The sequence below is a fragment of the Lactuca virosa genome, chromosome 8 (assembly GCF_052849685.1).
Source record: "Lactuca virosa cultivar CGN04683 chromosome 8, Lactuca_virosa_CGN04683_v6, whole genome shotgun sequence".
Taxonomy (NCBI): domain Eukaryota; kingdom Viridiplantae; phylum Streptophyta; class Magnoliopsida; order Asterales; family Asteraceae; genus Lactuca; species Lactuca virosa.
The window spans coordinates 146,994,567-147,066,655 of NC_136433.1; the positions used below are offsets into that span (position 1 = coordinate 146,994,567).

A 72,089-nucleotide genomic window follows, 5' to 3' on the forward strand; every position below is an offset into this window, starting at 1 on the left:
CATAAGAGTTAATTGAATTATTCAATAAAAACATCATAATTCCAATTATTAAATTCAAAATTAAAACCATTTAATTAATTGTTTAAGTTATGAACCCAAGAGTTTTAGAATTCAATTCTTTTTTTTTTATCATAAAAAAACTTTTTCCAAATTCCAAAACATGAGGGCAAGTTTTGTAACTCTTGAAAACTTTTGGATTCCATAACTTATGGATTTAAATACTTGTTTTATGATGAAACTTTTCATGTTCCATAACTTAAGAACAAGTTATGGAATTCTTTAAAACATTAAGACTAAGTTTTGTAACTCCATAAAAAACTTTGAATCAATTTTTTTTAAAAACCTTTTCATATCCATAACTTATGGAGGTTTCAAAAAACACTTTAGATCAAACTTTTAAAACTAATAAAATAATCATATCATTTTATCTTTTACTAAATTTGACCTAATTCAACTCATATAGCAAATGATTCAAATTTTACAAATAATTAGTTTTTCACAAAAACAAGTAATTATCTTAAAATTTGACAAACGTCATGTTTTTTTTTCTTTTTTTTCCAACTTTGAAAATAAAACATTTGCATCAATATAACAGAAAACAACCCATGGCTCTGATACCACTGTTGGGTTTTGAGCATTCTAACACTCCTATGGTGTACATGCAACCCTATAAACTTTGGATCTATGTTTTCTCTATTATACATGCAAATATTAACTATTCCAAGGTTTCATCCTAACTAGCATATTATGAAGCACCTATACTACAAAGTTCTAGTTAGATGACATACCTTTTGATGTAGCTTGATGTCTTCAAGCTTTAAGAGCTTAGCCCCAATAGTTTGGAAGCCTCAAATGGAATCACAAATCACCAAAACACCTTGGAAGAACTTTAGAGAATATGTATGCACACTAAAATCGGCCCACTCTTATTTTCACACACTTGTGCCAATTTTGTGAGCCAATGACCCCTTTATATATTATGGAGGATTAGGGTTACATCCATGTAAACCCTAATACCCATGACCTTTCATTTACATATGATCCATGGGTTAAAAGCTCCATGGACCATCCATGAAAGCTTAGCCCAACCTAAATGAACTTGGCCCATTCCATATATATAAGAGTCCATATTTAATTAGTTCTTTTTGATCACTTAATTAATTCAAAATTAATTCTTGATCAATACTAATTAAATAATATGATTCCATATTAATATATTAGAACTTATAATATATTAATATAAATCATAAATATACTATTCTCAAAAGACTATCCATATAAATTGTGCCGGTGAAATGCAACCCAAATGGACCATGCCGGGTCGGGTCAAGTACATACCAAATATAGTTATGGACTTAGACATTAATCCAACACTCTTCTACCTAGAGTGTGCCGCTTCGGAGCAGGTGTAGATGTCACAATACTTGAGTATGCTCAAGACGGAAATTTGGGAGTTTGTATCGACTCAGCCTTATCAGACCTTGACCGAGTTGCAGTCAAGCACCAGGAGGAGGCAGATTGAGTTGGAAACCCAGAGGAAGGAGGAGAGGTCAACTTTAGGGCAGTATCAGTCGACAACCAAGCGGTTCAAGTCCACTGACTCGATTTCAGGACCAGTTGATAGGAGGAGTTCCAAGTATGGCAAGTGCGAGAAGTTTCATGTTGGGAAGTGTCGATCTTTTACATGTGGCGGGTGTAGCGAGGAGGGGCATTTTGGTAGGGATTGCGAGCAGAGTATGCGGGTTTGTTTCCATTGAGGCCAAGAGGGCCACATCAAAGCTTGTTGTCCCTTTCTTATTTTCGGTGAGGTGCAAAACCCTACACCCCTAGCTTGGCAGTTACCCGACGGATATCATGGGGCGGCTGGAGTTTCGGAGATCGAGGTTTGAGTTACCAGTTCTTCGATTTAGTTGGTTATTGCAGTGTTGGTATTATCTGTATTTTTTGTTTATGTTTTGAAGTTCATTTTTAATCTTAAATGATCAGTTGAATGGAATTATCTTAATTAGCTTTGGTTTTATTTGATTTCTTATTATGAAGGGATTGATTATTCTCCTTGAAGTATTGCATGCGTACTGGAATTTGTGAATTTTGTTGTGGGTTCAGATTCTCATGTATGTGGATGTTAGAAGTGTGGACCGACTAGTAGGGTCCAAGTTGGCCTAGAATTTAGAAGGGTTTTGGAGCTGTCAGAGTTTAGAATATTCCAAGTGGGGAGAGTGAAGACCTCGTAGCAGTAAGACTTTATGCCAAGGTTCAGCTCTTAGTCAGATTTCTCCAGTTCAATACTTTCACGCAACTGGTTAATCTTTTGATTTTGTGCCAGGGTCAACGTTTGCTATTGAATTTCCTTTCGAATCGTCTTAGTTTTGGTAGTATTAGTAATATGTAGGTTGTCCTCGCGTTTTAGACTCTAGGGTGTTAGGAGCCCAGGTTGATGGTTGTGTGTAGGGCTTCCATGTCTGTTCTTGTTTGATTGGGGCTTGGAAGTCTGAGACACGGACCAAAGGCCTGGTATGGTTAGTTAAGTCTTGAAGATTCGGTGTGTGTTATGTTAGGTTGTGAGTGATGTTATTGGTTTGCGGATCGGGGGTAAGTCTGAGTGTTGTTGTTGGTTAGCGAAGCGGGGGTAAGCCTGAGTGTTGTTATTAGATAGCGGATCAGGGGTAAGCCTGAGTGCTGTTGTTGGTTAGTGGATTGGGGTTAAGCCCAAGTGATGTTGTTGGTTAGTGGATCGGGGGTAATCCCGAGTGTTGTTTTGGTTAGAGGATCGGGGGTAATCTGAGTATTTGTTAGTAGATAGTAGAGCAGGGCTTCTAGATCCAAGTAAGAGTACTGTCTAGTTTAGTATGAGACCATTGGGTTGATGGGTTTTATAGGTAACAAGAATCATATTTTTGGCGGAAAACATAAAACCCTAAGTTTTCATACACCCTAAAGGATCTATGTTCTCACTATGATATGCAAACAACAATTTGAATTTATGAACCCTAAAGTACATTGCTACTTTCGATTTAGGAGAAGGGATAATAGAAAACATACCTTTTAGTTTATTATTGTAAATAAACTATCAATCCTTCTTTGTAGAACTTCAGAAATCCAGCACTAGAAATCTCGTGCATCTGATGGCTCACACTCAAACCCTAGCAGTTGGAGGCTTATTGAAGAGAGAGGAGTAGAATGTATAATTTTCGGCTCTAAGAGTTCCTTGGAATATTGAATGCCAAAACCCTATGCCTTGGGTATTTATAGGGCTTCAGGAGGTGCATAAAAGGCAGGTTTCCTTATGGATAACCCTAACCCTTTTCTTTCCCCCCAAACAACCCTAAGCTTCCTAGAAACCATAGAAAAGCTCCATAAATCCCTCTTGAACCGTCCCCTCTCCTAGGGAGGTTCTAGAATCAGTCAATGTTCAACTTTTGGACATTGACATTATTAGCCTTCTACTTTTAATTAATCCAATTAATCCCAAAATTAATTCCAATTAACTTCTGATTAATTTTTTAATTGAATAATATAATTTTGAATTAAAATATTTTTCTCAAAACATAATAATAAATTATTTACTTTGATTTCTAATTAATTTATTAATCATATAATAAATTAATAAACCAGATTCTCTCTCCAAATAGCATTCCAGTCTCTTACTAGGTTTGATGGCAACCCAAAAGGGACTTTGCTAATAATTTAAGTTTATAATAATTTAGTTAATGGATTAGACACCTAATCCAACATGGGTTTTGTTTCGTTGGTGCATTTTATGCATGGTTAACGATGACAACAGTCGGTCGTGAGTTCCATGCTCCACCTTTCGTAAGGCAGCGGCTGGCCGATAAGGGCTCGGACCGATTAATCTATGGATTTCGGTCAGCAGAGTTGATATGAAAGTTGTTAGTCTTATCAGCGGGGTGTTGCTAGAATTTTGTTGGTGTGTCGGCATGCGGGGTTGTCAGATATGGCCTGGGTGGTGGCCTCCTTCTTTAACTTTTTAATGGGCGGCGCAAGGTCCAGAGGACTTGGTTGGGTCAGGTTGCGAGTATTGGTCGGCAGGGGTGACAAATGGGGTGGCTTTGTTGCTTGAAAGTTGGGTATGACTTCGGGGTCTGCAGGTCATGGACCAAGAAGTGAATTATTCTCTTGTGGATTAAGGATGTTGTGTGGAGTTGTCTTTTTAGTCAGGTCACTTGTTTCTCACTAAAGGCTACAGAGGTGTCAGGAGGTGGTTGACTGTTCAAAAGATACCACAGTAGATGTGATTTAGATAGCTAGAGCCTCTGCTTGAATTGGCTTATAAGCATGGTTTCAGAACCTTGGATGTTGGTGGTTGTTGGTGCTGACCTTCAAGTGATCTCAACTTGTGTCGAAGGAGTCGGGTTTGAAGGACCTACAAGGGGTTACCTCGATAGTAGAAGCAAGAACTGATTTTGATGATGATATCTAAATTAAGTAGGGTAGAATTATAACACCCAAATTCCAAAACAGATCGGTTTAGGGCATCAAGGGGTCAAAGGCATGACCTTTGGGAAAACACGGGTGTCACGACATGACCATAAGGAGGTCACGACGTGACAGGTGGAAATAAAAATCAAGACGTGAAAATATGATGCTCAGCTCGTTAGAATGGATGCAACCCAAGCCCACGATATTAGGGTTCTCTCCATATTTAAGGACTTTATCTCATGATCTAGGGTATCTTCTCCAACCTCCACTCACTCCAAATGAAACCCTAGCCCCCTCTATGAGCTTTTTAGCTTTTGATGATTGTATTGGAGACCTGAAGAAGAAGGGATCCTCTTTGGTTCATAGATCCAGTTTGCAAGCTTCATTAGCATCTTCTAGCAACCCCTCTAGACCTTTGTGAGTATTCAAGTTTCATGCTTTATAGTTCCTTGTCGCTAGATCTAGAGTTTTATGCATTATTGTCAACGATTAGATGAGTTAGAGTGATGGGATTCCATAAAGTTGGCAACTTTATGGGTCCTTAGAGTCCCTTGGTGATCATATGTGGTAGATCTAAAGTTTAGGTAATGTTGAGCGCATGTTTGAGGTTTTGACCTCCTTTTCTTCATAAATGACCTAATTTGAGCTCAAGTATTGAATGGACATGCAAGACCTTAAAGCATCGATTTTTATGTATTTTGGGCTGTAAGGAAGCCTTCTGGAGGAGATAGGTTCGGGGCTTAACGAATTAAGGTCTTAACTCATTAAGTCGTCTTCCAGTCAGTTCTCACGACGTGAGAAGATGCATGTTACATTGTGAGGATCGAAGAGTCGCAACTGTTCTATCTTTTAGCTGGTGACAACGTGACCAATACATTATCACATCGTGAGGATCAGTTGACTTGTTGACCATTGACTTTTTGGCCAGTTTGACTTTGAGTCAAACTTGAAGGATTTGGGTTGTTGATTAAGATTCTACCGTGTTTTGGTGCTAGAAGGTTCATGGGATAAAGCAATGCAAAAAGGGGAGTGTGTCGCAATATCTCTGGGTTCTTCGATTCAGGTGAGTTTTTCCTCACTATACCCATGGATCGAAGGCTACAATGTCGGCCCACTAGATTTGATTATGTATCCTTATATATAGGATATTGCTATGCTGTAGCGATCAGCTATATATATATATATATATATATATATATATATATATATATATATATATATATATATATATATATCCTTGTGAGTTGGATGTAAGAGTAGTGTATGATGATTAGAGTACCAGTAGGCAGGTTATCGTCTAGGGGAATGCCCTATGGGTTGTATGTAGCCATGTAGGATAGCCTAAGAACTCTTTATCTAGGCTTTCTTGCATGTTCCTTATTTGGTTGTGGCTCTAGATTAAGATCATTTATCCAAGTATCTATCTCACCTCCGGTTACATATGGTTATGCATTTCCTGGTGATTTCTGGTAGTGGAGCAGTGTGCTGTGAGGGGTCTAGTAGGCGGTAGTGAGTTGTTCGATAGGTAGATTGGTAGTTGCATGTACTTATGTGCCTACTTGATTTCTTGTTGTTTATATGTCGACATATTATGGTGGGTTACGTTGAGGCAGTCTTGTTGTGTGTTGTAGGCCAAGATACCAGGTGCGGGCCGGCTGTAAGTCATAGGTAGGGGTGAGCGCGGTGCGGTTCGGTGCGGTTATTGGCCAAAACCTCACCACTAACTGCAAATGCGGTTAATCCATTTTTAAAACCGCTTGGTGCGGTTATTTTTTCGGTGCGGTTAAGCGGTTATTTTTGCGGTGCGGTTTTGTTTTTTTTTTTTTGTGTTTCGGTTATTAACTTCATTGATTTGGTGCGGTTATTTTGTATGGTTTTTAACCGCAATTTAGAGTTCAAACGATTTTAAGAGTTCAAACATATTACTTGTAATAATAAAAAACCATAAGGTATAAGACAATTGTCACACCCCCAAACCGGAACGGCGGAAACGTTCGGGGGTGGATGACGTCATGTATAGTATCACAACAATTGTAGCATAGCAATCATAGTAAACACAACCATTACATTGAATACTCGTAAAAGTTATGTATTGAAAACCCCAAACTATACCTATTATAGTTTGCATGTACAGTGTAGTTGATGTGAATATTGAATCTGAAAAACTATGCAATTTTGGTTGAATTGTTGAAAACGTCCCTTATGCTCAACATAGTACAAAAGGGATAAGATATCTAAATATATGGAATTCGTTGTCTGAACCAATTGCATGAGTTTTATACTTGTTAAAAATCCTTTTGTTTTAGTTCACAAAAGCATTTGTGTTTGGTTTGTATTCCCCCCTGAAAACGTTTAAAAATCGTAAAAGCGTAGGGGTATGAACTCACTGTTGTTGTGTGAAAACGTCGACTGGAAATGAAGATCCTCGAGTTGTTGTACGTGGCACTTAATGGAATCCTAATATCAAATAAATACATATATGTATCTAAATTAGCGATTTCGTTAGATAAAGTGTTAGAAAAAAACACTTGTGTTCGGTTAAGGGATGTTACCGGGACTTGATTGAATCGATGGAACGGGTTTTTCACCACTTAGGAGGCGTGTACGGCCGTGAACAAGGGTTTACGGCCGTGAAGGGTGGTTTACGGTCGACAGACAGTTTACGGCCGTGAACAGGGTTTACGGCCGTGAACTGGGGTTTACGGCCTTTGAAGACTCGATGAGTTTACGGTCGTAAACTCAAGAACAGAGTTTACGGCCTTTGAAGATATGAAGTGTGTACGGTCGTAAACTCAAGAACACATATGCTGATTTCGACGTCAAATGTGCTCTAGATGCTCCGAAATGACTCCAAATGGTGCTTCTCGATGATTTTCCGGAAAAATAAAGGTGTTTTAGGAGTTTACGGTCAAGAGTTTTAGAGGTAGGAGGAGAGAGTTTGCGGCCAAGAAGGTCACAATGAGGGTGGGGGTCTCATATATATAGGGGTCTTCGTGGTCGGTGGTGGGGGGTCCACCCTTTGCTGGCCGTAAACGGGTGTACGTTTACGGCCGTAAACTCACTTAGGCCGAAATTTGTTTGATTTTTCGAGATATTCGGGTTTTCGTGCGATTTTGGTTCCGACTCGTATATAAATTTAATTATATAAAACTAGATGATTTTCTAAACCAAGAAGTTTGACGGAAAAATTAATAAAATTCAAATTTTATTAACGGAAATCGCATAACAGAAACGGAAAAAGTTTCGGGTTGTCACATCATCCCCCCGTTAGAGGGAATTTCGTCCCGAAATTCAGACACTGAACACAAATCATGGACTCGGAAATAGATGAGGGTACTTTTGTTTCATTGAATCTTCGCACTCCCAAGTGAATTCAGGTCCCCGCTTGACATTCCAGCGAACCTTCACTATCGGGATGCGACTTTGTTTTGTTCGTTGACTTCCCGATCCATGATTTCTACGGGTTCTTCCACGAAGTGTAAGCTCTTGTCTAGTTCGATATCATCGAGAGGTATCACAAGTGTCTCATCGGACAGGCACTTCTTTAGGTTCGACACGTGGAAGACGGGATGTACATTGCTAAGTTCTCGTGGTAGGCGAAGATTGTATGCTACGGGACCGATCCTTGCGAGGATCTCGAATGGTCCTATGTATCTTGGATTCAGCTTTCCACGCTTTCCGAAGCGTATCAATGCTTTCCAGGGTGAGACCTTCAATAGAACACGGACACCAACTTGGAACTCCAAGGGTTTTCGTCTCTTATCGGCGTAGCTCTTTTGTCTATCTCTTGACGCTTTTAGTCGTTCCCGGATTTGTATGATCTTTTCGGTCGTTTCTCGGATAATTTCAGGGCCCGTGAGAGTGCTATCAGGGACTTGACCCTTGACTAGTTGCATGTCACCCACCTCAGCCCAGCACTGAGGGGATCTGCACTTGCGGCCATAAAGGGCTTCGAACGGCGCAGCCTTGATGCTGGTATGGTAGCTGTTGTTGTAGGAAAATTCGACCAAGGGTAAGTGAGTGTCCCACGACATGCCAAAGTCGATGACGCAGGCTCTCAACATATCTTCCAATGTCTGAATGGTCCTCTCACTCTGCCCATCTGTCTGTGGATGATAAGTTGTGCTCATATCCAGCTTAGTTCCAAGAGCCTTCTGTAGTGACTGCCAAAATCTTGAGGTAAACCTGCTATCTCGATCGGAGATGATGGATACAGGCACACCATGAAGGCGGACTATCTCTCGAATGTAGATTCGTGTCAGTCTCTCCATTTTAAAGTTTTCTTTGATTGGTAGGAAATGGGCGGATTTAGTCAGTCGATCGACAATTACCCAGATGGCGTCGTGTCCACTCGGAGATCTGGGTAACTTAGTGATAAAATCCATTGTAATCCTTTCCCACTTCCACTCAGGTATTTCTGGCTGCTGAAGTAAAGCTGAGGGCTTTTGGTATTCTACCTTCACCTTGGCGCAAGTCAAGCACCTACCCACGAAGGTAGCAATTTCTGCTTTCATATTCGGCCACCAACAGAGTTGTTTGAGATCCAGATACATTTTATCTGAACCTGGGTGAACGGAGTATCTAGTCTTTTGAGCTTCGTTCATGACAACCTCCTTGTACCCGCCGTACTTTGGGGTCCAGATTCGGTTCATGAAATAGTAAACTCCGTCTCCCTTGACCTCTAAGTTCTTTTCCATTCCCCGCAGAGCTTCATCCAACATGTTCTCTGGTTTTAAAGCTTCTAGCTGAGCCTCTCGGATTTGTGTGGATAATCGGGAATGGATGGTCATAGTCAATTCCTTCACCCTACGACCTGAATACTCCTCGCGGCTGAGGGCATCTGCTACCACATTGGCCTTGCCGGGATGGTAGCGTAATTCGCACTCGTAATCACTGAGTAGTTCTACCCATCGTCGTTGTCTCATGTTTAGCTCTTTCTAATCGAAGATATATTGTAGGCTCTTATGGTCGGTGAATACAGTGCACTTGGTTCCGTAGAGATAATGTCTCCAGATCTTTAACGCGAAGACTACTGCTCCCAACTCTAGATCGTGAGTTGTGTAATTGACTTCGTGTGTTTTCAGCTGCCTCGAGGCATAGGCGATAACCTTTCCTCGCTGCATAAGCACACACCCTAGGCCCTGATTGGATGCATCACAGTAGACAACGAAGTCTTCCGTCCCTTCGGGCAGGGACAAGATAGGTGCGTTGCATAGGGCCTGCTTCAATGTTTGAAACGCAGTGTCTTGCTTTCTCCCCAACTAAAGGTCACACCTTTCTGTGTCAGGGTAGTTAAAGGCTTAGCAATCTTAGAGAAATTCTAGATAAATCTGCGATAATAGCCAGTGAGACCCAAGAATTGACGGATTTCTGTGGGCGTCTTCGGTGCTGACCAATTCTCAATCGATTTGATCTTGGAAGGGTCCACATGTATGCCTTCCTCGCTAACCACGTGGCCAAGGAAAGTTACCTTTCTGATCCAGAATTTGCACTTTGAAAACTTTGCATAGAGTTTCTCCGCCCTTAGTGTTTCCAACACCTGTCTCAAGTGTTGTCTATGATCTTCCTCGCTCCGAGAGTAGACAAGTATATCATCAATGAACACGATTACAAACTTGTCGAGGAAAGGGCGGTACACCCGATTCATCAGATCCATGAATACCGCCGGTGCGTTGGTTAGACCAAAGGGCATTACTACGAACTCGTAGTGCCCGTAACGAGTTCGGAATGCTGTTTTGGGAACATCATTCTCGTGAACTCGTAACTGATGGTACCCTGATCTAAGGTCTATGTTGGAGAAATAACTGGCTCCCTGAAGTTGGTCGAAGAGGTCGTCGATTCTGGGTAAAGGATAACGTTCTTGATGGTCAGCTTGTTCAGTTCTCGGTAGTCTATGCACATCCGAAAGGATCCATCTTTCTTCTTTACGAATAAGATCGGGGCTCCCCAAGGTGAGGAACTCGGTCTTATGAATCCTTTGTTGATCAGCTCATTGAGTTGGCTGGATAACTCTTGCATTTCTGTCAGCGCTGGACGGTATGGTGACTTAGCTACAGGAGTAGCTCCGGGGATTAAGTCGATACGAAACTCAACTTGGCGCTCGGGAGGAATTATGGGAAGATCTTCAAGGAAGACATCAGGAAAATTGCAGACTTCGGGGATGCTCTCGAAGTCTTTAACTTTTTGCGTTTCATCAACAATATGAGCTAGGAATGCATGGCATTCCTTCCGTAGATACTTCTGGGCTTTGATGCATGAAATGATACGAAGGTTCGAATTGAGTTTATCACCGAAAATAGTGAGGACTTCGCCAGAGGGAAGATTAAGACGGATAGCTTTCTCGTAGCAAATGATATCAGCACGATTGGGGCTCAACCAATCCATGCCGATGATGACATCGAAGCTCTTTATGGATACTGGCATAAGGTCGATGGGAAAGGAATGATCGTCTAGGGTAAGAGTACAGCCTATGAATATGTCGTTAGTGCTCTCTTTCTTTCCGTTAGCCATCTCGACGGTAAACGTTTCAGTAAAAGGTTGGGATTTACATTTGAGTAGATGTTTGAATGCATGACTAACAAAACTCCTCTCCGCACCAGAATCGAAAATAATATTGTTGGGTTTTAAGCATTCTAACACTCCTAAGTGTACATGCAACCCTAAATACCTTGGATCTATGTTTTCTCTATTATACATGCAAATATGAATATTCCAAGGTATTACCCTATCTAGCATACAATCTTTGATACTTGGGGTAATAAAACAAGTTAGAAGACATACCTTTTAATGTAGCTTGATTCCTTCATGCTTAAGCGCCGAGTGCCCCAAGTGTGACACCTCAAATGGTTCACACAACATCAAATACACTTGGAATAACTTAGAGAAAAATGAACCACTTCATGAAATTGGCTAGCCCTCACCATTTCTTCATAGTCTCACATGGTTGCCAATTTTGGGAAGAATAAGATGCTTATATAGTGTGTCACAATTAGGGTTACACCATGTAAACCCTAATTGTCATGGCCTTTCATTTCCATGATCCATGGGTACAAAAACACCATGGAGCATCCTATGGGTTTTAGCCCAACTTGATAATCCATGGAGCATTAGCCCACTATATAAGTATGGATGATTTACACAATCAACCCATATATTTAATTGGTCTCCTTTTGATCGCTTAATTAATTCTTGATCAATACTAATTAAATAATCTTATTAATATATTAGAACTTATAATATATTACCAAACCTTAAGTGTTATTTCTCTCATTTTAGTCTATCCAAATGCATGATGCCATGCAACCCAAATGGACCATGCTGAGTCGGGTCAAGTGCATACCAAATATAGTTATGGACTTAGACACTAATCCAACAATCTCCCACTTGGATAAGTCTAAAACTATTATTGAGTATGACTTCAAAAACCGACTGGCAATCGTAGCTCTTTAAGCCACTGTCGAACTCTGACGTTGTAACTGAACTCTGATCTCGTCAATGACTTGTCCATTAGATAAGGGATAATATATTCCTCCATTCTAGATATCATATGGACTGAGACATGGATTATAAATCATTCTCTCTGTCCATTTGTTGTTTCCCGATTTCCGATTTATGACGACTGACTAATTGAACAAATCAAATCAGTCCAGGCCCGGCCGAGCACTTACATTTGTCATCACTAAATCATCGAGGGGCCCACAGATATCGCTTTTATCCCGAAGGTAAAAGGAATGGATAAACTTCGACTCATATGGCTTGTTCTACTACTTGTTGAATCATACACAAAAGCACGTTTTATAACATCGAGTTACCAATGCGTTTTCGCGCAATCAATGTACAACCAACTCATAGTAACAACTCATATCTCTAGGTTTGAAGAATATAAGATATTATCGTCTCATGATCACTCGTGATAAAATCCATGAAGTGATTCAAATGAGCGTGGGTTGAATCCAATACTCAGAACTTATGAGCACTCATGAGTGTTGTAGCACCTCTTTTCTATGTCCAACATCTTAGACATATACAAGCCAACTCATGACAGTCTTGATTCATATCTACTTCTAACATATGACCGACTGTGGATGGTTTGAATAACTTAGTCATTCGGGAAGAATGACCTAGCTTATTCTGGAAGTCAAAACATGCAAAATGAAACACAAGAATAATTGAATCTAGTATGGTATCAAAACCTATGAATATAAATAGAACACCTTTTATTTATCACCATACTGATTACTCATTATTCATTGTTTCGGTTTTATCAACTTTATACTTGAATTAAAAAAAACACTGGTTGTCCCATGTTCCAAGCATGTACACTATGTTTTTTTCTAAACAATAGCTTTGCCATACACCAAGTAAGCACTCTATGTTTGTCTATGATCTTTACTTTGTGAACTAGATCGATTGAACATAATTTTCAATGATTCTCTTTTCAAACTCCTAAATCCTTATCGAAAATGTAAGAATTCCAAATTCCTATCATTTACCGAAATCTGTTAGATTTTAAACTTATATGTATTGATCCTCTTTGTAATGATTAAGAACAAAGTCACAAAGACTTGTCAACTGACATTACAGAGTATTCCAATGGAGATCATCTCCATGGAAATATCCTTCTTGCATTTAGTTTTTCTAATCTTACACAGATTGAATAACTTCCAACTATGAAACATTTCCATATTCCCATTTTGACTGTCACTTCTGAACAAGAGTTGCCTCCTTTCAGAGTATGTTAATATGGTCCTTCAAAAGTTTAACACTATACTTCCAACTGTCCCTGAGCAACCAATCTTTGGTAAACCTTAGATTGTTCTCGAAAATTGCTTAATCAGTTTAGTCATATCCAATTCTAGACTTTTCCCCTCTTAATGCCCTAAGCATTTGGAAAATTTAGAAAGGATGAATATTATAGCACATGCAATCGATCCTATATCTGAAGCATATGGGACACGATTCATGATGTCTCACATAAAGACATGATACTAGACCAGTCCTTTTGCTACAATATTTCTATTTGCCAAGTTCTCATAATTCAGATTATGAAAAGGGATGCCGTAATCATAATCGAATTTTAGAACGCAAATAATGGACTCATATATAGAATTTCCTTATGTTGAGCCATTCCAACACAAAATTCATATATATCCTTGACAAAAGATGATTAAAACCTCAATCTAAGCTTTTTAGAATTGAAATGAAGTACACTTTCCTCTCCCTTAATTATAGCAAAACAACTTTTTCAACCCCAGCAACTTCATGAATTGAAACTTTTGTTTTCTATAATTAATATTGCTATCTTGCAACACTTGTCATAATTATCATGCTCCCACTAAAATGATGATTATTAGCATAACACTTATTCCCCCACTAGCTTTGACATGGACTCAGAAATTAGCTGGACTTCTAGAAATCAATACTGTATTGACTTTCTTACCAAAGTTCAAATTTCTGATACGAGATGCTTTGATAAAACTTTATCAAAATCATACACCTTTCCTTAGATAGCACACATGTGTGTCTAAACAATTTTAGAACTATGAAAAGGGATGCCGTAATCATAGTCTCGATTGTTTAGACTTTTTCCATTTCTCATAAGTCCATATTAGTGTGCCGGTTAACCACGCATGCTACACTAACGACTTTGAGATTGCAAAGATCACAATTGCTATCTTCCTTAAAAACTACTTGGTGGAAGTGTTTCCTCGCCATCATTTTCATGAATCGGAGAGAAACTTTACGACACTTAGATTGTTGATGGTGTAAGTGTTCTTATCCAAACCCATATGGACTGAACTTAATCTTACTTTCTTGCCACCTGGCAGCACAGGGGCCTGCCATTGCTTCCAAGTTGTTATGCAACCAATTGAGAACTCTCAGAACTCATATGCAAAGCCAACTTTGACTGGAATGGGCACTGAAGTAGGAATATGTCAACACGATAGGTTATAAACCTCAAGTCGTGTGCTAGTGAAGAACTACAGGTTTTATTCTTGATTAGATCTTGAAGTTTTTCCAAGATCTCTAAGACTCCCACTGTCCTCTTGACATATAAGACTCACTTGTCAAATATTCAAGAGATAGTGCGGACTCTTTATCAAGACAAACACTTCACACAATTGGCCTAAGTTGGTCTTTGTTTTATCCAAAACATCACAACTTACCAATTTCAAATGTACAAGAGTAGGACACTTTTACTCTTACATTTGACAAGTGTTATAAACCTTTCTTTAAGATATGTCACTCAACTTAAAGTCTCTGAGTATGACTCTAAGACTTGTTTTGGAACGAAGTATGAATCATCTTCTTGATTTAACCATTTCCACAATTCTTGATTCCTCTTCTTAATCATAGTAATGCATTAAGATATCCTTAGAGGACTAATTGTGACATGATTTCTAAATCATTAAGATGATCACAAAACATGATACTAAAGTACTCTCCCGTCTTTCAGATTTGAGAAACTTTTATCCTTCTGCCTGATTTGATTCTACTCATTCATTCTGCCATACATCGAAACTTTTCCAACGTTTCAGAATTATACTTAAACTAGTGAGTATAACCATATTTACTAAACTCTAGTAAATCATGACGAATAGTCTTATCGATCCTTTGTGGTGGACTTGATCAGTGCACCAGAATGTGTACTTGATCCTTTAGTCCTTCACTTGACTCACATATACATGTGAACAAGGAATTAATCTTAATTTTCCAAAGATGAAAATTATCATCCATCATACTATATAACTTGCATGATTTCCAAGTTTCTTTCCAACTGAAACCTTGGGTGATGAGAATCATTCCTTGTTTGGTAAATTAGACATTACCACAAATGAAAGAAACAAATCCATTTTCCATTATTGCTATCAATGGAATCATATAAGCAACAATTTTTCCACAAATGCCATTGTAAGGATACTTAGAATAAACAAAATAAAAAATTTCCTTTAATTTTAAAACTTTGCGGAAAAACTTATCCTTACAGTTCAAAAGCATATGAAAAACTTGTTGTTATATATTCCTAAGCAATATATCATAACTCGTAAGCAACAGCTCAAAATTCTGATCACTGAACCATGCAATCGAGATCCATCTTCGTGATCAGAATCAGCATACACTTCCTTTAAGTTTCTTCACTTTTCATTGATTCTTAAAACATCAACATGTGACCCAGTCACATCATGTAACATAAATCTCAGAATAGAAACTTAACAAAGTTAGATAGTGGACTTTACCTGAAGTAGAGTCAAACTTCTTGACTTGATCAACCTTATGATCTTTCAGGTAAATAGGCAGCTTCGCAATCAATGCCCCTTCCTTTGGCAATAGACACATATGGACCCTTTGGTAGGACTATCTCAGACTTAGCCATTCTCTTTACCATTTGGTCAACCGAGTTGACTATGGCCGATCCCTTTCCATTGGGAAGAGAAAGCTTTTACTGGATATCTAATGTTACCATTTTCAAAATCCAAGGAAGTTTGGGAAGTTGATCTTCTAATCAAATTTGCTCTATCAGTCCTCAAATCATTTATGATTCAGCAGCACAAAGCAAATAGATAAGATCATTAAGGGTCATGGCATAGTCTGTTTCATAGTAGTCCCAAAGGAACTAACTATGTGACTTAGAAAGTGATTGAACATCCGACTTTCTTAAGACTTTGACACCCAACTCTCCCGGCTTGTAAATATGTGACTTCATCTCCAAGATGTGAGCACACGTAGACCTTGCTTGCTAATAGGGCTTGAGTGACCTTGAACTTGTGGGTTAGGGAGAATAACTGGAGGAGGTGGAGGAACTAAAGTTCCAAGAGATTTGGGAAGATCATAGATGCCTGAGCTACACATCTTTTGGGAGATATTCAAGATAGTTGATTTAAAGTCCTTAATATAACACCCAATATGAAATATTAAGGCTAGGACCCAACACAATATTTTATAACTTGGAAGAGGGATGTCGTAATCCAAGCTATAGAATATTTGAAGGTAGGTGAATGACGATTCACCAATTTCCACCATGAAAACGAAATAATTTATTAGGTTTTAATTGGATTTGAAACTCCTAGATCTTTTGAGATTCATTGAACTTTTCAATGGCATGTTTCAATCTCGAGTGTGCCCTTCAGGTTTTGTGACTGGGATGCCGAGGATCACAAAACAAGGTGTGAAGTAACCATGCAAATTACTTGGTACTCTTAAATGTTTATCACCCAACCGATGTGCCGGTTAACCACACACGCTCCACCGACCGATGTACCGGTTAACCACACACGCTCCACTAACCGACTTAAGCAAAGTGCAAAGTGTAATTTCATGGGTTAGCACCTTATTCACATTTTCCTAAGTAACTAAGATTGGGTATTAATAAGAGTTTAGTTACTTAGTATTTATCATTAATACTTTTAATGAAGGGAGAATTATAGTCCTTGTCCTACCTGTTCAGCTAACAACCCTCCACCAGTCAAGGAAGCGGTGGGTGAGAGTGGACACCCATTAAACTGCCATTTTATAGGCAGTAACCTTATACCCCCCTTATAGATCGGCTTCGTGAATGAGGCCTACTAATGGTAAGACGACTTGCTCTTATACATATATATATATATATATATATATATATATATATATATATATATATATATATATATATATATATATATATTATTAACTTATAATATTATAAAGTATAAGGGTTGAATTTTAACTTTTAAAATCCTAAGGGCTTAATTTGGAATTAAAGTATTCATGAAAGAAAACTTTTCAAATTCCAAAACTTGAGGGCAAGCCTAGGCTCTGATACCAGTGTTGGGTTTTGAGCATTCTAACACTCCTAAGTGTACATGCAACCCTAAATACCTTGGATCTATGTTTTCTCTATTATACATGCAAATATGAATATTCCAAGGTATTACCCTATCTAGCATACAATCTTTGATACTTAGGTAATAAAACAAGTTAGAAGACATACCTTTTAATGTAGCTTGATTCCTTGATGCTTAAGAGCCGAGTGCCCCAAGTGTGACACCTCAAATGGTTCACACAACATCAAATACACTTGGAATAACTTAGAGAGAAATGAACCACTTCATGAAATCGGCTAGCCCTCGCCATTTCTTCATAGTCTCACATGGTTGCCAATTTTGGGAAGAATAAGATGCTTATATAGTGTGTCACAATTAGGGTTACACCATGTAAACCCTAATTGTCATGGCCTTTCATTTCCATGATTAATAGGTACAAAAACACCATGGAGCATCCTATGGGTTTTAGCCCAACTTGATAATCCATGGAGCATTAGCCCACTATATAAGTATGGATGATTTACACAATCAACCCATATATTTAATTAGTCTCCTTTTGATCACTTAATTAATTCCAAATTAATTCTTGATCAATACTAATTAAATAATCTTATTAATATATTAGAACTTATAATATATTACCAAACCTTAAGTGTTATTTCTCTCATTTTAGTCTATCCAAATGCATGATGCCATGCAACCCAAATGGACCATGCCGAGTCGGGTCAAGTACATACCAAATATAGTTATGGACTTAGACACTAATCCAACAAATACATGCATAAGAGTTGTCAAGGAGGAACGTACCCATAACAACGGTAGGATCAGCGACCGCTTCCTCCTGGCCCATAGCTAGTACCCTCCATGTGTTGCCAATTGCTGCTGCCTTGGGACAGTTTCTTTTGAAGTGCCCAACCTCTCCACAGCCATAGCAGGCTTGACCAGCGCCCACTCCAGGAGCCTGATTGGTTGGTTGGACTGGTGCCTTGCAGAACCGAGCTGTGTGTCCCTTCTTACCACAACTAGTGCACAACATCTCTCGGCACTGTCCATGATGATGGTAGTTTCACTTGTTGCACTTTACAAGTGTACCAGCATATCCACTGGTAGGTGCTTTGGTGGTTGGAACAGCAGCAGGAGTAGTAGCAGCGTGGTCTGCCACTGTTTGCTGTTTCTTGGAGGGCTCCTGAGAAGACTGGCCATTTCGTTTGTTGCAAAACTTCTTCTTTCCACCACTCTCCTTTTGTGGTTCGGGAGCGGCTATCAGGCTCTGCGCCAGGCACTTGGCGTTATCAAATGTAGTGGGCCTAGCAGCCAAAACATTTCCTTTGGTTGGGGCCATCAGTCCCCAGATGTACCTCTCAATCTTATTGCTTTCCGGGGTGACCATTCCCGGACAGAGGAGAGCCAGATCACAGAATCTAGCGGTGTAGGCAACGATGTCGGAACCCTTCATCTTCAGGGTCCAAAGCTCATGTTCCAACTTCTGCATCTCGCCCCTTGGACAGTACTCATCCAGCATGAGTTCTTTCAAGCTCTCCCAACCAATGGCATTGGCGATCGGCAGGGTTAGGGATTTGACTTGACCATTCCACCAGGTCAATGCTTGGTCGGTAAAGGTGCAAGCGGCAAACTTAACCTTGTTTGCTTCGGAACACGCGCAAATTTCGAAGATGGATTCGATCTTCTCGAACCATCGAGTCAGGGCAATAACACCTTTGTTGTCGTCGAAGGATATGGATTTTGCGTTCATGAAGTCCTTATAGGAACACTCCTTTTAATGTCCCTGATCACCGTGGTTTTGGGGATGAGTACCACTTCCGGATCCACCAGAGCTTCCCTGATTGATTTATGCCATTGTTGCAGTCACGACGGCGGTAACTGCTGCCTGGAACATGGCAGGATCAAACTGAGGAGGTGGCGGTGGCGGAGTGTCATTGTTCCTTCTGATGGGTCTTCTTCGGGGAGGCATCTTGTTCTAGAACAATCAAGAAGAAGAGGATGATAAGTCCCCTGAATTTAAATCAAGATATATGAAACAAGATATATCTCATTCTGAAAGTTAAAGTGTTCTACGAAGCGATATATAGAGGAGCGTTACTATTGCAAGTAAATATCGCTAAGAAAGAATATGTAGCAACACTTGGAATGAATCTCTATGCTGTATTTGGCTCTAGCTAAAATACTCCTATAGTATTTTAAGTTGTATGCTTTGTTCTACCGATATCTGATGTATATATACTTGGCAAGTTTTAGGCTTGTTGCAACACCACAGTCACTCCCAAGCACATGTTGGTCATGTCTCGAGTAAATATAGTTGATCAGGCTATATTGACCCTGCACATGATTACATAACTGCCCAGGTTTAACCACAGTGTCCAACATCCAAATACTTTTGTTTTGTTCTACCTATGAATCTGGTTCTGTTAAGTATGTATATTTGTATACTTCCTATATATTACTTATATTTTGAAAATATACTTTTAGTTTCAGAGTGCTACAGCCCCTTCGTGTTTATAGTTGTATACCATGTAAGGTTCGGTATACTTATTTCACTATAAACAAGAGCTCTGATACCAATCTGTCACACCCCCAAACCGGAACGGCGGAAACGTTCGGGGGTGGATGACGTCATGTATAGTATCACAACAATTGTAGCATAACAATCATAGTAAACACAACCATTACATTGAATACACGAAAAGGGTTTACATCTGCTTAATTCTTATTTCTAAACATCAAAAGTATAACAAAATTTAAAAGACGTGATTTTATATGCTCCGTCTTCTCAAAACTCCAGGAGGTACCTGTCTACTGATTTCCTGAGAATACAAGCAGTTTTGAAAGAGTATCAGCATAAAGCTGGTGAGTTCATAAGCGATGTTTTGTAGTGAAAACTTGTTAATGAATCTTGTAAAATGTTCGTATGTTTCCAAGAAAATCCAATATTTTCTTTAGTAAAAGCATGATATTACCAGTTCCTTCTATGAATGTTTATTACTGTATCCTGTTCTGTTTGAAAACCCTGGCTACCACCAGTATGTATAGTATGTTCTGTTTGAAAACCCTGGCTGCCACCAGTATGTAAAGTAGCCTTATCATTTAAATAAAACCGTGTATGGTATCTCTGAAATCCTCCAAAGTAATGCATAATAGTTTTATTAATTAAAATAAACCTAATGAAGAATGAAATCCCGTAAACAAAGGTTAGTTTATACTTATTGTGAGTCGTATAACCATGCTTGATATGACATAGAGACCTTTACAACGTTCTTCAAGTGTTGGTTAAATGACATTTGTCACCCCAGACATGCCTGCCTGACTGTAGCTAGCAGTTCAGGTGTGGGATTGTCAATCCCGAATAGATCTAATTCAGTACTAGGATAGGATTTAATTCAGTACCCTAAGGGTACAGTTTTGAAGTAGAGCCTCATAATGTTGTACAATCTAGTTTACATGTAATTCTAAAGTGTTTTCTTGTATTAGAATCCGTTGGATGCGGTATACGGTAATAATTATACTTAAATAATTATTAAATGCCATGCCCTTGTAGTAAAGAATACCATAAACTAAATCTGCCATAGTTTATATGTTTAGTAATGAATAAATCTGAACTCGTAAAAGTTATGTATTGAAAACCCCAAACTATACCTATTATAGTTTGCATGTACAGTGTAGTTGATGTGAATATTGAATCTGAAAAACTATGCAATTTTGGTTGAATTGTTGAAAACGTCCCTTATGCTCAACATAGTACAAAAGGGATAAGATATCTAAATATATGAAATTCGTTGTCTGAACCAATTGCATGAGTTTTATACTTGTTAAAAATCCTTTTGTTTTAGTTCACAAAAGCATTTGTGTTTGGCTTGTATTCCCCCCTGAAAACGTTTAAAAATCGTAAAAGCGTAGGGGTATGAACTCATTGTTGTTGTGTGAAAACGTCGACTGTAAATGAAGATCCTCGAGTTGTTGTACGTGGCACTTAACGGAATCCTAATATCAAATAAATACATATATGTATCTAAATTAGCGATTACGTTAGATAAAGTGTTAGAAAAAAACACTTGTGTTCGGTTAAGGGATGTTACCGGGACATGATTGAATCGAGGGAACGGGTTTTTCACCACTTAGGAGGCGTGTACGGCCGTGAACAAGGGTTTACGGCCGTGAAGGGTGGTTTACGGTCGACAGACAGTTTACGGCCGTGAACAGGGTTTACGGCCGTGAACTGGGGTTTACGGCCTTTGAAGACTCGATGAGTATACGGTCGTAAACTCAAGAACAGAGTTTACGGCCTTTGAAGATATGAAGTGTGTACGGCCGTAAACTCAAGAACACAGATGCTGATTTCGACGTGCAACGTGCTCTAGATGCTCCGAAATGACTCCAAATGGTGCTTCTCGATGATTTTCCGGAAAAATAAAGGTGTTTTAGGAGTTTACGGTCAAGAGTTTTAGAGGTAGGAGGAGAGAGTTTGCGGCCAAGAAGGTCAGAATGAGGGTGGGGGTCTCATATATATAGGGGTCTTCGTGGTCGGTGGTGGGGGGTCCACCCTTTGCTGGCCGTAAACGGGTGTACGGCCGTAAACTCACTTAGGCCGAAATTTGTTTGATTTTTCGAGATATTCGGGTTTTCGCGCGATTTTGGTTCCGACTCGTATATAAATTTAATTATATAAAACTAGATGATTTTCTAAACCAAGAAGTTTGACGGAAAAATTAATAAAATTCAAATTTTATTAACGGAAATTGCATAACGGAAGCGGAAAAAGTTTTGGGTTGTCACAACAATTAACTTAAATCACAAACAACTAATATCTTATAAACATCAAATCACTATTAATTAACAAACATCTTAAAATTGTCAAATTTCACAATTTTCCAAAGTTAAACATAACAAAAAATCAACATTTTTGTCTTCTAGAATTTTATCATTCTTTCATCCATGAAACTTATCTTATTTATAAGATTTAATATATTAACAATTAATAAAAAAATTGTATATAATATATGCGGTGTGGTGCGGTTTCTTTGCGGTTTTTAAAAACTAATAACCGCACCGTACCGCAAATTTGCGGTTTTTGAAAAACAGAAAACTTCACCATCGGTTTTTATTGCGGTTGCGGTTTATGCGGTTAATTTTAGTTGCGGTGCGGTTTTGCTCACCCCTAGTCATAGGTACGGAACCTCGGGAAGAGCAGTTGGGTTGAGGCGACAGGACAACATACCTAGGGCAATCCAGTCCGATGACTGGGAGCAGTATGCATTTTTGTATATGTTTTGTGGTGTGTGATATTTTTTTTTTTTTGGGATGGGGGGTGGGGGGGACGATTCACTTAGATTTGTGTTTACTCAGTTGTTTATGTTTTTCAAGTTCTACCGGCATTTGTGAAGGCGAAGGCGCGATTGTACACACTCATCCGCAACATTGAGGATTTCTCGTCTATTATATTACTCTGATTTTTAATAAATGTAATTTTGAACAAATGGTTTTCTTAACATGGGTTTTATAATAAATGTAATTTTGAACAAAGGAACTACTGATCACTGTGAGTTCCTTGTCTAACAACTTCTTGTCGTGAGGACAACACATGCGTCCTTGAAGACACAAACCTGGCGGTAACTTGCTCTGCACTTGCGGTATGACCAATCCTTGAATTCTACTTGACCATGAAGGAATCCGACAGATTCTTGAGAAACGTCACGGGAAAACTTCCAAACCACGATCACCTCGATGGTAGTTTACTTTCCTTCTCTTATGCAGCAATAACCCGAAACACAAATCCCGCATACTTGAATCACAGATTCCTCTGACTTGTCATACCGAGACCATAACAATCGAACGAACAATAATGCTCCAAACAAACACCTAGTTCTCCCCCACTTAGGGTTCAGACCACTGCCGACTGATGTCTAAAAACAACAAGGCCTCATGTCGGCTCATCCAAGTACATGCCAACCTTGACTCTCGAAGTGCATAACACAACATAAGATGATCCCACGAACAATAACCAGCCAATCTCAAGGAAACTCTGGATCTCGGATGGACACCTCGGAACTTCCCACAACATTACAGCCTCGAACCCAGTGAAGATGACCATAATACCACTTAATTGATAAGGCACCCCGAGAACTGAACGTTGCGCAAACGAAACTTATACGTAAAGAAATGACCCGCGGAGTCACCTCCTCTAAACATGAAGAATCCCTTTGCGTCCTTCCACCGCTTGTCGTCTCGGTTGCGGCTCCCTGAAGCCACTGAGCGAAATCAGAAATCTTGAATTCTTTAATCCTTCGTTGTCTGGCCGTGCACCAGTTCCCTATTCCTCCCGCCGGAACTCTGATCCGAGGTTTGGAATCAAATTTTCGATCTACAAAGGAGACACCCAATCCCCTCGAAATTGAGTCAAAAGCTCGACTCGTGACTGTTCTCCACTCCGGAAACATTAATGGCGACTACACCAAAAGAGGCAACATAAGAATTAGCACCGACACTGGGGTGCTTGGACATTAGGGAGATATCCGCACGTCCAGCTAGATGTATCCTGACGTTCCGGATCTCGTCCTAATGTCCACCTCGCCCATGTTGATGTCGACCCTATAGCCCAAATGTCTTGTAGTGATAAGATTTCTTTTGGTTGTAGTTGCTTTCTCTGTTTCTCATTAGACTAGCTGTGAAGATGTGGAAGAGAGAACCTCTTGGGAGGATCGACCTTGAAACATATGTAAGTATTTTGTTATTAACAGTATTTTGTGATTAACAGAAGGGTATGAAGACTATATAAAAAATTTCATCTTTATTATTGATTAATAGCTACAAAGAATATGAATAACAAATATAATTCTGAAGCTTAAATAGCACTAAATACATAGAAGAATATATACGTAGGTCCAGCGTATCAGTGTATAACAGAAAACTTCTTATGCCACTTTGCATTCCGGAGGAAACCCTTGAGGAAACCTCTTGGAATCTGAGCAGTAGTTGTATATCATGTAATTCTTCTGCACCCATTGTAACCTTTCCTGCTTTGTGTTATCCAACTCCTCCGATAGCCATGCCTGATTGCCACCGGAAGATGCAGAACTACCACAAGACGATTTCCCAGAAGACACCACACAAGCATCGGCCCTAAAGTTTCTGTAGGATGCCGTGAACGGGGCTTGACTCCAGTCGGTTTTAACCAACCCACCCCTGGTCGCCCAATCATCAGCATTCCATAAGCTAGAGTGTATTCTCATGGGCTGATTTTTTGGAAACGGAACTCCAATAGATTCGGAATTCTTGAACTCTCTAATGGGTGTTCCATCAACAGAAAATCTAGAAATGGACAAAGGAAGATCAGTATTTGACATGGGTCATTGTATGTAGAAATTATATAAAACTTAAGATGATACTTACATGATTCGTTGAGGGTTCCAAAGGATGGAATAAGTGTGGAAATCAGCAGTTGGATCGAACCACAGGTAGAATTGCTGTTCTCTGTTGCCTTTGCCTTGACTGAATACATTTGTATGAAGAATATAGGGATCACCACTCAAGTTACCCAGGAACTCAAAGTCGATCTCATCCCAGTTCGATCCTTTTGAAGACAACTGCAAATACAATCAAAACATAATTAATATTCATATTCAGTAAACTATTTCCCAGCCTAGAAAGTATGAAAGATAGCAAGAAACTTACATAGTAGGCAGTGACTGTGCCTGCGGAGTTACCGGGAACCAGCTTCAGCTGCATATCAATCTTGCCAAACAGATACTCGTTTCTTGACTCAAAGCCTGAGCCAGATGATTTATCGAGGGAAAGGGTTAAGAGTTCGCCATTTAGTATTTTACCTCGGCCATCACCCCAAGTGATATCAAACTCATTGTTGAAATCCGCTGAGACTATTGAAATGCTCCCTAGAAATATGAAAATCAGAAGGAAAGTCGAAAGCTTTGAGGTAAAAGAGAAAGACATTTTATGCAGAGGAATTGCTTGTTCATAAGTTGAAGATAAGATGCACGAATTCTATTGTATTTATAGGGTGTGTGTTTTGGAGATTGAAGGAAGGTGAGGGCGAAGGTGAGAGTAGGAGGAGTATTTAGTGAAGTTAGGTTGATGAGGAGGTTTTGATCATAAAACAGCTGGTATTAGCGTGTAGCGATCATATCTATAAAGTGTTAGTGAAAAAGACAAGACTATATATATATATATATATATATATATATATATATATATATATATATATATATATATATATATATATATATATATATTCAGTTATAATTAATGATTTTTTTTAGAAAATGAACATAATAAAAGTTTATTTTAATCCAATTATAATAAATAATATATAAATTTTTAATTATATATAAGAAATGATATTATAATTTTAAAAGAATCATGAAATATTATCAAATTAAAATGATTCGTAAATAATTTTTTTTCTTTTATACACAAAAATTTATGTTTTATAAAAATATAGGATATAACATTTTAAAACATATTTTGTTGTTAATGAAAAAAAAGTATTGTGGACTATCAACTCTCTTTATAAAAAAGACATGTGTGTTTTATTAAATAAAGACTATCCTTTTTTTTTCCATTACATTATAACGAACACCGTCCTTCGATTTCAAAACTACGCAATCTCCATGATTACTAGATAAAAGAAATTGGTAACCAAAAGTCTAACAACTTACAAGCTTTTGGAGAACAAATAGGGTTTGTATAACTCCACCACCCGTAGCACAAAGTTGATCTTTCTTTTAAGATCCGAATAGGTTCCACTAAAAGCATGACATAACGCCGAATTCACCACTTGCAAACCCTGAAAATGAACATTAATGATGTTATTATTAAACGGACTCGAATAAGTATGACTAAAGGAGGATTAAGACAAAGCCAAACCTGTAGTGGAAGCAAGTAACGAAGATTAAAGTATCTACGAAAGCTATCCATTGAGCTCAACACTTTAACCTCGCTAACAATAACTGGTGTCCCATCTTTGTTAATCCATGGATTCTTGGAAAAATAATTATACCCACTTTTTTGAATTCCTTTATACTTCAAAGGATTTGATACGGAAGATCCAACATGATAGATTGTTTCACCAGGTTGGTTTGCATGAGCTGCCATTGTCGCAATCATAGCATTCGCCACCATGTCTGCTGGTATCTGTTATCCAATATTTTCAACATTAGCAAAATTAAAAGATATATATATATATATATATATATATATATATATATATATATATATATATATTCATGATGGAACTACATTAACTAATTATGCATCAAAGGATAGCTAGCGAGAGCAAAATAAATATGAACTGAACTTGTTTAAAGAACCTACCACATCGATTGTTGATTCAGGATCGCCGAGGAAACATGCTAACCTTCCTTTGCCATAGCCGACTGCCAAGCTGTCGATTGTCCTGTAATTTTCAAATACATAAATCTTTTTAATTGAGTTTATAAAGTAAACTTGAATTTTCTTTTTGTCCTTTATAAAGAAAGAAAGTAAAACTTCCATGAATTCATTCCTAAACGGTTTTACATTAATAATGAGGAACTACCTTATGCCTTCGATCCAACCAGGAAAGGGTTCTTTATACGTGCTAAGGATGATGGTTGGGCGAAGAATGACCAAAGGCATATCTCCTTTCAAATGCCCAAGAACCATTTCTCCTAATGCCTTCGTAAAAACATACGTATTTGGCCAACCAAATTTGTTTGCCCTATAATTAAATCAAAACAAAAAATAAAAGGTTTATAAATATATTTAAATAGATATATATTAGTAATTAATACTTGGCTGTACCTAAAAACGAAATAATATACTTAAGTACTGGAAATGAGAATGTATGTTGTTTTGAATATAATACATAGTGAAATAAAATTAATAATCAGAATAAAAATAATAAAGTAAGTGATTAATAAAAAATGATGGTGAATATATAGAACCATTTTTTTTACCTTTCAATGCCCAAATCTTTCATGGCTAATGTAATAGATTTATCTGTAGATGTTTCATCAGCGCTAAGTTCTTTAAGTTTTTCTTCGATAATCTTCTTCTCCACATTGATGTCTAGTCCATCTACACCATTAAGCGCATCTCCCAAACGATATGGAGATTCAAGTATAAGCCCAGGCGTCTCGCCAGAAACATAAGCTGAATGAACGTAATTTTAATTTAATCAAGTCTGTGTTGATTAATTGGAAAAATAAAATAACAAAATAAAATTACAAAAGTGTAGATATATATGAGTTGTTTTTTATTTAAAAAATATCATTACTGACGGATGTTTTGGTCAAGACGCGTTTTAAAAATATTGTTTTTGCATGGAGAATTTCTTTGTGGCTATTCAACCGCCTCGATGAAATTATAGAATGCATAAGCTATACGCTACTTATGTGAGTCGATGTCAATCAAAAACAAAAATTTTGGTTAGAAGGTAAAACGTTTTTTTTTTCTATATATTTTTTAGCGAAAAAAAAAATGAATCATTTATTGATTTATTTGTAAGATGATTCACAAAAAAAAAAATTATGAAAAAACATCTTCATGATTTATTTTTAAGTAAATTACGAAAAAATTCACTTTTATGACAATTTTAGTAAATAACAACAAAATTATTGTATAAATGAATCATCGAGATGTTTTTTTTTGAGAATTTTTTTTATGAATCATGTTATTTTTTATTCATCTAGTGATTTATTTATTTGTTCGTCAAAAAAATATGTAGAAAAAAAACTTTTTACCTTCCTACCAAAAAAAAATTTCTTACCAGATCTATATCCTACCTTATGTATCGTTATAGTTTTATCTACAGCTAACATTTAGTCGGACGTTCATGCGTAGAACTTTTTTTTGTGAAGTAGGTCAAAGAATTATAAAAATAAATTTTTGATCCAAACAATTATATATAACAGAAGCAAAAAAAAATGTTTAAAAATGTATTTTGTTTGATACAATACTACAAATAACAATTAATGAAAAAAAATTAATAATGATAATAAATAATATGAATAAAAACTAACATTATAAAAAAAATATGTTTTTTACAAAAAAACATAACTTAAAATATAAGAGTAAATTACACGAATGGTCCCTATGGTTTAAGGTAATTTGCGTGTTTGGTCTCTAACTTATTTTTTTAACTCGGAAGGTCTCTGCTGATTGTTTTTGTTACACGCTTGGTCCGTGTCTTACCTAAACATACTATTTTGACCTTGATTTTTTAACTTATTTAAATAATCACACCCCCAACCCCACCCATCTCACCTTACCTTACCTACACCACCATTTTTCCCTATTTAAATAATAGTTTTTTTAGGTAAGACAGGTACCAAACGTGTAATAAAAACAAACACTAGGGACCAAACACATAACAAAAACAAACAGTATGGACCTTCCGGGTTAAAAAAATAAGTTAGGGACGAAAACAAATATTAGCAAATAAACATAAAAATGATGATGTAAAAGTAAAAACTTCTAAAAATACATTGTTCATTTTCAAATATAATATATAAATATTGTTTACAAATGATAAATAAATAAATAATAAGAATAATAAGAGTAAATTACACGAACAGTCCCTATGGTATAGGGTAATTTGCGCATTTGGTCCCTAACTTATTTTTTTAACTCGAAAGGTCCCTATTGTTTGTTTTTGCTACGCGCTTGGTCCCTGTCTTACTTAAAAGATTATTTTGCCCTTGATTTTTTAATTTATTTAAATAAACACACCCCCAACCCCACCCTCTCACCTTATCTTACCTACCCCACCATTTTTCCTATTTAAATAATAGTCTTTTTAGATAAGACAGGGACCAAGCGCGTAACAAAAACAAACAGTTCGGATCTTCCGAGTTAAAAAAATAAGTTAGGGACCAAACGCGCAAATTACCCCAAACCATAGGGATCATTCGTGTGATTTACTCGAATAATAATAATAATAATAATAACTAGAAAGGTTACCCCCGCTACGCGGGGGCCAGAAGCTTTCAATGTTGTTTCCGAATTGATAAATATGACAGACATAGAAAGTGCAAGGATGAAAAGTCCGGGCTTTGCCCCGGACAAAAAATGTAAAAGTTTTTACTGCAAGGACCAGAAGTGTGAAAATGGCTAAAGAATTAAAGGGGTAGGAATTAGCAACTTTTTAGAAAAGGGATCAAAGTTGTCAAACCGTTAAAGTTTTGTGGCCAAACTTTAAATATTAAAAGGTTCCAAAAAAGTGTAAAAATATTGATTGTAAGGACCAAAAGTATCAAAATGGGTAAAGAATAATGAGCAAAGTTGCCAAAAACATCCAAATTTAGTATTCCTAACTTCCAACAATAATATAGGGACCAATTCTGCTAAAAAATGGGAAGTTGAATGGAACACAAACAAAAGGACATGAATAAATTAGTTAAAGAAGTACAGGGACCGGATATGTAATTCAGGGGACCAAACCTGGACAAAGTATCCCAACTTTACTATTCTTTTCTTTCACAACTTTAATATATATATATATAATAATAATAAATTATTAGCTGGAGCTTAAATGAATACCCACATGCTACAAGTAGGTTTACACCAAGTAGGGGATTGAATTAGCTTTAGTTCAAACTTCAAAGCAAGAAATATTTCAAAACTAAATGTGTAAGTAAAAATTAAGGTGAAGATAGTAGGATTTCGGGGCGTTGAGGGGGGCAAAGTGGACAGCTGCACAGGACCCAATTTTTTTATTATATATTTTTATTTTAAAATAAAAACTTATAATAATGAAAATGGCCATTTTTTTATGGTTCGTCCTGGGCCTTTAAGGATATTTACTTTCTTAGGACCGGTCCTGGATTTCAACACGCGTGGCTAGTGAAATTTAATAAGCGTGCTTGCCAATTAGACTAGACATAAATTATTAATAGAAAGGCCATATTTTTTTATATATAAAGCATATTTATTAGAAACAAAACCTAACCCGAGGCCCAATTCGTGACATGGGTCATGGACGGTCGCCAACTGTCCCACCCTCAGTCCGGCCTGTATCTCTTACCCATAATACATGTTTTACAACAAATTGATTAAAAAAAAAGGTGCAAACACTAAATCATCTCCGATTCATTACATCTCATAAACTAAAACGAGCGGTTAGTATTAGAATTTGGTAACGAAATATTTACAAATCACCGATGAACCAAAAAGTGTTATGAAAAGGCAACAATTCATTTAAAGTGTTAAAATTATATATAATGACCTACGATCACAAGTTTAACTTGTCAAAATTTGGGTTAATGTTAGAATTGGATAATGAAATATTTAAAATGTTAAAAAAAAAATACATGAACTAAAAATATTATTAAAAGTTAACGAACCATTAAAATGTTCAAAAAAATATTACTATGATCTCTTGTACTAGGTTTGACAGGAGTGTATCTGTGTATGTTAAAAACCACCCCCAAAACGAGGAATATTAGTTCAAAAGAAAAACCTCATAAACCTGGAACTTTTACTCAAAAAAGACCATCAATCCCTTTAAAATTAAGATTAACATAATATATTTTTTTACATCCAATCTGTCATTTGATTATTTGATCTACAACACCGAATTAACTAATTATTGTTTTTCATTGTTCTTTTATTATTAATTTAGTTCATATTTTTTCCTTTTGTCTACATTAAAGTGAATAAAGCATAATTTTTTTTATTATGGTTAGAAAAATATATCGTTTATATATGATTTGAAAGATCAGTATATCGTTTTAGATTCTTTACATTAATACACTTCTAAATGGTTAGACAAACTGACAAAGATTATATTCAACTTTTTGTTTGTATCAATACACTAATAAAAACCCTTTCAAATTACAAGATAGATAAATAAAACTATGTCTTGATAGATGATAAATATTTTTTCTAACTATAACGGTATATGATTTTAATTTTTCAAAGCGTATTTAAACGATATAGTTTTAAATATTTGATTCTTTATTTGGAACAAAAAGAAAAAAAAAATGACTGCTGAATTGCTAAATCGGCTCTTAAAATTGTCCAAATCCACAAAAATTATAGAGAAATTTTATGAAATAACCATATCTTAAGGGGTGTTTCACCTTTTATCCATAAAATTTCGAAATTTGTAAAATGACCATCAGATCCGCAGAGGGTGCTCTGCGGATCCGTTTACCCTTCTGATGATCTTAGCACACCTCTGTGGAAATCAGGTGGCAGCACTAAATGACAAAATTTTTCGGGGGATTTTAGGGTTCAAAAGAGATGGCTCTGAAGATCGCTTAATTGCTCTGATGATCGATTAATGGCTCTGAGGATCTGTTCTTGAGCAAAACATAGTGTCAAAATCAACAAATCTATTTTTTTAATAATTTTTGTTACTTAATAATCTTTTTTAATAATTTTTGTTACTTAATAATCCTTTTTGCATATAAAATCAAAAGCAAATTAATAATAATTATAATAATAATAATAATTTCGCAGAGATGAACATCAATCCTCAGAGGGGGCTATGTGGATCTGTTCTTGAGCAAAACACCTCTACGGATCTGTTCTTCGCAGAAACGATATTTACATGGCAAAAATCGGGCCAAAATTTAGGATTTACTAATCAATAAACTATCATACATTCATACAAACTATCATACACCCTAACAACATATATTTAACTCAAAAAACGGACAATTACGTTTTCATATCTAAAAATTTGGCACTATGTTTTGCTCAAGAACATATCCTCAGAGCCATTAACCGATCCTCAGAGCCATAAGCGGTCCTCAGAGCACCCTCTACGGATTTGATGGTCATTTACAAATTTCGCAATTTTATGGTTAAAATGTAAAAACAACCCTTAAGATAGGGTTATTTCATGAAATTTCTCAAAATTATATACATAAGAGTAAATTACACGAATGGTCCCTATGGTTTGGAGTAATTTACGCGTTTGATCCTAATTTATTTTTTTAAATCGGAAGGTCCCTACCGTTTGTTTTTGCTACGTGTTTGGCCCCTGTCTTACCTAAAAGGACTATTATGTCCTTATTTAAATAAATTAAAATAATCTTTTTAGGTAAGATAAGATAAGGTGGGGTTGGGGGTGGGGTTGGGGTGTGTTTATTTAAATAAATTAAAAAATCAAGGGCAAAATAGTCTTTTTAGGTAAGACAGGGACCAAGCGCGCAACAAAAGCAAACAGTAGGGACCTTCCGAGTTAAAAAAATAAGTTAGGGACCAAACGTGCAAATTACTCCAAACCATAGGGACCATTCGTGTAATTTATTCTATACGTAATCAAACACAAAAAGACAATTCTGAAGAAACAAGGGATCTTAAATTTCACATTGCCCCCTTAACCAATGCTATTTTCATTATGGCACTTAATTAATCATTAAGGTGATCTTGAAGCTACTCACTAAATTTTTCCACATCAATATGGCACACCCATCTTCACCGACCCACACAATTAATTAGGTTCTCATGTTTTCTAGTTTCTTTCTCAAAGTGTTCAGCTTCTTTTAACTGTAGTCTAGGGTCTCTTTATGGCCTCGAGCAATCACCAAGTCTTACATAGGACTTGATTTGTTTATGTCATTGTCGAATATAATAACCAAAAAACCAAACCCAAACCAAATTAACCAAAATAATGTTGTGTGATTTCTAACTATCAATAACACTAATATAGTTTTAAGTTTCAACGACATACAAGATATAGAATCACGTTTGGTGGTATTTTGTATCCAACGAGGGCACAATATGAAGGAATGAAGCTCATAAAAAGTAAAAACACATCATTCTACTTACAAGTTCAGCAGGGTTATCATTACATTAAAACACTTTCTCCCTGGTTTTTTTCAATACCATAAATTTTTCTCACAAACCAAATTTTAATTATACAATAAAACAAAAACACAACCAATATATATAATATGTATCCATCCAACTTCATATCTTCAAGAAAGAAGTTTGTTAAATTGAACTTACTCACTGTACAATAAAACCCTAAAATTCATTCCATCCATCCATCCATCCAACCTTTTCATTCATCATCATCTAACTCTACAATCTGTGCCCGCCGTCTTTCCGCCGCCTTCTTCCTCACGAAAAACCCCCACCTCATCGCCGCCTTAATCTTCAACCACCCAACCACCGCCTTCCCAGGGCGGCTCCGATCCTCATCAAAGAAATTCGGCGCCGGAGATGGGAGATACGCCGGAAAAGAAAACCCATCTTCCGCCACATTCCCACCACCACCACCGCCGCCGCCACCCATGCTGAACAGCTGAAGAAGGTGCTGCATGTCTTCATTTTCAAGCATTTCATGACTTCTCATCCGTATCTCCTCCTCCGACATAAAGTCACCTCCACCATGACCGCCACTTCCGCCGCCAATCCGGTTGTGGGACCAGTCATCAAAGGGGTTCATGGCCGGGAAAGATGAGGAGGGTTGTGGTGGGCCCAGGGCTAGCCCGGCTGACCGGCTATCGTACCCGTTGGTTTGCAGAGGGTTAGGGTTGCTGATGTGGCGATTGTTTGTAGTGAAATTCATGTCGTATTGATTGTGTGGGAGTTGTTGTTGTTGTTGGGTTTGGTACACCGTGTCAAGATTTTCATTATAACCTGAATTTATTTAAAAAGATTAATGTCATAATAAATATGCATTTGACCCATAAAAAGAATAAGTACATTTTTTTTACCTCCTAAAAGAAGATTAGAATCAACTGAGGTTGAATCTGAGGAACCCATGAGAGGGACACGTGGAGGCATTAGCTGATTATTTGAAGATCTTGGATACTCTATGGACCCCAATGAATATTCATTCCTTGATACATTTGACCTTTTTGACTGCTTAAAGCTCACAAGTGACTTCCCATCATACTCCACAACTTGGCTCCAATTATCGTACGCTTTCTTAACCAATGTATCCACATACACCTAAAAAGAGAAAAAATTACAGCATTGTATTTTTTTTAATTATAAAGAAAAATATGTAAACATAATGATACCTTTTGGCTATCTGAAAGAGAATCAACTTGTTGAAATTGGTCATTAGCAATAAGGCCACTCAGCTCATAAATATTGTTGAAAACAACACCAACGTTTCTTGAATCATCATGATAATATACATAAAGCTTCCCACTCAACACGCATGTTTTTGAATGCTCAACAAGAGCCTCCCACATCTTATTTGACATCCCACTTCCAAGAATCTAAAGAAAATAAATTATTCATTGAAATCACAATATAATAATGCAATAAAAAATAATAATAACAAATACTTACATTGCGTAGTTTTTGGGCATCTCTAACAACAAGGCGAAGGAAATCTTCAACTGTAAAGATCCCTGCATTATTTAACCTCTTGTGGAATGATCCATCTTTCCCAATTTTCTCTAATCTCCATACCTCATCATTTAATGCAGGTGGATAGTGTTTCTTGTACACTATCAATGAGAAGAATGTTAAAAAGACTATAGAATTAAGAACAGGTTAAAAATTAAAAGATTTAAAAAAGAATAAGGCAACATACATTCGCCTCTATGGTCTTTAACAGTAAAAGCTTCAGTCTTTGCTTCACGTACACGAATCCCTTCACAAAAACCAGAAGCCACCTTCAAACCAAGTCTAAATTTCCTGCTTCTAATCCAACTTGAATTATCCGTAAAAGTCAACTCCCCTAAAGTTCCAACACCTTCTTTAAGCACCACCTGCAAATCTCCAGTCAACAATGGTCTTTTTCCTTCACGTTCTTTCACAACATGGCTATCAAACTCTTCTTGAGTCCAACCTTCATCATCTTCATTGTTGAAATCGCCTTCTAGAACAACAACGTCTAGTTTAATTGACGATTCTGCCCCTGATGTCACAACATGTCCGGTGTTGGCATCGATTAAGACTATGTGAATTGCAGCACCCTGTTCCCCTTCAACTTTGCCTCCAGTGAAGAGGGGTAAAGACATTCTTGACTTGAAGTGAAGTTGTAGGTTTCTACCATCTGGTCCTTCTAAACGCTTTGGGGAAGAAGGTCTGAAAAGAGTAAGTTGGTTTTTACTCTAAAAAGGGTAAAATTGTAATTTATTTGTGAAATTGTGTAGAAAAGTATTGTGATAACAAACCTTCCATTACTTAGTCGAGCAGGGCCTAGCTTTGCTAAAGCTCGCTCCACTTCTTCACTAACCTGTTCAATGTCATGTGAAAGACATGTTAATGTTAGTCATCATTTGCATTGACTTTTTTTATTTGACTTGTGACAAGAGTCAACAGAAGTCAAATATTTAAAAATGGAAATAAAAAAGGGGACAACTTACAACTCTGCGAAGAATAGGTTCCAAGGATGAGCAAAGTTTTTGGAGGCTATCCACCTTCAAAGCTTCCACAATAACACTGCATATACAATTATATATCCATCAAAAGTGGAATTCCTAAAGTTCTCCATAATAAGCACTTATGGAAATCCAAGAAGCAGATATTTAGAATATTGCATTATTTTGATATGTTCTTCATCAAAAGTGGAATTCCATTTAACATACCATGTTTTTATTCATAAATTTTGTTCCACAGTAGACTCTCTCTAGTCTCTATTATTGACACAAGATAGAAAAGTTTGTGCTTCTGCAAACTCATATCAACTATACATACATGGTAATCTCCTACAATTGGAAGTGATACACCATAAAGGGGAGGGTACCACTGTAAGAGGAAATAGAGAATAACTAAAGTAGAAAAAAATTATAGCATCCAACAGAAAAGTATACTAGAACCAACATATCTTTACCAATACCCCATAAATACACGTTATCCAACAAAAGCAATACACAACTTAACTATATCATCATCGACATGTTAAATCAAAGCAACGAACATGATATTATACTCAACACACTTACTTTTACATGCCAATTGCCTTAATTGCAAATTAGATCTCAACCCTACGCCATAACAAAAGGAAAACAAACTTCATTCCATACCTAGCTAAAGCCGGACGCTTCCGCTCCGGTTGCTGCTGCTCGTCTTCACCACCCTCCAAACCCCGCTTCCCTCTCTCCCTAATCGAATTCTTCCTCTCCATATTCCTCGTCTGCATTTCCTCCCAGTTTTTCAAAACCACAACACAATCTACAAAGCTGAAAACAGTAAATCAGAAAAAAACGAAACCCTAGAAATCGTCTTTCACGTCAAAGTACGAAAACCCCTAAATTCAAGTTAAATAGATGCGTATGTCATAAAATTCCGCATGATGATCGACAATCAGCGACATGTATTTATAGGTGTACCTAAATTAATGCAAACATACCTGTGAGATTTCGAAGTCACGTAGTTATTCTCTCTACTTTCTCTCACTAAAACACACAGTGACTACGGGTGTAGAAGAGTCTACCCTGACGACTAGCGAGTGTCGTAAGCTGTAATGCTTTCTTTCTTGAGATCTTTTGGTTGTGTGGGATTTTTAGCCGTTGGATCTGCGAGATGATCCGTACAATGCCACGTCAGATGTAGTGACTTTCGGCTCGGCTAGAAGCCAAATTTGGGATTCCGTGCCATATCACGGTGCTTCCCTCCCGTTCCCTATAAAATGTCCGGCCAAATTTGAGACTATTCAAATTCGTGTATAATATAGAAGTTGGTTATAAAATCCCAATTATTTGTTTATTTGTCAAAGTTATTTTTTTACAAAAAAAACATTTAATAGAATCACGTAGAAGTTAAGGTTAAAGGATATGAAGCTTGGAAGAGGCTGCACCACCACGGTTTAGGTGGTGCGGTTTCGGACTGAAGGGAGGCTACATTGTCTCCTCTTTTTTCACCTCATTGGTCAAAATATTCTTTTTTTTTTTTTTGTTAAAACACTCCTCTCCCAAGTCCCAACTAGGGATGAGATTTAGAACAGGAAAAACGGATCGGAACCAGAATCGGACCGGAACCGGAACCATTATAACTGGAATATGTAGAACCGGTCCAGGTCCCGGGTCTAAAGAATGGATTTATTCGGGTTCCGGGTAATCTGGGTTTCGGGTCCTTCGGGTCCGGGTAAAAACCGGGTTTAAGAATCAGAACCGTGTTAGGAACCGAAACAGGTTTTAGGGGCCGGAACCGATTTTTATGAAAAGTTTAAAACATAAATATCTAATTCGTTTGAAGTCGGATTGACATTATGTTTTTTCCAGAGTGTAGTTTATAGATTGTAAATGATTTTAGACTATACTTTTGTCATTTTTGAGTTAATATTCATTGATTTACAGTCCCCCAAAGTCGGGATATCAAAGTTGTGAATTTTTTGTTTATCAGTTTTATTTTTTATATTTTGTGAAATTTTAAAAATGCATATCTAATTCGTTTGAAGCCGAATTGTTATGAGGTTTTTTTTTTGCAACGTGTAGTTTAGAGTTTGTAAATGATTTTAGACTATAATTTTGTCATTTTCGGTTTCATATTCATTGACTTACAGTCCCCCAAATTCAGGATATCAATGTTGTGAATTTTCTGTTTTTCAGCTTTATTTTTATGTTTTGTGCAATTTTAAAAATGCATATCTAATTCGTTTGAAGTCCAATTATCATGAGGTTTTTTTCAAAGTGTAGTTTAGAGTTTTTACATGATTTTAGACTATAATTGTGTCATTTTTGGTTTCATATTCATTGACTTGCAGTCCCCCAAAGTCGTGATATCAATGCTGTGAATTTTCTGTTTATCAGCTTTATTTTTATATTTTGTGAAATTTTAAAAATGCATATCTAATTCGTTTGAAGTCGGATTGTCATGTGGTTTTTTGCAACATGTAGTTTAGAGTTTGTAAATGATTTTGGACTATAATTTTGTCATTTTCGGTTTAATATTCAATGACTTACAGTCCCCCAAATTTGGAATATCAAAGTTGAAAATTTTCCAAGTTCAACCACCAAGGGCATGTTTGGCACGGAGCTTTTGGAAACGTTTGTGAGCTTCTAGCTTTTAGCTTTTGACAAAACGCTCTAGTTTAAACAAAAAGCTTCGTTTAGCTGTACGAGCGTTTAGCTTTTAGTTTAAACCAAACGCTCCAAATCTAAAAGCTACTTCATGTAGCGTTTAACAAAACGCTACTGAGCTTTTGAAATCAATTTTCATAATTACCCTTAAAAATATATTTATATATTTATTTATTTTTAATCAATTGCCCTTTTATGTAATTTTATATATTTCAAAAGCTTCCAGCTACTTTTGCCAAACACTCATATAACAAATAAAAGCTACAACTTCCCGCTACCAGCTACTCGCTACCTGCTTCCTGCTAACAGCTACTTTTGCCAAACACGCCCTAAGTAATTGCCAAAAAATTCTGGATTTTCCGGGTTTTCCGGTTCTAGACCCACATTACCCGGTTCCACCCGACCCACTTTAATGTTTCCGGGTTTTCCCGTTCTAGACCCACTTTACCCGGAACCGAACCGGAACTGGTTCCTATATACCGGTCCGGTTTCCGATCCTACAAAAATCTCGTAAAAACTATTCATGGGTTTTCCGGGTCCGGGTCTACCGGTCCGGGTTTGGACCCACTTTCATCCCTAGTCCCAACGGTTATAATTAGATAAAAAAAAATATTTTTTCCTTTTTTTTATTTTAACGTCTATCAAAGTTTATTCGTTTGGTTTGATTTATAGTTACATTAATTACGCTTAATTCATAACATATATATATATATATATATATATATATATATATATATATATATATATATATATATATGTTATGAATTAAGCGTAATTAATGTAACTATAAATCAAACCAAACGAATAAACTTTGATAAGAACTTTAATTGAGAAAAAGAATATTTAGAGAGAATATGAAAGTTATATCTCTTATAACTTTTTGGTGTGTTTCATTCTTTACAATGGAGGGGTATTTATACTACAAATTTTACTAACATATAATTGTAACTAGTTAGAAATGTTGACAAATTTACCATGCACCAATTATTATGCCATCCACCAATTATTTACAACACCACCAATTATTTACAACACTCCCCCTTGGATGACAACATTTTAGCATTCAACTTTGACGTACTGCCTCATTAAAAACCTTGCTAAAGAAAACCCAGTGGGAAAAAAACTTTAGCGAAGGGAAAAAGAGTGCAGTGTATAGTTGACTCCCCCTTATTTAGACATCTGTCACATTATATTCTATGCACATGTCGCATTCTGATGCCATGGACATGTTTCCTGAAGATTGCAGTAGGAAGTGCCTTCGTAAAAAGGTCTGTTGCATTGTTACTGGATTGAACATATTTGATTTCAACTTGATGGTTCTTTATAAGCTCTTCAGTGTACTCAAAAAACTTTGGAGGTATATGTTTTGTCCTGTCACTCTTGATATATCCCTCTTTCATTTGAGTGACACATGCTGAGTTATCTTCATAAATTAAAGTTGGACATATATCTTTTTCAAGTCCACATGAAGTTAAAACTAGTTGTGTCATCGATCTTAACCATGTACATTCTCTACTAGCTTCATTTAGTGCAATTACTTCAGCATGATTTGAGGATGTGGCAACAAGTGTTTGCTTTTGAGAACGCCAGGAAATTGCAGTACCTCCATTCATGAATACATATCCAGTTTGAGATCTAGCTTTATGAGGATCAGACAAATAACCTGCATCTGCATAACCAATCAAGCCTTGTTTTGAATTGTTAGGGTAAAATAACCCTAAATCACTAGTTCCTCGAAGGTATCGAAAAATATGTTTGATTCCATTCCACTGTCTTTTTGTTGGGGCTGAACTAAATCTTGCTAGCAAGTTTACAGCGAAAGAAATGTCAGGTCTAGTACAATTGGTAAGATACATAAGAGCTCCAATTGCATTTAGATATGGTACTTCTGAACCAAGGACTTCTTCATTTTCTTCGCATGGACGAAATGGATCCTTGTCAATATTTAATGATCTAACAATCATTGGAGTGCTTAAAGGATTTGCCTTTTCCATATTGAAACGTTTCAAGACTCTTTTTGTGTAATTTGATTGATGCACAAGTATTCCGTTAGGCATATGCTCAATCTGTAAACCAAGACAATATTTGGTTTTTCCAAGATCTTTCATTTCCAATTCTTTCTTTAAAAGTTCAATCACTTCAAGGATTTCTTTATTCGTTCCAATGATGTTTAGATCATCAACATAGACTGCTATGATCACATATCCAGATGTTGTTTTCTTAATAAATACACATGGACAAATAGTGTTATTTTTATAACCTTTACTTGTCAAATAATCGCTTAAACGATTATACCACATGCGCCCAGATTGCTTTAAACCATACAAAGATCTTTGTAATTTTATAGAATACATTTCTTTGGGTTTTGCACTTAACGCTTCAGGCATTTTAAATCCTTCAGGGATTTTCATATAGATATCACTATCAAGTGATCCATACAAGTAAGCTGTAACAACATCCATAAGACGCATCTCTAAATTTTTAGATACTGCCAAGCTGATTAAATATCTGAAAATGGTTGCATCCATTACCGGTGAATAAGTTTCTTCATAATCAATTCCAGGTCTTTGAGAGAAACCTTGAGCAACAAGCCTGGCCTTGTATCTTACAATTTCGTCTTTCTCATTTCTTTTTCGTACGAAGATCCATCTATATCCTAATGGTTTCACAACTTCAGGTGTGAGGATAATGTTCCCAAAAACCTTTCTCTTGTTAAGAGAATTTAATTTAACTTGCATAGCTTCCTTCCATTTAGCCCAATCATTTCTTCTTTGACATTCAATGATAGACTGTGGTTCGGGATCATCATTCATAATATCACATGCAACTGAATAAGAAAATATTGCACCTATATTGTCAGTTTCTTTTTGGTCACATATTCTATTTGTCTGACCATAATTTAATGCATCATCCTCCTTTCCTGGGGGAATTTGAATAATTCGTGTTTCTCCAGGAACACTTTCATCGTGATCTAGTGCATTTTCTGCTCCTCTTCTTTTTCGTAGGTTCTTATCCTTAGAACCAAATGGCCTTCCACGCTTCAGGCGTGTTTTAGACTCTTGAGTGACTTTATCATCAGATTGTCCATGTGGAATGTCAATTCGAGCTGGAACATTGATAGCTGGTATATATGATTTAGTCACCCTTTTTGTGTCAGTAAATGCATCAGGTAATTGATTTGCCATTTCTTGGAAATGCATTATCTTTTGAACTTCCATGTCACATTGCTTTGTGCGAGGGTCAAGATATGATAAAGTAGGCTCATGCCATGACACATCCTTTTCCATAATCTTCTTTTCTCCACCTAATGATGGGAAATTTGCCTCATCAAATTGACAATCTGCTAGGCGTGCTGTGAAAACATCACCTGTTAATGGTTCAAGATATCTTATAATAGAGACTGACTCATAACCAACATATATTCCCAACCTTCTTTGAGGACCCATTTTTGTCCGTTGAGGTGGTGCAATAGGGACATATACTGCACAACCAAAAATTCTCAAATGGGATATATTTGGCTCTTGACCGAAAGCAAGTTGTAGTGGAGAATATACATGATATGAACTTGGTCTCATGCGTATCAATGATCCAGCATGTAAGATTGCATGGCCCCAAACAGAAACAGGAAGTTTGGTCCTCATTATCAATGGTCTAGCTATTAGTTGAAGACGTTTAATCAGTGATTCAGCTAAACCATTTTGTGTGTGTACATGCGCAACTGGATGCTCAACAACAATTCCTACAGACATACAATAATCATTAAATTCTTGTGAAGTAAATTCACCAGCATTATCAAGTCTCACTCTTTTGATAATATAATCAGGGAAATGTGCCCTTAATTTAATAATTTGGGCAAGAAACTTTGCAAATGCCATATTACGAGTTGATAATAGGCAAACATGAGACCATTTGCTGGATGCATCTATTAAGACCATAAAGTATCTAAATGGTCCAGATGGTGGGTGAAACGGTCCTCATATATCACCTTGAATTCTTTCTAGAAATCTAGGTGACTCCCTTTCAACTTTCATTGGAGAATGTTTTATAATTAACTTTCCAAGGGAACAAGATGCACATGGTTTTATGCTATTGGATTGAGGAAACTTTTGGTCCTTCAATGGATGCTCGTGTGTATTCTCAATTATCCTTCGCATCATTGTTAATCCTGGGTGGCCCAACCTATCATGCCATAAACTGAATGTCCCAGGATCACAATGTTTTCCTTCTACTACCATATTTGATTCAATCATATGTATATATGTATAATGCAGACCAGAATTAAGTGTTGGTAGTTTTTCAAGCACATGGTTTTTGTCTATAATATACATATATTTCTTATTTTCAATGGTCACAGTTTTTGTGTCATAACCTTTGAAATATATGTCATTGAAACTTAATAAGTTTCTATTAGACTTTGGAGAAAATAAGGCATTTTCTATACAAAAGCTTGTACCATTTGGTAATATAAAATGGGCTTTCCCGGTTCCCTCTATCAAGTCTGCAGGACCTGATATTGTATGTATGACTGTTTTTGTTGCTACTAATTCTGAAAAATATTTCTTTGATTTCAGAATAGTATGTGTACTACCACTATCTGCTATACAAAGATCTCCAATCTTTTCTTGGTGTTGTGCTCCAGTTGGACTCATATTAAACTTCACATATAAAAGGAATAATAAGTGAATAAACATAATCATAATTATTATTAAAAAGAAAGCTCATTTATTGTAGGAAAGACATTACATGAAAAACAAACGAAGGAAAAAACAGTTTTACTAGAACAATAATAGATTTTTTTTTTAGTTTATGTCTTCCATGTCATCACAGAAATCAGCAACATTTAACGGAGTGAATTCAACATTATCATTGAGGTTTGCTTCTTTTCCTTTTCCTTTAATGGACTCTTGATAAAGTTGACAAAGATGTGCAGGTGTGCGACAGGTCCTTGACCAATGGCCTGTGCTACCACATCTATAACATGAACCATCATATTTTTGTGATGTCCCAGTGTCATGCCTTGCCACTTTGGCCTTATCTTGTGTGTGGACATTGTTTCTTTGTGAATATTGGTAATTATTTCTTTTCTGGCCACGACCACGATTATTACCTTGTCCACGACCAGAATTATGGTTCTGATTATGGCTTTGGTTTCGATTAAAATAGTCACGGCCTCGCCCTCGACCACGACCTCGCCCTCGTCCACGCGTATTGTTTCGATGACCATCAATATTTGTAGCATTTGCTTCAGGAAGTGCTACTAATCCCGTTGGACGAGATTCATGGTTTTTCATTAAGAGTTCATTGTTTTGATCTGCAACGAGCAGGCATGCATTCAGTTCAGAATATCTTGTGAACTTTTGCATCCGATATTGTTGCATCAAAGTAATGTTTGTTGCATGAAATGTTGAGTAAGTTTTCTCCAACATATCTTCATCAGTAACCTTTTGTCCACAATACTTGAGTTGTGAACATATTCTGAACAAAGCTGAGTTGTATTAATTTACTTTCTTGAAGTCTTGAAACCTTAGTGTTCTCCATTCATCTCTAGCATTTGGAAGTATAACTTCCTTTTGATGATCAAATCTTTCTTTCAAAAGATTCCAGAGAATACTTGGATCAGTAACATCAAGATATTCAAATCTCAACATTTCATCAATATGCTTACAAAGGAAAACTTGTGGTTTTGCTTTGTCTTGTGTCAAGCAATTATTAAATTCATATATAGTATTTGAGATACCCATGGATTCAAGATGCATTTTTACATCTATCATCCATGGCACATAGTTTTCCCACTAACTTCAAGTGATGCAAACTCGAGCTTTGCAATGTTGGACATAATGTAACTATAAATTTTAAACAAAATAACAATTAAAATTAAAATCCATTTATTTCAATAAATATTACACAAAAAAGAAGCGGTAAAGCTAACATTGCATACAAGCCTAAAAGTAGATGAAATTCCATATTATCTTCGATGTTAAGGATTGGGATGAAAAGTAACATGACTATTATAGTCATGATTATCACAAAAGGATAAATCATCTTGAAGCTTGATTTCTTGAAATTGATTTATTTGATAGAAGAGAGAAATATTTGTTGTGGGTAAAATAAGCAGGGTAAATATGTTATATTTATGGTAAAAAAAATATAGCCGTTGTTTTTGCTGTTTATAACCGTTGCATATATATTCCCGTTGCGTATATATGTATATGTATTTTATAAATCATATAATAAGACTTATAACTAATACATAACTTTACTAATTAGAAACATAAATAAATATTAGTAAATGTTTAAATAAAATTATTAAGAGTATCTAAAATATAAATAAACATTGACATGTATAAATAAATATAATTTAAATGTTAGTATGCACAAATAAAAGTTAGTAGCATAATATAAATGTTAGTATGCATAAATAAAAGTTAGTTGCATAATGTAAATGTTAGTTTGCATAAATAAAAATTAGTTGCATAATGTAAATGTTAGTATAAAAATTAGAATACATAAAGAAATGTTAGTATAAGAAATAAAAATTGTTAGTAGTCCATAATGTCCATAATGTATAAGTTTCATTAATTCATTAGTATTATTATTATTTTAACATGATTGAAGTTTTTATAATTAATAGTGTTTTTAATAAGTAATACATACCTTGATTAAGATAGATGTGATTTTCCACTTGTTTAATAACCTTGATTAGAGCTTTCGTGCTGATAACGTGTTATGAATTAAGCGTAATTAATGTAACTATAAATCAAACCAAAGTAATAAACTTTGATAAGAACTTTAATTGAGAAGAAAGAATATTTAGAGAGAATATGAAAGTTATATCTCTTATAACTTTTTGGTGTGTTTCATTCTTTACAATGGAGGGGTATTTATACTACAAATTTTACTAACATATAATTGTAACTAGTTAGAAATGTTGACAAATTTACCATGCACCAATTATTATGTCATCCACCAATTATTTACAACACCACCAATTATTTACAACAATATATATATATATATATATATATATATATATATATATATATATATATATATATATATATATATATATATATATATATATATAGGGAAGGTTATTTGGAAAACAAAAAAACCCTAAAAATCATAAAAATGCATAAAAAAATATTTAGAGATCACAATTTTTTTTTTGACTTTATAGGTACTAAAATCGCGACTTTATTAACAAATTCGCTGAAAAAAAATTTTAAAAATCGATTTTTTTTTCAAAATAATTTTCAACGAATTTTTTAATAAAGTTGCGATTTTTGTACCTATAAAATAAAAAAAAAAGATTTGTGGTCTCTAAGTATTTTTATTATTTTTAGGGTTTCTTGTTTTCCATAAAACATAAACTTTATATATATATATATATATATATATATATATATATATATATATATATATATATATATATATATATATATGGGCGAGTCCAATTAACCTTAAAGTAGATCACTTGACCTACCTAATTTTAAGTTTTTTATTACTAATTATACATTAGTTTGTGACTTATCTAAATACTTTTTAGTGACCTACCTAATAAGGCTAGAGGGAGCCATACGACACACACCGCACTATTATAGTGTCATGTAATCTCCCCATCATTTTTTCTTTCACCCCACAAAACCGATGAGTGTTATACTTTACCACACACAACACAAACACACACTCCATCGGTCAAATTCAAGGAAAAGTGGTGCAGTAAGAGCTTGGTGTGCGGTAAGCGGCTCGACTGCGATAAAGGGGGGTTAGAGTTGTGTTCGCCACATACTGTTGCGCCAAATCAACAACCGCAGTGTCCGGTAGAGGGTGCACTTACTTGCCTAAGAATTGAAAGCCCACACGTTTTATATTTCATTTATTCTTTAGCCCAAATATTGAATTTATTTGACCTACTGAATTTAAAATTAGATAAGAATAAAAGGAAAATGAAAAAGAATTACATAAAAAAAAAAAAAAAAAAACAATCGTCGGCGGTTTATTACTTTGGATTTATTTGATACTTTTGTGATACTTTTTTTTTTGACATAATTTGATATTTGGATTATCTTTGCAATTGATACTAGAGTTCTTCATTTTTTTTGAAATCAGCTTTATTTATTTATTTTTAGTTTTTTGTATTGAAACATAAACAAGAATGTCTTTGACCGTGATTTGTTTATTGTCGTTTGTTTCATAAATCAATATAAAAATGTCTTTGTCGGGTTTTATTTTTTAGAAAATAGATGAAAAAATAATAAAAGATAATAAGTAATATAATCATATAATATAATAGTTGATTTCAGTTCACTACCTATTAATCCAGCAAAACAACCAAATAAAAAATTTTATCGTGTAAATCTAAAAGATGAAATTATAAAAGTACTTGCAAAAAGGATTTTTAACAATTCAATTGGTAAAGATTTATATACGCAACAAAAAAAAAATATCAAATTTTAAGTAATAATTTTGTGGCATATATTGAAAAAGGTATTTGAGAAAGTATTATTAATGATACAATTGTTAAAATATATCAATATATAAGACCTCGTCGGGTATTATTGTAAAAACTTTAAATTTATTTTAGCTTATACTATCCGTACCGGAACCGCAACTAGTATTTTTTTATTTTCTTTCTATCGATTTTAATTAAATAGCGAACCACGTATTTTTACATTCTAGACTCGTCGATATATATATATATATATATATATATATATATATATATATATATATATATATATATATATATATATATATATATATATAGACCAAGCAAAACCAAAGAGCAAAGATGGCAGGCGAAATTCCGGCGACGTCGCGGGCAGCAGAAAAAAGTCTGGTGCGTCCAATGCAGCCGTAAGACGGAGGGCAAGTTTCCATCCAGGAAAAACACGCTTCAAATCGTACGTCAGTCTCACAGACACCATCCAGCTCCGCAGCTGAAACGGCGGCAACCTACATAGCCAGTCTATGACGTCCAACAGTTAACCCATTTCAGCAAGCAGCAATCGTAACCACAACTCCACAAATTGTCGCAACACAACAAATAGAGATACTTGTTTCTCAGCAACAATCGTTTCCACACAGTTCGGGCACCGGAACTTGGATCCCTCACAATATTCAACCGCAATCACAATATTCATCGATGATCTACTCACACGCCACCATAGAAGGCATGCCCCACGTGCCGCTGTCCATACAGCAACCACCGGTGTTCAACCCGTTCGTACAAAAGGCTCAAGGTCCAATCCCAGAAGTGTCTCAGCCGCAAGTCACAGGCGTGCAGACCTCGATCAACCAGGGATCCAGCTCCTACAAACCTGGCGTCCATTTCTCAGTAGCACCAGAATTCACCCCTTTCATGGCGACTGCTCAACCATTCAACCCGTCCGCACAACAGTACACGGGAGCAAACCCATACATAGTTCAGCCAACAGGGCAATACGTATTTCAACAATTTGTTGTTACTTTGACATCTAATTGGTTTTCATATTTTTCTTTCAGGATGTTTCTTAACTCCGTGAAAAGGTTGTGATTCCTCAGAAACGCAAATCAAACGACCCCATAAGAAGTCGTGATTTTGGTTTGTTTATTTTAGATGTTGATTTATTTCTTGATTTTATTAATAAGCTAGATTGAATATCCCAGTCATCTTGGTTTCAGTCAAAGAACCATTCATGAATTTTTTGTTTAATAGATAGTTTATGCGAAATTAGTTTTCAAAAAAAAAATAAAGTAATCTTTTTATCTAATTAAATTTTGATTTCAATTTGTCTGTATATTTGAAACTTCCATTTTTCGTTCCGGTTCATGGATGGAATTGTCCATGGAGATCTAAAACCACAAAATCTCCCTACTTTCTTGAAATGAGGGCAATTGAACATTGAAGATTGCAATTCCCGTGTGCGTTAAGAGCGTTGTTTGTGAGGTGTATTCAAACTATGTTTCATCCAACCAAATAATCGTTATATATGTTACATTAGAATGCGACTATTTGTGGTTTAGTTTCTTTACCCTCAAAGTTAACATTTGCCTTCATTTTTCTGTGTATTGATCAGGTCACATATGAAGTCTTCAAAGAAAGTGCAACAAAAGTTCAAAAAGAAGACAATCTTACCATAGAAGGGTTTTATCCTTTTCTATTAACTTTTTTTCTTTTCATTCTATTCATGAGCTGTGAACTCCCTTATATCCATTTCATGATGTATTTGTCCCTCTTTGTGGTTATGTAGTTGAGCATAAAGCTATTGCTGACAAGTGATATGATACCAACAATTCTAACTCCCAAGTCCTCTACAAAGGTTCTGATTCCAGCTAAAACAAAAGGAACCACAATCAATGATATAGGCTGCCGAAAATGGCAGTTCACAAGTAGATGTTAACAAGTTTCTTGAAAAGGATGATGATTCCTATGGATTGAGCCCAAATGGTGATCTTCAATCTAAAATATTTTCTCAGACAGACTATCTCAGTCGAGAACATTGGAATGATGATTCTGATGATGAGAAAGTATCAGATAGCAAACAGGATGTGTTAATAGAGCGTATCCGTCATTCTTTAACAAACCAACATAAATCCTTTCTTTTTTATAGATCTAATGTGGCATTCTAATGGAGTATGTCAAAGCTTCTTTTGTACATTACCGAGATTATTTCTCCAGGTCATTAATTGGGCATGTTTCTATGCCTTTTTGTAGTCTAGATGCAATTGAACCAAGTAGGAAGACATCATTGCAACTTCGTCTTCTGGGGAATCTACTAAATACGTTTTTAACTTTGTGCAATTATCTATGTTTTAGAGGTTTTTCTACCTTTTTGAACCTAGCAATCTGTTTAAAGTTTAAACTTTATTATCTACAAGTTTTTTTTAATGACAGTTCGATTTGGGTTAAACACATAACAAATCTTTTATGATCTTATTCTTTCATTTGTTTTACCATCAGTTAGGATTTACATGGATATAACAGTCTTGTTATCTTTTACCATTTTATTTAATATGTTTTACATTTTTTTTGTAATATTTTATCTAAGATATAGAATGTAAAATAGTAGGGTTGTGCATGGGTCGGTTTTGGACCCCAACCCAACCCAACCCGTAAATGATCGGTTTCTGGTTTTCAGAACCCAATAGGATCGGTTTCTGGTCGGTTCAGTTTCTCGGTTTCTGATATCGGTTTGGGCGGTTTCTTGGGTTCAACCCATACACTTACGGTTTCTGGGTTTAAACCCATGGGTTTTGGGTTTGAACCCATTTTCCAGAAATGGAACAATTAGTTAAATAATTCAAAAAACACCTAATTGAAGTTAAATACTTCAAAAAACATGAGTTTTACAACCAAATTGTCTATTACAACCAAACACACAATCAAACTAAAACACAAAGTCTGAAATTGTCGATTAGACGATTACAACCAAACACACAATCAAACTAAAACATAAAGTCTTGAATAGTCAAATAGTCGATTACAACCAAAAGTCCAAAACACGCAAACACAAATCTTCAATCCACATCCATGTAAATCTCTTCACCAATTCCCAATCATCTACAAACCAAAAAAAATTAGTATTGATCAATGATTATTGAGTAATAAACTTGTGTAAAAGTATAAAATTATAATAATTGAGTTATAAACCTTTAAAATTCAAGTAAAATCCTCATCCATGCAACTCCCTTGACCACACCCCAATTCCTCTACAAACACAAAAGTACAAAACAATAGTATGTAATTAATTAATTATAAACATATATGACCACCATACTCTATCAAAATGTTGTCATACCCACGATACTCTATGACCACCACCCTTATTATCTGCAACTTCTTCATCAACATCAAGATCAACATCAACAGTTTGTGGAGCATCGACATCAACAGTTTGTGCATCTAGTTGAGACTTTTCCATCTACATAGAAAAAAAACAATCAACAATCCATATGTAAACCAAAAGATTTTAGGAAATAAGAAGCTTCAATTCAGCAAGATTTAAGCAATATTTATCAACATTTCACAGCAAGATTTATCAACATTTGACAGCAATATTTATCAACATTTCACGGCAAGATTTAAGCAATATTTCACTGCAAGATTTAAGCAATATTTCACATCAAGATTTATCAACATTCAACAGCAATATTTAAGCAAATTGACACAAAATAGGCACATTACACAAAACTAAGTGAGGAACGAAATCAGAGGTCACGAACCCAAATCAGGTTCACAGCAATATTTAAATGCTTGGAACGAGGTCACGAACCCAAATCAGAAAAAAAAAAAACGAAATCAGAGGCAAATTGACAAAAAAGAAATAGAAATCAGACACATTCTACACGAACACAACATTCACTCATTCAGAACATAAACACACAGAAATCAGAAAAAAAAAAAAACGAAATCAGCGACACATTGACACATTCTACATGAACACAACATTCAGAAATCAGAACATAAACACAGCAAGGGAAATCAGAAAATAAACACAACATTGAAATCAGAAATCAGTTGTAAACGAGGCACATTACACAAAACTAAGTGAGGAACGAACCGTATTTGACGATTCAGAGGCGTTGCAGGTCTCGTTGGTGGCGCCAGAGGTTTGGGGTTCCGTTACTGCGTTACAGGTCTCGTTGGTGGCGTCGGAGGCTCGGATGTGTGCGAGCGGCTGAGCGCCGGAGGACGGAGGACCTTCACTTCACTCTTCAGTCGTCTACTCGTCTTCAGTGGGATGCGCCGATGGGGAATGCGAGACTGCGAGTAGCCGAGTACCAAGTAGGGCAAAACGAAAACGGGAGTAAATTACCTAGGCTTCTTTTATTTATTTTTATTTTTTTAATATATATATATATATATATATATATATATATATATATATATATATATATATATATATATATATATATATATATATATATAATCAGTAAAAAGCATCGGGTTTGCGGGTTTACTGGGTCGGTTTCTCGGTTTTTAAAGAGGGGTCGGTTTCTCGGGTTGTTGGGTCGGTTTCTGGATGTAAAACCGAAACCGAACCCGAAAAGTCGGTTTTTACAAATTTAAAACCCACACCGTCGGTTTTGATTCGGTTTCGGTTTTTTCGGTTTCGGTTTCGTCGGTTTTTGTTGGTTTCTTGGTTCGGGTTTGCTCACCCCTATAAAATAGGGTTCATTGGTGCATAAACTGATAGGATAGTGAAAGCGGGTTCTTTTTTGCGATTAGCTTTAAAATTTGGTGTGATTAAATAAGTCAGGTTAGATCAACATTTTTACTTTCTATTTTTTGTATTTACTTTGAATTAATAGACAACTTAATGTTTTTACTTTTATTTTCAATACATATCACTAAAATTATTTTAAATATATATTATTTAAATAATAATCTTATACTGACTCATGTTACAGCTGTAGAGGAATTGAAGAGGATTAGAGGCACCATTGAGATTGCATGCCGATTCATGACTTGCCCCTCTTCTTGATACAACTTGTAAACTACTTCCATTTGTGTTATGAAACCTCTTTAAGGGTGAAATCTCTTTCTTTTAAAAGTACCATGTCCTGATAGCATTTCTGAAAGTACAATGATGTATTAGAAATGAATGAAAGTACGTTGTTGTTTTTTGCATATTTAGATGAACCGCGAGCCGGGCTAAGCACGACCTATAGGAATTTACTAGTATATACATATATATATATATATATATATATATATATATATATAAAACTTATTAACGTATAATGAATTATTTAGATTTTAAAATATGAAAGATTAAAATTGAAAACGATATATATCACGAGGGACTATAAGTGTAAAAATAATTAAATCATTGGTAAAAATGGTTTTGGGTGTGAATAACAACACCCGAGGAGGGACGCAATATCGCCACGTGTGATCCTGGCTGACACCCCACAGAATCATCATCACGGAAACAAAAATGGCGTTTTCGCTCCTCCTCTTCCTCTCCAATCACCATTAATTTTGATTTCACCCTCTCCCTCCTCTCTCTCTGTTTCTCTCTCTAACCGTATTCTCGTTTTTCATCGTTATCATTATCTTTGAGATTTTCGTAAATGCATATTACTCCGCATTAAAGGCACAAAATTCGGCTGCAAATTTTGTTTTCTTAACGATTTCGGTAGCTGGGGACAAAATTTCGAATTTTGTGATCGTCGATTTCTTATATCCGCTAATTACAGGTACTTCATTTTGATTCCTTCTTGTTGTTAATTTTCGATGTTGGATTCGCATGGTTAATCTTGGTAAAAATTAGGGATTGAATTGGATCGTACGTTGCGTTCTTGTTTATTCGGTTTAATTACTTCCGAGATTGAATAAACATTTTATTAAATTCTAAATGTTGTGTTTGTCAGGAGAGTCAAGAGCGTGAAACGAAATATCGGAGGCGATTGTGTTTCGTGAATGGTATGGAGTAATGTGCGATGGAACCATTAGGGTTTCGAAGGACTCATTAGTGCATTGAGGAAACAGAAGTCCAAATGGACAACCCTACTCCATTAACAGCCTCTCCGGGTTCAGTCCGGAACTGGAACGACGATACTCCTCGCGTGAAGATCTTATGTAGCTTTAATGGTGGCATACTACCACGCCCACAAGACGGAAAACTTAGGTACGTTGGTGGTGAAACACGGATTTTGAGTGTTCCCAGAGACATTACATTCGAAGAACTAATGTCAAGGATGAAAGATTTGTTTGAAGGGGCGACTGTTTTGAAATATAAACAGCCCGATGAAGATCTTGATGCTCTGGTTTCAGTAGTGAATGATGATGATGTGACAAATATGATGGAGGAATACGACAAGTTAGGTTCAGGGGATGGATTTACTAGGCTTAGGGTATTCTTGTTTTCAAATTCTGAACTTGATGATCCTTTACACTTTTTAGATACTGATGGGAGAGATAGTGAAAGGAGATATGTAGATGCTTTGAACAGTCTTCATGACTCCCCTGAGTATGGAAAACAACATATGAGTGAGTTTCAAGGAATGTCTCCCATGGATGACTCTCAGTTAACAGAATATTCCTTTAATCCGTTAAATTTAGATGGTGGTATTCATAATCCAAGAAACTATGACACACATATGCCACCAATTAACTTGCATCACCTTACAATCCCTCATATGGGTCCATTGCAACACCAACAGCCACTAAGCCCTGCATACTACTCCCCTAGACACTCTGGAAATGACTTTCCAACTTCTCCTTCATGTTCTTATTACCATAGTCCTTATGGTGAACCAGCAGCAGAAGATTACTACAGACAACATCATGTTAATCATCTTTCCCCAATTGATCACCAATCCCAATTACCAATCCCAAGCACCAACATGTTTGAAGGAAACAATGTTTTTGACCAATGTACCCCTCCATTTTCAAGAAACCAAACTCCGGAATTACCCAACACCGGAAACGGATTCCACCAATTCCCCCATCCGTATTACATTAGAGAACAAAATGAACCTAGAACTTTCTACAATGGGCCCACAGGGTATCCAGATAGTCATCCAATTCCATCACCTTATAATGTCCCACGTGATGATAGAACACATTACATTCGTCATAGACATGAATTTGGTAATGAAATGTTTCATGATCAAATTACTCTATATGGAAACTTTCCATATGCTTATGGACCTGAGAATCTTCAACATTCATCATCTAATAATGGACACGTACAAAATTCTTATTGGAGAGATGTTCAAAGCCCAATGCATGGGTCTCCATCAAATGAAACACCAATTTCACCACAACAACAAGAAAATGGTATTCCTAGGCTTCGAATTGAGGTGGAGCATCCGAATCCTTTGGTGGACCCCACTCATAAACTGACACGTTACAATGAGAGTGATGTATCTGATTATTACCCTGTACGCCCTTTGAAACTTATGCCAAATTCTTACAATCCTGAGGATCATAACATGGCTCCTGAACCTGTTATCCCTGTCCAATCTAATGATTCGGTTTTGGGGTTTGACCAATCACCAAGTTTCGTTGACCATAAATCACTTTCTTTGAACACCATGAATAGAAAAACAACACAAAACACCAATGACAACACTGAACCATTGATAAAGATAGATGGAAAAGATGGTTCTGAAAGTTTGAAGGAGTCAGAGCAAGTAATAACAAATTCCCCTGGAGTCAATGCTCCTGAAAAAGGGGAAGCTAAAGGTGAAGACTTGAATTTTGTTCCTCAATTTTTTGAATCTGTGAAAAAAGCTGCTTTAGAATGTGCTGAGGAGGTCAAAGGTGAAGTTGAAGAAGTTGTTGATTCTGTCCCTGAGAAAGTTGCTGAGGTGAAAGAGGAACCCACTCAAGAATTAGATGTTGTGGTGAGTAAATTTACTTATTTACCCCTCAACACGAGTTATTCTCAAATCCTTGTTATTTTGTAGGATGCACCTGAGGATTTGGAGTTGGACTCTGATACTGGGACTGAAAGCATTTCAAAGATTGAACCAACAAAAGCTGAGGAGGAAGCCATTGCTAGAGGATTGCAGGTTTGTTTACTTATTTACCCATCAACTTCGGTTTTTAAGAATGTGGGGAAATGAGTTTCATTACATTTAATATTTTACATTTTAGACCATAAAGAACGATGATTTGGAGGAGATACGCCAGCTAGGATCAGGTACATATGGAGCTGTTTATCATGGAAAGTGGAAGGGTTCTGATGTGGCAATTAAGAGAATTAAAGCCAGTTGCTTTGCTGGAAAACCATCAGAAAGGGAACGTATGGTATGCATATACATTCTTTTCCTCTTTCTTTCATGGGCATATTGGTCATTTGGCCTTTTATTTTTTATTGCAGATTGCTGATTTTTGGAAGGAGGCTTCAATGTTAAGTTCATTGCACCACCCAAATGTCGTCTCCTTTTATGGTATAGTTCGTGATGGGCCAGATGGGTCTTTGGCAACTGTAACAGAGTACATGATCAACGGATCTTTAAAGCAGTTTTTAAAGAAAAAGGACAGGTGTCATTATCATTTTCATCTAATATTTTATTTATTTATTTATTTTGAATGGTGTAAAAAACTATTTTATATACAGAACGATAGATCGGCGTAAAAGACTTATCATAGCCATGGATGCTGCTTTTGGAATGGAATATTTGCATGGAAAGAATATTGTACACTTCGACCTAAAGTGTGAAAATTTGCTAGTAAATATGAGAGATCCACATAGACCAATTTGCAAGGTATGTATTAAATTTGGGACATCGGTTAAGGGGCATATCAGTCATTTTGCATTTTATTTATTTTAGATTGGAGATCTTGGCCTATCGAAGGTAAAACAACAAACAATGGTGTCTGGAGGTGTTCGTGGAACTTTGCCTTGGATGGCACCTGAGCTTCTTAGTGGAAAAAGTCAAATGGTAACAGAAAAGGTATATTATAAATTTACGATAATACCCTCCATGACTATTCCTTTCTTTATATTGTAACATTGCCTTTTTTAAATGTAGATTGATGTTTATTCATTTGGGATTGTCATGTGGGAACTACTCACTGGAGATGAACCTTATACAAATATGCATTGTGCTTCCATTATTGGTATGTTCTTTGATTGATTTGTTTAATAAGAAAAAAAGTTTGAAAAGTTTGGTAATTGATGTGATAGGAGGAATTGTGAATGGAACATTACGTCCAACAATACCAACATGGTGTGATCCCGAATGGAAGTCATTAATGGAAAGATGTTGGTCTGCTGATCCACACGAAAGACCATCTTTTTTAGAAATTGCTCAAAAGTTGAGAACAATGGCTGCATCAATGAATGTCAAATAAATCATATCCATCTTTCATCCATAAAATCAATCAACCCTTCTTCACTTCTTTTATTCGTGCTGATGGGTTCAAAATGGAGACAAAAGTAAGTTTCCTTCACTTCTTATGTCAGCTAGCTAATGGGTCACTGTAATCTTGGACAATGTGGGCTAGCTCAGAGGTTGCTGGAAGAATAACTTTTTTTGCAGTGTTAAACATGTTGATTTCCAATTGCAGGTCGAGCTCATGAGGAAGAACTATTATTGTGTATAAGAAAACGTTATGAAAGTGTTGTCCTTTTTTTAGCGTGTGATAATATGTTTTTCTACTAGAAGTTGGGGTTTTGAGCTTTACTTTGAAATGATCATTAGATCATATTTGATAATCCGATTTTTTTAATTTGTTGGTTGGTTTAATTCAAAGTAGTTTTCGAGGTTGTTTGGTTCGTAAAATTGTTTTGGAAATCAACTTTTTTTATTATAAATATATATAATATATAATTGAAATTTCATTTTTAATTGCTTTTTGATATATATAGTAAGCGTATTTTGGTCTTTTAATAAGTAAAAGAAGAGTGAAATCAAATTTGTTCCATGTTCGCTAACAATGATAATATTTAACAAATATGGGGTTTGAATTTGAAGGTGATAACAAAAATGTTTTTATAATGTGGACTTGAATTCCGATTCCGTTGGAATTCATAAATTAAACATGTGTCAAGCATCGAGGTTTGAAACTATTGCACGAAACTTGGAAAGCATGAAATTATTTGATGTGTTTGAAGATGATGTTGGCTTTTGTTGTTGACTTTAATGATTTAAAAACTTGTCATCGATTTATGTCACAACATAAAAAGTATCTATCTTTAAAAAAAAAAGTATGATATCATAACCTTATAGTATACAAAAATTAATTAATATATGACATAGATAACGATTTATTTGTTTCGATGGTTATTGGCTTAGAAGACGAATCCAAAAGAGTCAATTACATGACCTCAAAACCTTCATACATTACCTGCTACACGCGGTTTGACTTTTCATTATAAGTCAAATATTTCAATATTTTACATATGAGTCACCTTAATCCAAATATTTATTTTATTTTACAAGACATTAGGTGAAAAACAACCAATAAAGTCCTAAGTACCTTTTAATTAACGGTAACTTTTTAGGATATTGTACCTAATATAAAAGTTTGTTTGATATGCTTCCTACTGAGTCTTATAAGTGGTTTGAGTCTGTCTTGGTCCGATTCAAATTGTTTGATACAATATTTAGAAGTTTCTGATTCGGTCTTTGACTCCTCTGAAATGTCTTTGACTCCTCTGAAATGTCTTTTACTCGGACAAGATTCTTACTCAATTAAACATTGACTCAATCAGATTTGACCCAATCAACAACTATCAAACAATATCTAAAGTTGTTTGTTTTAAAAAATAAAAAGCTAAGACCATGTAAATTTTCTTTTGATATTAATCACATTTTGTTTAAACCATTATTACTTTATTAAGATTCTATTTTTTTTTTCAATTTCAAATATATATGTATTTCATGTTAATAAATAAAGATTAATGGAAAGTTTAGTTTCTTGGATGCTTACAACAAATGGGTTTGTTAGAAGGATAGTGTTGACAATTTTATTTAGATATTTAGATATCATGGAGTAATAGTTTATTATAGTTTTCGAAGCAGAAATTCAAAATGTTCTAGATTGATAAAATTCTTTAATATTAGGGATGGATATGTCAACAACTGCGTCCATTTGTTGCATCCCTATAGAATTATTTAGGTAAATGGTGTTTGATTAAGTAATATAGCTCACTATAATTACTTATTTTATTACCTAATATATTAAGAATATATATAAAGGTCTAGTTCATTAATTATGTAACGAATAAAATCATGGACAATTTCTTGGTTTGTACTAAATTTAAACATTTTTTGTACAAAGAAAACGCAAGGCGTTTAATTAAGTTTCTTCAAGCCCTACAAAAATTGCAGACATTGTAATTACTTTGGTTTTAAGGGTGGACAATATATATGCAAATTTGGTAAGTGTAATTGGGTTAGTTGGTGTTGTAATTCTTTTAATATTTTGTAAATTTTCTTGTCATTTTTTCAAAATCTTGCCGGTTATGCGTTCTAAAAAAAATGTATAAAATTTAAACATATTTTAAAGATATATTTCATTGAATAAATAAGATATTAACAAAATAAAAGTAATTTTGAAAATGAGTGACGTAAAGATAGATGTAATAAATGAAAAGAATCTAATGTCACTTATTAGGATTCTATAATTTCTAAAGTTCAACAATTTTCTTCATAATTCATATTAATCCAATATACATAAAAAATAAATAAAATGGAATTTAATTTGAGACAAAAATAATATTTTATACTGTTTTATTGGTCAACCGTAGTGACGAAAGATGGACCTTTTTCTCCCCAAAGAAATGGACACGTTATTTCCAACAAACAAATTATTTATACAAGTTGACTCAACTTTATAAAATAAAATAGGACAAGATGTATAATTGGGTAATCATAACGATAATACTTTTAGAATTTGTTGCATTCACTAGTCGTTAAATGATATATACTAAAAAAATTATTTCGAAAGTTTTAAACAGATTAATAATTGAACACTTTGGTAAATCGAACACTTCTCTACAAGCATTTGAAAATATTGGCGAGTCTTGTTTCCTTTTATTAAACTTAGACATAGAAATGAGATTTTGGAAATCTAATAAATAATAATTTGCTTTTCATTTTGAATAATCATGAAAACACCTTACGTACTATTTTAGTTATATTTTAATTCGAATTAAATTATAAATAATTATCGACGAAGAGGATGGCTAGTCAACACTTTGTTTTGTTTTCTCCCCATCACTTTGTAGCCATTACCGTTTTAGTGGCGGCGTGCGGTGGTTATTAGTGGTTATCAACGACATCGAAGGCGAGGTTAATATGTATTTGCGTTATGGAGTGCAATGGAATTTCTAATTCGAATGTGGTGTTACACCTTAGGGTTTATGCAATATACGTATGTTCTATTTTGACTATTGTTGCCAGTTGATTTAAATCTTTTACTCAATTCCCAAGTTCAGTAGTATGTATAGGGCACCATTCAATCCAAGATGGTGGGGTTCGAGGCGACGTGACAAACCATGTCAAGAGGGAATGGGTGATGAAAAATAGTAAAACACTGCCAAAATAGGTGTCACGGAGGGGGATGGCAACACGTTACTAACGAGGATGATTTTTTAGAGATTATTAGTACTAGTACACGATCAAAAACTTTTAAGGTAACAACAAGATAAGTTATCATATTTAATTAGTATTATAAAAAAAAGGCCTTAGCAAGAGGCTAAAGACAAAACAAAACAATTACATCATAATGTTTAAATGGGGGGTTTTGAAGCCATAAATTCTACTTAATTGAGAATTTATGCATTCGGTGCACCACCCAGTTAAAAGAAAAAAGCAACAATATCATCAAACAACCTATCTTGTCTAGGTCTCGTTTGGCCAAACGCACACATATTTTTGAAGTTCCATATAGACCACCATTTCGTGTAGATAATAGCTTCCAAGATAGTCTTCCTATTCATATTTAAATGAACGGACACCAAGACCAAAGATATCTCATCCACATAATTTAAAGAAGAGAAATCAAGATCGCACCTGATGTTCTGATTCAAAGCTTTAGCAGCCTTACACTCCAGAAAAAGATGATCAACACTCTTCACTTGATCCATGCAAATAGGAAAAAAAGACCAAGGAACATCGATACCTCTAGAAATAAGATTATCTTTACTAGGAATACGATTTAGCATAGCTTTCCAACTAAAAATATTCATTTTGATCGGCACCAATCTATTCCATCTAGTTTCACCCAACCCATGCGGTAACACTATGTTATCAATTATCTGGTGCGTCTCTTTCACCGAAAAATCAACATTATTAGCTATATTCCACACCTAAGAGTCTTTAGAATCCCAAAAATGAATATTAGCTCATAACTCTACCATGGCCGGAAATTGAGAAGTTTGAGCACCTCCTCTTGGATCATATCTACAACATCAATTTCAATTGTTACCTTGATGCCTATCAGTAACAACATACTTAGAATCAACATCCAAAACAACCAGTCTAGGAAATAACTCGATCAAAGGAACACTTCCAAGTTCCAACCCACACTTCTTTCCAAAACATAATATTTCTCCCATCTCTAATAGATCTTAAAATGACAACCAATAACTCGAAATTTGCTCTTTAGGTCACTTAACTTTTAATTGTATCCAATAAACAAACAAACTTTTGATTTTGGTTTTAAAATACCATCGATTATAAATTTTATTGGTTAAAATGATAATAAAAATCATCATTGTTTTTGTCATGTCTAACTAAAATCATATTGTAGACATTTTTCTCAAACCAAAACTTCAATTATATAAATTTTTACTGATTAAAATGACATTGTTACAAAACAATATGACGTTTCTAATGTTTATCAGTTGTGGTTTGAGAAAATTAATTATAGAAAGTTTTTAGTTAGATGTGACAATGACAATGATAGTGTTCGTTTTCATTTTAATCGATAAAAACCATAATCATTGATATTTTAAAACTAAAATAAAAATTTAGTTTCCTTATTAGATACAATAAAATGTTTAGTGACCTAAATATAATTTTTTTATTATTGATTGTCATTTTAAATCATTTTCTCTTTTTCTAACTGATGTAGCAGTTTGTTCTCTAGCATATGTTTTATGATATAATTGTATTAAGTGTCGGTTGATTAAGTAGTTCGTATAATTACTTTATAAAGATTACAATATTAATAAATATATTAAACTAAGACAAAACGTTAAAGTGGTAAATAAATAAATAAATAAATATTCTATAACTAAATGAAATCGAAAAACCACTTTATCATATTCAATATATCTATGAGAAATAACAATATTAATTAAAATTTGAACCCATGGTGTGCTATTTTTTCCTATCACGTGTCATTGTGATATGTCATATCATCAAAAACAAGTTCAACTTAGATGAATTGCAATATTTTATGTTTTCATCATTTCGATGCGAGCTCGCTTGAATCAACTTCCTTCACGTAAATGTATTAATTTAGATAGTAAAGGTTTTGATATTACTTCTGTCATTTGTGGTATATGCAAGTCAGATATGGAAGACCTGGTGCGCCTTTTTATCTATTGTCAAGTTTCCTCGACCATTTGGAGCTTCATTGCCTCGACTTGACTATCTCGGGTTTTGATGCTATTCAAGATGTCGCGAATGAATTGAGGTTTCTTGGCTTTCCAAAGCAAAATGGGACGCATTGGAGTAGATATTTACTATTATGTGGTGGCTGTTGTAGAATTTTCGTACTCGCACAATTTTTGATGGGCAAAAGGTTAAAAGAAATTAGTCGATTGATTGACAAATTGATCAATTATTCATATGATTGAGTTGTAAATAGGAATACAAAAATTAGTATCATCATAATGTCTTGGTGTTTAAATCTTTTATATATATATATATATATATATATATATATATATATATATATATATATATATATATATATTTTCTATTATGATGTAATCTGTTGTTAGCCCTCTGCTAACTTTTTAATAAAATATTTTAGCTGTTCGAAAAAAATTAACATGACCTTAATTTTTATCTTTTCCATCAAGAATCAAGAATGTACAATAAGTCTCATGTTCCATTATTATATATATATTAAAGTTGTGGAAGAAAGGAATAGTAAACTTGGGATACTTTGTCCAAGTTTGGTCCCTTGATTTACATATCCGGTCCCTGTACTTCTTTAATTAATTTATTCATGTCATTTTGTTTGTGTTCCATTCAACTTCCCATTTTTTTGGCAGAATTGGTCCCTGTATTATTGTTGGAAGTTAGGAATACTAAATTTGGATGTTTTTTGGCAACTTTGGTCATTATTCTTTACCCATTTTGACACTTTTGGTCCTTGCAATCAATATTTTTACACTTTTTTGGAACCTTTTAATATTTAAAGTTTGGCCACAAAACTTTAACGGTTTGACAACTTTGATCCATTTTCTAAAAAGTTGCTAATTCCTACCCCTTTAATTGTTTAACCATTTTCACACTTCTGGTCCTTGCAGTCAAAACTTTTACATTTTTTGTCCGGGGCAAAGCCCAGACTTTTCATCCTTGCACTTTCTATGTCTGTCATATTTATCAATTCAGAAACAACATTGAAAGCTTCTGGCCCCCGCGTAGCGGGGGTAACCTTTCTAGTTTACTGATTATAAATGAAGTACTATATCAGCGTATTGCATTTTATGAATAACTTTAATCATAAAAGTTGAAGTCAATGAATCCAACAAAATTTCTCCATTCTTAAATTGAACATTAAAACATAAATAATAATTAGCAAAAAAATAAACGAGTTAAAACTCAAAACAAGTTCGTGAATGTCAGAATACAGATGTTACAAAAGGTATACATATCAAGACATAATGATTGAATGAAATATAAGATAAAAACAATAGGAATTGTGGAAGTTTTTAGGACAAATAGTAAAAATCACTATATTACCACAAATTTTCTATTTTGATATTGAATGTTTTTTTTTCTAAATTATATCATTATATTTACAATTTTGTTGCAATATCAACCAAATGACCGGTTCTCCATGTTCTCCCGATAACCACATTTCCTGAATCGCAATAAAGACATTAAATTTATCAAAATTTCATTTTGATACCGAGTTTTAAATTGAAAGAAAGTCACTATATTACCACAAAATTTTGATTTTGACACCGAGTTTTTTTTTTTTTTCAATTATGTCATTACATTTACAATTTTGTTGCAATGTCAACAAATTGACCGATTTATGAGATGTTATTATGGCTTAGAAGCTCGATTTGTACAACAAATAAATGAAGGCAACTCCAATGGTTCAAACTCACTTACAAGTTAGCGAAAATGGTATAGTCACCCTCTAAGGATACATTATTGTAGTTCAGAAGCTCGATTTGTATAACAAATAAATAAAGACCCCTACAAGGGCAATTATTGGATCGACCTTGTAGGGGTCTTCATTTACTTGTTGCACAAATCGAGCTTCTAAACCACAATAGCATCTCCTGAAAGGGTAATTACACACTTTTCACTGACTTTGAAGTGAGTTTGAACAAATAGATTGACCTTCAGACGCCATTTGTGAAGAAATAATCTAACGAGAATTAAAAATTAAACATTATAATAAAAAGTGTCACCGAAAAGGGTGAGTATGCCCTTTTCGCAGACTTTTAAGTGAGTGTGAACCACTGGATCAACCTAAAAAGATATGTGACATTGGGTTTGATGCAAACATCATATGCCATTTGTTATAATGTTTATTGTTTAATTATTTTTGCTGAATTTTAAGTAACTTTCTTTTTAGGTCGATCCAGTGGTTCAAACTCACTTAAAAGTCAATGCAAGGGCGTACTTGAAGGGTTTCAAGCATTACAACATTCCTATGTGTATATGCAACCCTAATTGCTTTGGATCTAAGTTTTTTTCTAGTTATACATACAAAAAGAAATTCCAAAGAAAGAACCCTAATACTAACATACAAAACTCGAAATCTATATGGAACTAGGGTTAAGATGTTACCTTTCTTGTTATCTAGTAATAAGAAGTAATCCTTCTTCAATTCCTTGACCTTCGAAAGCCTAGTGCCCTAAGCGTTGCACCTCTAATTGAGTCACAAACACCACAAGCAAAGAATGAGGGAGAAGGAGGTAGAAATCGGCTAGGGTGCTCTCTTGGAAAACCAGTGGCCGATTTCATGAGGCTGGGGTTCCTTTTATAGTTGAGGCTGCTAGGGTTTTTAGCTGGAAACCCTAATTTCCTTGCTTAGGCCCTAAGCAGTCTATGGACCCCCATATGATAGGCCTTGGACGAAAACTTTATGGGGCTTGCCATAGATTTTCGTCCACTCCCTCCTAATAGAGTCCATCAGCCCAAAACTGCAACTATAGCTGATTTACATAATCAATCCCCATTCTATTAATCAGTTCCTTTAACCACTAAATTAATTCTAAATTAATTTATGATTAAACACTAATTAAATAATATGATTACTAATTAATATATTATTCTTATAATATATTAATAAACCATTTATTAACCTCTTTCTCCAAAACTCATCCTATCCAGTTGCTATGGTGAAGGCAACCGAAAAGGACCATGCTCTCATCAAATCAATTACATACCAAATATAGTTATGGGTTTAGACACCTAATCCAACAGTCTCCCACTTGGATAAGTCTAATAACTATAATTGCAAGTATGACTTTAAAATCTAATCAGCAATCGTAGCTTTCAAAAGCCGCTGTCGAACTCTGACCTAGTCAATGACACGTCCTTTGGATAAGGGATCATATAATCCTCCGTTCTGCAAGATATCATGTGGACAAAGACATGGAACAGAATCATTCTCAATGTCCAACGGTTTGTTTCCCGATTTCAGATTTGTTTGACAACGAACTTAATTGAACACATCAATTCAATCCTAATCGGGCCCGACACATAAGTCAACACAAAATAATCGAGGGGCCGAAGATATCGCTTTTACCCCTTGAGATAAAAGGAACATATAAACTTTGACTTATATGCTTGTACTATGTGCTCATCAAATCGTACACAACAATGCGTTTTATAACATCAAGTTACTGATGCGTTTACGCATTATCAATGCACAACCAACTCGCAAACAACAACTCATATATCTCGGTTTAAAGATTATACGATATTATCATCTCACAATCACTCGTGACAAATTCCATGTAGTGATTCAAATGAGCGTGAGTTTAATCCAATACTCAAATCCTATTTCAGGAGCACTCATGAACGTTGCAGCAAACCTTTGCTATGTCTAAGCACTTAGACAATCTACAAGCCAATTCATGACAGTCTTCATTCAATACTTACTTCCAAAGTATGATCGACTGTGGATAGTTTGAACAATCTTATTATTCAGGAAGTAAAACATGCAAAAGTGAAACAATAGCAAACAATTGACACAAGATAGTAAACTTTACTCATAAATAAATCTTCCATTACTTAATCATCAAATGTCAATTACATTTATCTATTACAAGTTTCTAACTATCTATCTAATAACTAAAACTAATATCGTCCTTCAGACCAATGCTCCTTGCATGCTGAACATGCTTAATCCTACTCAGACCCTTTGTGAGGGGATCTGCATGATTCTCTTCTGACGATACCCTCTTGACGACGAGGAGTCCTTCTTCTACCCTATGTCTGATGAAGTGGTATTTTCTGTCGATGTGTCTGGATCTGCCATGATCCCTTGGTTCCTTGGTTAAGGCAACCGCTCCTTCATTATCACAGAAAATCTCCATGGGCTCCTTTATGGCTGGTACAACTCCAAGGTCTCCAATGAAGTTCTTCAACCATATAGACTCATTCGACGCTTCGTTCGCTGCTATGTACTCTGATTTGCACGTTGAATTAGCCACGGTCTCCTACTTGGAACTTTTCCAAGTAACCGCTCCTCCATTTAGGGTAAATATCCAGCCCGACTGAGAGTTGAAGTTATCTCTGTCGGTCTGAAAACTGGCGTCACTATACCCTGTCACTCTCAAGTCATTACTTCCACCAAGTAAGAGGACCCAATCCTTAGTCCTTCGCAGATACTTAAGAATGTTCTTAACTGTTGTCCAGTGAGCTCTACTAGGGTTCCCTTGATATCGGCTTACCATACTCAATGCAAAAGCCACATCAGGGCGAGTACATGTCATAGCGTACATGATCGAGCCAATGGCGGAAGCATATGGCACTCGACTCATTTCCGCTATCTCAGCATCAGTACTCGGACTCTGAGTCTTACTCAGCTTGGTATTGCTCTGGATAGGTAACTCCCGTTTCTTGAAATTCTCCATGCTAAACCGTTTTAGCACCCTTGTCCAAGTAAGTACTTTGACTAAGTCCTATTAGTCTTTTACTCCTATTTTTCAAGATCCTTATCCCTAGAATATAAGCAGCTTCCCCTAGATCCTTCATAGCAAAACACTTCCCAAGCTAGGTCTTAACCTCCTACAAAGTTGGGACGTCATTTCCTATGAGCAGTATGTCATCAACATACAATATTAGAAAGCTAACTATACTCCCACTAGCTTTGACATACATACATGACTCATCCTCACTTCTAGAGAAACCAAACTCTTTGACTTTCTCATCGAAGCAAAGATTCAATATGCGAGATGTTTGCTTCAATCCATAAATGGTTTTTTCAAGCTTACACACTTTATTGGGGTATTTAGCATTTACAAAACCTTATGGCTGACACATGTAAACATCTTCAGCCAGCTTCCCATTAAGGAAAGCGGTTTTGACATCCATCTGCTAGATTTTATAATCATGAAACGCAGCGATAGCTAACATCACCCTAATAGACTTGATCTTGGCCAATGGTGAGAAGGTCTCATCATAGTCAACCCCTGGGGTTTGAGTAAAGCCCTTCGTAACCAGTCGTGCCTTGAACGTATGCACCTTTCCATCCATGTCGGTCTTCTTCTTGAAGATCCATTTGCACCCAACTGTCTTTCAACCTGGTACATTGTCAACCAAGTTCCAAACTTGATTGTCATACATGGACTGGATCTCGTTGTCCATTGCCTCTTTCCATTTAGCCGACTCAGGGCCCGTCATAGCTTCCTTGTAGTTATTAGGTTCATCCAAACTTATCAGTGTACTATCACTGATAAACGTATCACCTTCTGCAGTTATATGGAAACCATACAATACAGGTGGAACGCTACCTCTATTGGAACGCCTGAGAGGTAATGATTCGTCAACTGGTTCAATAGGAATCTCATCCCTAGGTTGATCGCTAGTGTTTGAGGTTCCTTCACCTCTTGATTCTTGAATCTCTTCAAGATCAATTTGCCTCCCACTGTCCTCTTGGCATGTGAGTTCCCTCTCGCGGAAAACCCCTATCCTTGCTACGAAGACCACGTTGTCACTAGGTCTATAGAAAAGATATCCAAAGGATTTTTGTGGGTAGTCTATGAAAATGCATCGCTCACTTCGAGGTTTAAGCTTGTCGTGAGTCTCTTGTCTTACGAAAGCTTCACAACCCCAAACCTTGATATGTGCCAACGAGGGAACTTTCCCTGTCCACATCTCGTGAGGTGTTTTGGCAACCTTCTTAGTTGGGACTAGATTAAGGATATGGGCGACGGTCTCTAAAACATACCCCCAAAATGAGATTGGTAGTGAAGCTCGACTCATCATGGAACGAACCATGTCCAACAAGGTTCGATTGCGCCTCTCAGCCACACCATTAAGTTGTGGTGTCCTATGAGGCGTCAACTGTGAAACAATTCCACATTCCTTAAGATAGTCGTGGAACTCGATGCTAAGATACTCACCACCCTTATCGGATCTGAGCATCTTGATCTTCATGCCCATTTTATTCTCCACTTATTGCTTAAACTCTTTGAACTTTTCAAAGGTTTCTGACTTGTGCTTGATTAAGTAGATATATCCATATCTGCTATAATCATTGGTAAAAGTCACATAGAAGCAGTTTGCATTCCTTGTGGTGGATCTCAAGGGCCCACACACATCTGTGTGTATGAGATCCAACAATTCCTCACCTCTTTCATAAGTACCAGTGAAAGATGATTTAGTCATCTTTCCAAACAAACAAGACTCGCACGTGTCATCTGACTTTAGGTTAAAATATTCCAACACTCCATCCTTTTGGAGTTGAGCAATGCGCTTCTTGTTGACATTTCCAAGACGACAATTCCACAAGCATGCTTTGTCTAAATCATTAGACGAATCAATATGCAACACATTATTTCCTAAGTTATCTACAACCATCACAGTTTCATACACACCATTACAAGGAAATGCTTCAAAATAAAAAGTACCATTATAATAAACATTAATAGAACCACTTTCATTGTTAAATGAATATCTAAAACCTTGTCTGTATAAACAATGAAAAGAAATAATATTCCTTTTCATTTTTGACGAGTAGCAACAGTCATTCAAATCTAATCCAAACCCACTACTAAGCACTAAAGAGTAAATTCCGATCTTGGTGACAGGTGACGATTTTCTATTCCCCATTATCAGGTTCATCTTCCCATGCTCCACATCACTACTTCTTCTTAGCCCCTGCAAATCAGAACAAATGTGAAAACCACATCCTTAATCAAGGACCCAAGAACTAGCATGTGATGAGTTATTTGATAGAATATTATAAATACCTGCAAAAGATGGCTTTATCTTCCCATCCTTTATGTCCTGCAAGTATTTCGGGCAACTTCTCTTCCAATGCCCCTTCTCATGGCAGTAGAATCACGATGCCTCTTTTGGATCGGAGGCGGGAGGGGCAGAACCGGTTTTTGCTTTGGATCCACTTGAAGAAGATCCATCATTAGACTTTCCTTTCCAGTTCTTCGTGGGAGCTTTCTTCTTTTTCCCTTTCCCATGTCCAATAGCCAGGACTGGGGCAGCAGTAGGAGTGGAGTCGACAGCTTTTCCTTTCATTCCACTTTCAGCAGTTCTTAACTAACCTTGAAGCTTGCTCAAAGCTACTTCCTCCTTGCTCAGATGATAAGTCATCTTGAACTGATCATAGATTGGAAGCAGAAAGTGTAGGACTATGTCTATAGCCAGCTCTTCATCAAAGTTGACATTCAACTTGATAAAACGGTCCACATACCTCTGCATCCTTTGCAGGTGGGCCGTGATGGACTCTCCATCCTCCATCTTGGTTGTTATAAATGAGGTGACAATTTCGTACCTCTCTTGACGTGATCTTTGATGGTACTTTTCCATCAATTCCTGACACATATCGTAAGGCCAAAAATCCTCATAGAACCGCTAGAGTTCGGGAGTCATAGTGGCCACCATAATGCACGACACTTTGGTCGCTTCCTTGCAATTGGCCCTATACTCAGCCATTTCTTGAGCAGTAGCAGTTTCTTCATTTACCTCGACGAGTTCATTGTCGAGAATATCTTCCTTATCCTCGTATCATAGGGCCATTCTGATGTTTCTGATCCAATCATTGAAGTTGGATCCATCAAATGTGACCCTCCCACAAATGTTAAGGAGTGAGAGTGGGTTCAAGGAGTTGTTGGAGGAGTTGGAGTTTGAGCCAGAAGCGTTGCTTGGGCCAGAAATCTGAAAAGAAGAACAAGTTTTTAATTAGATATGAATTCCTTGATATGAATTCCTTAATATAATACCCAAATGAAATATCAAGGCTAGGACCCAACATAATAATTCATAATTAGAAGAGGGATGCCGTAATCTAATCATAAATTATTATGAAGGTAGGTAAATGAAGATTTACCAATTCCACCATAAAAAACGAAATTTAAACACATTAGGTTTTATTAAATGAAATTCCTAGATATTTTGAGATTCATTGAACTTTTCAGTGGCATGTTTAATCTTGATTATGCCCTTCAAGTTTGTGACTGGGATACTGAGGATCACAAACAAGGTGTGAATAACCATGCAAATTAGCTTGGTACTCTCGTTGTAATTTACCACCTAATCAATGTGTCAGTTAACCACACACGCTCCATTGATCAATGGTAATTTACGACCTACCCATTGCCACACTTTGTTAGTCCAAATTAGTGTGCCGGTTAACCACACACGCTCCACTAACGACTTGGCAAAGTGCAATGTGCAATTCCATGGATTAGCACCAATTTCACATTTTCCTAAAGTAACTTAGATTGAGAATTTATAAAACATTTAGTTACTTTATATTTATCATTATGCTTATTAATGAGAGAGTTAATGTCCTATCCTACCCGTTCGGCTAACGACCCTCCACCAATCAAGGAAGCGATGGGTGAGATTGGACACCCATTCAACCGCCATTTTATAGGCAGCTTCCTTATACCCCCCCCCTTATAGATCGGCTTCGTGAATGAGGCCTACTAATGGTAAGACTAACTAATATTATACATATATATAAATTAAACTTTTGATATTATAATAGTATAAGGGTGTATTTTAGACTTTTAAAATACTAGGGTTTTAGAATTTAATATTTCAAAATTAACATTTTAATTAGATTTTAAATTCTAAAACTTAAAGGTTGCAATTTGAAACTTTTCAAAATCACTTTATCAAATTTTAAATAATTAATTAATCACATAATCTTATATTTTCTTAAAAATTTGACCAATTCTCTTATTTAGATGAGGATATCAATTACCATTGCAGAAAATTTGATTTTAAACAGTTAAAACAATTTATGGTATATATCCTAATCTAAATAAGGCCTGAAATTCAAAAAATCTGCTTACAGACGAACCAACTCGTCGAGTCAGGGCATAGACTCATCGAGTTCATCCAACTCGTCGAGTTCATCAGGCAGATTGTGAATCTGCTTGATTTTTCGATTTGGACAGATCACTATTGTATCAAATATAACAGAAAAACATCCTAGGCTTTGATACCACTGAAGGGTTTCTAGAATTACAACATTCCTGTGTTGTAAATGCAACCCTAATTACTTTGGATCTAAGTTTTTTTCTAGTTATACATATAAACATAAATTCCAAAGCAAGAACCCTAATACTAACATACAAAACTCGAAATCTATATGGAACTAGGGTTAAGATGTTACCTTTCTTGTTATCTAGTAATAACAAGTAATCCTTCTTCAATTTCTTGACCTTCGAAAGCCTAGTGCCCCAAGCGTTGCACCTCTAATGGAGTCACAAACACCACAAGCAAATAATGAGGGAGAAGGAGGTAGAAATCGGCTAGGGGGCTCTCTTGGAAAACCAGTGGCCGATTTCATGAGTCTGGGGTTCCTTTTATAGTTGAGGCTGCTAGGGTTTTCAGCTGGAAACCCTAATTTCCTTGCTTAGGCCCTAAGCAGTCTATGGACCCCCATATGATAGGCCTTAGACGAAAACTCTATGGGGCTTGCCATAGATTTTCGTCCACTCCCTCCCAATAGAGTCCATCAGTCCAAAACTGCAACTATCGTTGATTTACATAATCAGTCCCCGTTCTTTTAATCGGTTCTTTTAACCACTAAACTAATTCCAAATTAATTTATGATTAAACACTAATTAAATAATATGATTACTAATTAATATATTATTCTTATAATATATTAATAAACCATTTATTAACCTCTTTCTCCAAAACTCATTCTATCCAGTTGCTATGGTGAAGGCATCCCAAAAGGACCATGCTCTAATCAAATCAAGTACATACCAAATATAGTTATGGGCTTAGACACCTAATCCAACAGTACTCACCCTTTTAAGTGACACTTTTAATTATAATGTTTTATGTTTAATTCTCGAGAGTATTTCTTCACAAATGGCTTCTGAAGGCCAATCTAGTGGTTCAAACTCAATTAAAAGTAAGTGAAAAGTGTGTACTCACCCTGATTAGGGATGGCAAAAAAGCCTGAACCTAACGGGGAAACCCGAAACCCGATCATTTCGGGTCAGGTAATTGGTCGTTATCGGGTTTTTTATCGGGTTCGGGACAGGGAGTGCGTTATCCTCGCCCCGACCCGCCCCGCCCAGATTATATATATATATATATATATATATATATATATATATATAATGTTCGAAATCTTTTGATGTTAATTGCACGCGTTCAAAGACAAAATACTTACTGTGGACAATCTTTTTAGTTATTAACAATCTGGTGTGAATAATCATTTTTTTATGTTTTGACGTATTACACTAAACTTAAATCAAATAAATTTTAATATAACGTCCAATTTATTTTATTAAAGTGATGCACCATATTTTTAATTTAAAAGGGACGCTAGAACATGTAATTTTTATAAGACATCGGGGTACCCTAAAACAGAATAAAGATTTCATTATGAATTATTGTAAACCCGATAAGATACCTGAAACCCGACGGGAAAACCCGAAACCCAATGGGGCGTCACGATAAGATACCTGAAAGATATCGGGGCGGGTTTGGGAAACCATGCCCCGTCCCGAACCCGCCCCGTTGCCATTCCTAACCCTGATGTGTATTTTTAATGCATTAGTTTTTTATTTATGATTCTCAGTCTATCGCATCT

At 35.7% G+C, this 72,089-nt stretch overlaps 4 protein-coding genes across 6 annotated transcripts; 1 reads left to right on the plus strand and 3 right to left on the minus strand.

Annotated features, from left to right (window-relative positions):
• Nucleotides 1-24,024: 24,024 nt before the first annotated feature.
• Nucleotides 24,025-25,245, minus strand: LOC145132422 (putative xyloglucan endotransglucosylase/hydrolase protein 23). Its single transcript, XM_079067194.1, has 3 exons — nucleotides 24,924-25,245; nucleotides 24,642-24,835; nucleotides 24,025-24,560 (listed from the first exon to the last, which is right to left on the minus strand). Exons 1-3 carry the CDS (start codon nucleotides 25,197-25,199, stop codon nucleotides 24,164-24,166), a joined length of 867 nt encoding a protein of 288 aa, XP_078923320.1. The 5' UTR covers nucleotides 25,200-25,245; the 3' UTR covers nucleotides 24,025-24,163.
• Nucleotides 25,246-25,761: 516 nt separating this feature from the next.
• LOC145130924 (alcohol-forming fatty acyl-CoA reductase-like) lies at nucleotides 25,762-27,414 on the minus strand (the record flags this gene model as incomplete). The annotated part of the gene is made up of 5 exons (XM_079065676.1): nucleotides 25,762-26,052; nucleotides 26,133-26,399; nucleotides 26,580-26,661; nucleotides 26,803-26,964; nucleotides 27,203-27,414. Coding segments are annotated over 5 exons (855 nt in total), but the record flags the coding sequence as incomplete, so codon positions are not given.
• A 5,565-nt stretch (nucleotides 27,415-32,979) lies between these two features.
• Nucleotides 32,980-36,670, minus strand: LOC145129851 (calmodulin-binding protein 60 D-like). 2 transcript variants are annotated; one of them, XM_079064666.1, is made up of 9 exons: nucleotides 36,517-36,670; nucleotides 36,191-36,346; nucleotides 35,531-35,606; nucleotides 35,339-35,400; nucleotides 34,753-35,249; nucleotides 34,506-34,666; nucleotides 34,229-34,432; nucleotides 33,920-34,157; nucleotides 32,980-33,842 (listed from the first exon to the last, which is right to left on the minus strand). In XM_079064666.1, exons 2-9 carry the CDS (start codon nucleotides 36,304-36,306, stop codon nucleotides 33,262-33,264), a joined length of 1,935 nt encoding a protein of 644 aa, XP_078920792.1. In that variant the 5' UTR covers nucleotides 36,307-36,346; nucleotides 36,517-36,670; the 3' UTR covers nucleotides 32,980-33,261. The 2 variants fall into 2 exon arrangements, with proteins under 2 accessions (XP_078920792.1, XP_078920793.1); XM_079064667.1 differs by having other exon boundaries at nucleotides 36,191-36,338; nucleotides 36,517-36,645.
• A 15,405-nt stretch (nucleotides 36,671-52,075) lies between these two features.
• LOC145133568 (RAF-like serine/threonine-protein kinase 20) lies at nucleotides 52,076-56,319 on the plus strand. Of its 2 annotated transcripts, XR_013718625.1 has the most exons (10): nucleotides 52,076-52,369; nucleotides 52,544-54,523; nucleotides 54,587-54,691; nucleotides 54,777-54,929; nucleotides 55,003-55,166; nucleotides 55,243-55,390; nucleotides 55,457-55,579; nucleotides 55,658-55,745; nucleotides 55,813-56,064; nucleotides 56,196-56,319. XR_013718625.1 is itself a non-coding variant. In XM_079068499.1 (9 exons), exons 2-9 carry the CDS (start codon nucleotides 52,670-52,672, stop codon nucleotides 55,977-55,979), a joined length of 2,802 nt encoding a protein of 933 aa, XP_078924625.1. In that variant the 5' UTR covers nucleotides 52,076-52,369; nucleotides 52,544-52,669; the 3' UTR covers nucleotides 55,980-56,319. The 2 variants fall into 2 exon arrangements, 1 of the variants encoding a protein (XP_078924625.1); XM_079068499.1 differs by having other exon boundaries at nucleotides 55,813-56,319.
• The last annotated feature ends 15,770 nt before the right edge of the window (nucleotides 56,320-72,089 follow it).

Bases quoted from the DNA above. Each gene is read 5' to 3' on its own strand.
- LOC145132422 (XM_079067194.1), bottom strand. From the start codon at position 25,199: ATGTCTTTCTCTTTTACCTCAAAGCTTTCGACTTTCCTTCTGATTTTC. The intron at 24,836-24,923 runs GTAAGTTTCTTG...TTGTATTTGCAG, and splicing joins GCACAGTCACTGCCTACTAT to TTGTCTTCAAAAGGATCGAA. The intron at 24,561-24,641 runs GTAAGTATCATC...GTCCATTTCTAG, and splicing joins TGGAACCCTCAACGAATCAT to ATTTTCTGTTGATGGAACAC.
- LOC145129851 (XM_079064666.1), bottom strand. From the start codon at position 36,306: ATGCAGACGAGGAATATGGAGAGGAAGAATTCGATTAGGGAGAGAGGG. The intron at 35,607-36,190 runs GTATGGAATGAA...TTGTATATGCAG, and splicing joins AAGCGTCCGGCTTTAGCTAG to TGTTATTGTGGAAGCTTTGA. The intron at 33,843-33,919 runs GTAAAAAAAATG...AAATAAATTCAG, and splicing joins TTCTAATCTTCTTTTAGGAG to GTTATAATGAAAATCTTGAC.
- LOC145133568 (XM_079068499.1), top strand. From the start codon at position 52,670: ATGGACAACCCTACTCCATTAACAGCCTCTCCGGGTTCAGTCCGGAAC. The intron at 55,580-55,657 runs GTATATTATAAA...TTTTAAATGTAG, and splicing joins GTCAAATGGTAACAGAAAAG to ATTGATGTTTATTCATTTGG. The intron at 55,746-55,812 runs GTATGTTCTTTG...TTGATGTGATAG, and splicing joins GCATTGTGCTTCCATTATTG to GAGGAATTGTGAATGGAACA.